General features: G+C 36.3%; 1 long non-coding RNA gene across 1 annotated transcript; it reads right to left on the bottom strand.

Moving 5' to 3' along the window:
• Positions 1-36,827: 36,827 nt before the first annotated feature.
• Positions 36,828-60,821, bottom strand: LOC141372640 (uncharacterized). Its single transcript, XR_012378001.1, has 4 exons — positions 60,733-60,821; positions 44,035-44,085; positions 43,015-43,130; positions 36,828-37,078 (listed from the first exon to the last, which is right to left on the bottom strand). It is a non-coding gene; the product is annotated as an uncharacterized lncRNA (long non-coding RNA).
• Between the last annotated feature and the right edge of the window lie 11,268 nt (positions 60,822-72,089).

The following is a 72,089-nucleotide window of genomic DNA, read 5'->3' as shown; positions in this document are numbered from 1 at the left end:
ATTGATGGTTTTCTTTGTTATGAAAATGCTTCTTATTTTGATGTAGTCTCTATAGTTCATTTCTGCTTCTGTTTCCTTTGCCTTAGGAGACATATCTAGAAAAATGTTGCTATGGCTGATGTCAGAGACATTTCTGTCTGTATTCTTTTCTAGGATTTTTATGATTTCAGCTTTCACATTTAGGTCTTTAATGTGTTTTAAGTTAAATTTTTTTATATGATGTGAGAAAGTGGTCCAGTTTCATTCTTTTGCATGTGGTTGCTCAGTTTTCCCAGCACCATTTGTTGAAGAGACTGTCTTTTCCCCATTGTATATTCTTGCCTCCTTTGTTATAGATTAGTTGACTATATAAGCATGTGTTTATTTCTGTGCTGTCTATTCTGTTCTATTGATATGTGTCTATTTTTGTGCAGTACCATACTGTTTGGATTACTACAGCTCTGTAGTATATCTTGAAATCTGGAATTGTGTTACCTCTAGCTTTGTTCTTTCTCAAGATTGCATTGGCTATTCAAGTTCTTTTGTAGTTCCATACAAATTTCAGATCATTTGTACTAGTCCTGTGAAAAATGCTGTTGGTATTTTGATAGAGATTGCATTGAGTCTGTAGATTGCTTTGGGTAGTATGGACATTATAATATTAATTCTTCCAATCCATGAACATGGAATATCTTTCTACCTGTGTCATCTTCAGTTTCTTCTGTCAATATTTGTAGTTCTTGGAGTACAAGTCTTTAACCTCCTTGGTTATATTTATTCCTAGGTATTTCATTCTTTTTGGCACAATTGTAAATAGAATTATTCTCTTAATTTCTCTTTCTACTACTTTGTTATTAGTGTATGGAAACACTACCGATTTCTGGGTATTAATTTGTATCCTGCAACTTTATTGAATTTATTTATTACTTCTAATAGTTTTTGATGACATCTTTAGGGTTTTCTATGTATAGTATGTCATCCACAAATAGTGACAATTTAACTTCTTTCTTACTAATATGCCTCTTATTTCTTTTTCTTGTGTGATTGCTGTAACTAGGACTTCCAATACTAGGTTGAATAAGAGTTGTAAGAGTGGATATCTTTGTCTTATTCCTGATCTTAAAGGAAAAGTTCTTAGTTTTTCACCATTCAGTGTGATGTTAGATGTGGGTTTGTCATATATGGCCTTTGTTATATTGAGGTATGTTCTGTCTGTACCCACTTCATTGAGAGTTTTTATCATGAGTGGATGCTGAATTTTGCCAAATGCTTTTTTAGTATCTACTGAGATGATCATATGAATTTTATCTTTCATTTTGTTGTGGTGTATTACACTGATTGATTTGCAAATATTGAACCATTCATGCATCCCCAGAATAAGTCTCACCTGATCATGGAGAATGATCCTTTTAATATGTTGTTGGATTTGGTTTGCTAATATTTTGTTGAGAATTTTTGCCTCTTTGTTGATTGGCCTGTAGTTTTCTTGTTCTGTGGCATCTTTGTCTGGTTTTGGTATCAGGCTAATGCTTCCCTCATTGAATATATTTGGAAACTTTTCTTTCTCTTTTATTTTTTGGAATAGTTTGAGGAGAATACATACTAACTTTTCCTTAAATGTTTGGTAGAATTTATCTGTGAATCCATCTGGTCCTGCACTTTTGTTTGGTAGTTTTTTGATTTACAATTCAATTTCATTAGTAGAATTGGTCTATTCAGATTTTCTATTTCTCCCTGATTCAGTTTAGGAAGACTGTATATTTCTAGGAATTTTCTATTTCTTCTAGGTTGCCCAATTTGTTGGCATATAATTTTTCATAGTATTCTCTTATAATCCTTTGTATTTCTATGGTGTCAGTTGGTACTTCTCTTTCATTTCTAATTTTATTTACTTGGGTCCTTTCTCTTTTTTTCTTGATAAATCTGACTAAGAATTAATCAATTTTGATTAACCAATCTTTTCAACAAACCAGCTCTTGGTTTCACTGATATTTTCTATTATTATTATTATTATTTTTAGTCTCTATATAATTTATTTCTGGTCTGAATTTGTTATTTCCTTCCTTCTACTTAGTTTGTTCTTTTTCTAGTTCCTTTAGTTGAAAGGTTAGATTGTTCATTTAAACTTTTTCTTATTTCTTGAGGTATGCCTGTATCTCTGTATGTCTTCTTTCTCAAAACTGCTTTCACTGCATTCCAAAGATTTAGGACTGTTGTATTTTCATTTGTCTCCATGTATTTTTTAAACTTCTTCTTTGATTTTTTTTTTTTATTGACCCATTGGTAGTTTAGTATCATGTTGTTTAGCCTCCAGTTGTATTTTTTCTCCTTTTTTTTTTCCCCTTATGATTGATTTCTAGTTTTATACCATTGTAGTCAGAAAAGATTCATGGAATGATTTCAACCTTTTTAAATTTATTGAGTTTCACTTTATGGTCTAACAAGTGACCTATTCTGGAGAATGTCCCATGTGCACTTGGAAAAAAAATGTGTATTATGTTGTTTGGGGGTGGGATGTTCCATATATATCTGTTCTGTCTATATGGTCTAATGTATCATTCAAAGATATTATTTCTTTAGTGATTTTCTGCCTGGATGATGTACTGACATATATGGGGTATTGAATTCTCCTATTATTGTAGATTTTATTTAAATTCCAGTTAGTTAACATTCAGTGTAATTTAGTTTCAGGTGTACAATATACTAATGCAACACTTCCATACAACACCTGGTGCTCATCACAAGTGTCTTCCTTAATCCGCATCACCTATTTAACCCACCCCCCTAACCCCATTCCCTCTGGTAACCATCAATTTGTTCTCTGTAGTTAAGAGTCTGTTTCTTGGTTTGCCTCTCTCTCTCTCTCTCTTTTTTCCCTTTGTTTCTCTGTTTTGTTACTTAAATTCCACATATGAATGAAATCATACTGTATGTGTCTTTCTCTAACTGATTTATTTCCTTAGCATAATATTCTCTAGCTCCATCCATGTCATTGCAAATGGCAAGTTTTGATTCTTTTTGATTGCTGAGTAATATCCCATTGTATATATAAGTCTTCTTGGTTGTAGGTGTTTTTCTTTCGGCATTTTGAATATATCACGTCACTTGCTTTTGCCTGTGAAGTTTTTACTGAAAAATCAGCTGACAGTTTTATAGAGTTTCTCTTGTATGTAACTTTTTGCTTCTCTCTTGTTACTTTTAAAATTCTCTCTTTATTGGGGCACCTGGATGGCTCCGTCTGTTAAGCATCCAACTCTTGGTTTCAGCTCAGGTCATGATCTCATGTGTCTTTTGGTTAAGCCCCACCTCAGGCTCTGTGCTCAGCAGAGAGTCTGCTTGAAGAGTCCTTCCCTCTGCCCCTTCCCCCACTCATGCTTGCTCACTCTCTCTCTCTCTCTCTCTCAAATAAATCAATATTAAAAAATAAATAAAATAAAATTCTCTCTTTTTCTTTAAACTTTGATATTTTAATTATTATGTTTTGTGGTGTGGACCTTCTTGGGTTCATATTGTTTGGAACTCTCTGTGCTTTATGGATCTGGATGTCTATTTCTTTCCATAGGTTAAGGACATTTCCAGCTATTATGTCTTCAAATAAATTTTCTGCCCTTTTCAAATCTCTCTTCTTCCAAGACCCTATAATATAAGTGTTTGTTTACTTTTGTCCAACAGATCCCTTAACCTGTCCTCATTTTTTAAGTCCTTTTCTCTTTTTGCTGTTCAGCTTGGGTGCTTTTCATTACCCTATCTTCCAGATCACTATACATTCTTCTGTAACCGCTAACCTACTTTTGAATCCCTCTCATGTATTTTTAAATTTCAGTTATTGTACTCTTCAGCATTGATTTTTTTTATATTTAATATCTCTTTACTGAAGGTCTCACTGAGTTCTTCCAATCTTCTTTCCAGCCTGATGATCATCTTTAAAAAAAAAAAAATTTATTCATTTATCTTAGAGAGAGAGAGAGAGAGGAGGGTGGGGGAAGGAGTGAGAGAATCTCAAGCAGACTCCTGAGTGCAGACCTTGATGTGAAGCTCAGCCTCACGACCCTGACATCATGACCTGATCTGAAATCAAGAGTCAGACACTTAACCGACTGAGCCACCCAAGTGCCCCCATCCTGAGGAGCATCTTTATAATCAGTACTTTAAATTATTTATCAGGCATATTGCTTATCTCTGTTTCATTTATTTGTTTTTCTGAAGGTTTTGTCTTTTTCTTTTAAAGCATATTCCTGTTTCTTCATTTTACTTGACTTTCTGTGTTTGTTTCTATGGATTAGGCAAAACAGCTACTTTTCATAAACTTGAAGGAATGGTCTTGTGTATGGTCATCTCCTATGTAGACTGTATATGTTTGGTGACTTTTGCTGCCTGACGGGACCTGTGGCTGGTGTGGGCCAGAATTTCCTGGGGTTTTCTGTGCAGCAAGTGCCCTGGCAGGACAGCTGAAGTTTAAGTGGATGCAAGCTGAGGTGCACCAAGGCTCTACGTGCAGAGGCATCTTGGCAAGATAGCTGAAGCCGAAGTGGGCACTATCTGGGGTATCCAGGGCTCTCTGCACAGAGACAACTGGAGCTGAAGTGGGTGCAAGCCAGGGGATCCCCACGCTGTCTCTGCAGTAGGTACCCTGGCAGGAGAGCTAAAATTGAAGTGGGTGCAAGCCACTATGCCCCAGGTTTCTGTGTGCTTGAAGGTACCCTGGCAAGATAGCAGAAGCTGAAGTGGGTGTAAACTGGGGTGTCCTGGGGCACTCTGTGCAGGGAGTGCCCTGGTAGGGCAGTTGGAGTTGAGGTAGTATGTGAGCCAAGAGGTTCCTGGGCTCTCTGTGCAGAGGGTGCTTTGGCAGGATAGCTAACGCTGAAGTAGGTGCAAGCTGTGGGATCCCAGGGCTCTATGCACAAAGGGTACTCTGGAGAGGCAGCTGGAACTGAGGTGTCCTGGGGTGCTTTGTACAGGGGGACACCTTGGTAGGATGGCTAAATCTAAAGTGGTCATGAGCTGCTGTGGTACCTGGGCTCTCTGTGCAAAATGTGCCCTAGCAGGACAGCTAAAGCCTAAGTGCCTGCAAGCCTGGGTGTCCTGGGGCTCTTCACACTAAAAGTGACTAGACAGGATATCTGAAGCTGAAATGAGCGCTGCCAAGGTATTCTGGGGTACTCAGCATGAGGGCACCCTGGCTTGGTGACTAGAGCTGAGACTAGTGCCAGTAGAGATGTACTGGAGTGCTCTATATAAAGGGCACCCTGGCAGGGTGGCTCAATCTGAAGTAGACATCAGCTGGGAGGTTCCAAAGTGCTCTTTGCTAGGCGTGCCCTAGCAAAGCCATCTGAAGCCAAAGTGATCTGGGCCTGAATTGTTCCGGGGTGCTTTGTGTCTATCACTGTGGTGCAATGGCTGGAGCTATGGTGAGCACTAACCAGGGACATCCTAGAGTGTACCACCTTGTGGCCACCTAGGTGGTATGGCTGGGGCTGGTGTGGGCTAGAGGCCCGGGGCACTGAGGCAGCAGGCCAGTTAGGGCACCTGGATTTTGCACTGGTCTGTATTTTCAAGGTGGAAGGGGAGCATAGACCATGTCCATCTGCTCCTCCCAACCAGAGAGAATTCTAGCAGCTATTCTGCCATTTGATAGAGTTCTATGCCTGGCTTTTTTATATGTTAGCTGCTTTTTTAAACCATGTTTTTTTTTTCCATGCCCAAGGACAGACAAATCTGCTCCTGGTCCCTGAGTACTATCCCTCTCCACTGCAGTTTGCAGCATCAGGGGTGGGGTTTCCTTTGCTGCTGTGTCTCTGTCTCTCTTGCTGTTATCTTTTGCATTCTATATTTTGTTGTACAGAAGCTGTTCAGTTAGCCCTCAGTTCTTCTTCAAGAAGAATTGCCCTATAAATAATTATACTTTGGTATGTTCTGTGGAGGAGGTGAGTTCAGAGTCTTCCTATGTTGCCATCTTGGACCCGCCCCCTTCCAGTTTGGGAATTTTATTTTATTTTTTTAAGAGAAAGAGAGCACCAGAGACAAAGCACAAGTGGAGGGGAGGAACAAAAGCAGAGGGAGAAGCAGACTCCCCACTCAACAGGGAGCCTGACCCAGGGCTCGATCCCAGGACCCTGGGATCATCACCTGAGCCAAAGGTAGACACAATCGATTGAGCCACCCAGGCGCCCCCAATTTGGGAATTTTTTAAAATGATGATTAGACTAAAAGAAAACTCACCTTTCTATGTCATAAATACAACACTTGATGAGGGGAAAGAGGCTTGGAAATGTTACTATCTCAAACATTTGTTTTTAATAGTGGAAAGTTATAGTTTGTAAATACTGAATTTCTCCTGCACTTGAATATGCTATAACCTCTTAGATATAGACTATTATATGGTATGTCCCATGTTTCCAATTTCACTAGATGCTAAGAGGACTTCCTATGCTCCACACACTCTCCCAGGTTGAGAAGACAGTGGAGGCTGTATCAGTGTTAGCTGTCATTGTCCCCTCTTTGAGATGGTGTAGACCATAAGAATATTTCCTTTTCAGTGGCCACTGGTAGGCTAGGAATGTAAAAGAAGGATTGTCTGCTGTATTCCCTTGATGCAATTTTAGAATACTAATTTGTAATTTCTAAGCTTTAAAAACAAAATTGATCTTCACAGAAGAATAAGAGATAGTATTTTGTATACTATCAACGCATCTTCTATTATCCATATCTAGCTCATTATCCAGTGGGTGGGAGTTTATTTGTTTAAAATTAGTCCATAATTTTAAATGTTTCTTGCAGCCCTAGAAACTTCTTTGTGTACTGCCTCAAAATAGATTTCTATATTTCTGCTATGATGAAGGCTTTTAAACAATGCCATTAAGACATCAAATAAAGTGATTCAAAATTGTGAAATGACCTAACTTGAAAAGATTATTAGCTTATCTACCTGGGATGCTCGTTACCCAAAGTTAGGGCCATGGCTTAGATGATTTTGGGGTTCAGTAATTTACCAAAATAAATTTTAGTTGATTTTTAAAATTGTTTTAAATTGATCTGGGTAGGCTTCTTCATATCTTGTTGTCTTGCACAGTGATATGTTCAGAATTTACTCTTTTGATTCAGATGTATAATCAATTTCATTTCCAGGTGTGAATGGATTGTCTTTTAGCCCGTCTGTGTAACATACAGGTCAACAAATTTTCTGTCAAAGCACAGGCAGCTCGATACAGACTTCTGAGGGTGCCAGTGTGAATAAGGGAGAGATTCACTTAGTTTTATACTAAACACTCTGCAACTGCACAATTTCTCTATTTTTTTAAGGTCTACAATGAACCAGCCAATATGGGTGCATTACCAAGAACTTCATAAAGGATATAGTCTCCAGAGGAGATGGTAAAATATGGCTGTAGATAGAAAGAAAATCTAGGTGTCTCCAACAGCAAAACAGGGAGAATTGTAACAAAGAATAAACTGGCACATCTGATGTTACTTGGCAAAAATCTGCAAAGTAGCATTGACTGGGTGTGAGGAAATGTTTGTGGATGACTGGGTGTGAGGAAATGTTTGTGGATAACTGGATGTGAGGGGGCATGGCAACATCACAGAGCCACAAAGGAGAGGAGCCACAGATTCTCAACATCTTTGGGGTTTACCTACGATGTTCAGTCAGGCCTGTTATTTTCAGGCTGTTCAAAACATTTCTACTTTAACTCCTTCTGGCCTTTATCTGAGTCTGGCCATGAATCAAAGTAGAAAAACAATCTGATTAGACATTTTGCTATTAGCATGATGGCTAGCAAATATTTTGACCAAACACTCTTTTCAGCTTGAAAGAATGATATATTCTATAGTACTATCATCCCTTTTAGGTGATGCTTACTATGCATGTGTGAATGTATGTGTGAGAATGAGTGAATGACCATGTGTGTGTGTGTGTGTGTGTGTAATATGCTGGGAAACAAAAAAAATAGATCAAGAGGGAAGGAGGAAGTCAAAGTGTAAAGCCTGATATGGAGTAAGACTAATAAAAAAATTTTTTTAATGATTTTATTTATTTATTTGACAGAGAGACAGAGAGAGAGGGAACACAAGCAGGGGGAGCAGCAGGCAGAGGGAGTGGGAGAGGGAGAAGCAGGCTTCCCACTGAGCAGGGAGCCTGATGCCAGGCTCCATCCCAGGACCCTGGGATCATGACCTGAGCTGAAGGCAGCTGCTTAACCAACTGAGCCACCCAGGCGTCCCAAGACTAATAAAAATTTAAGAGTAAGCAGAATAACTATCATTTGTCTGGGTTTCTAGGAAAGTTTCTCTGCAAAGTCAAATAATATTCCTAATTTCTCAAGTTCTGAAAATTCACATTTTAGGGATTTATTCCTCAGACCTAAAATTTTGTCTTTTATCCTAGCAATTTCACCTCAATGTAAAGAAATTTGCTATCACTTTTTCTGCTTTTGCAATAGTTAATTCTTGTGGAACACTTACCTCTAATCTTATCCCTACACCTAATGGTTTAAGACCCAGTTCAAGTGTCTTAATTCAAAACCTTCCCTGAACTTTATAAATGAAGTTGACAACTTTCTTCTGTAAGTCAAGTTTATACATAGTATCTAATTCTAATTATTGTATTCATCACATTGGATTGCATTCATTTTGCATCTTCCTCCCCATTAAACTATGAGTTATTAAGTGTATACTTTATGCCTTGTATGTCTTAATAATTCTAGCATCTGGCACTTGAGTCTTACGAATTGTTCACTGAAAGAACACATGATTAAATGAATTTGAGTTTTCAGTGAAGAGGAAAGCTTCAAGCCTGTGGGAGCATTCAGAGGAAGAGGTGAAAGAGAAAGATGCTGTGTGTGCACTGAGATGAATTTTACTTACTTTGCAATTTCATTTAGGGCAGACCCTTTGTGCCAGTTACCACCTGGACTAAGCTTTCTGTACCTAAAGTCAGGCCCTTGATTTGCAACCATTACTGTTATTTGCAAAACCTATAGGAGATTCTAACTCTTAGAGTCTACTGAAAGCTTTTTCTTTTTTTTTTCCAATTTTATTTTATTATGTTATGTTAATCACCATACATTACATCATTAGTTTTTGATGTAGTGTTCCATGATTCATTGTTTGCGTATAACACCCAGTGCTCCATTCAATACATGCCCTCTTTAATACCCATCACCAGACTAACCCTTCCCCCCACCCTCCTCCTCTTCAGAACCCTCAGTCTGTTTCTCAGAGTCCATAGTCTCTCATGGTTTGTCTACCCCTCCGATTTGCCCAGCTTTATTTTTCCCTTCCTACTATCTTCTTTTATTTTTTTAAACATATAATGTATTATTTGTTTCAGAGGTACAGGTCTGTGATTCAACGGTCTTACACAATTCACAGAGCACATACCCTTCCCAATGTCTATTTTTTTATTTTTTTAAATTTTATTTTATTTTATTATGTTTTGTTAGTTACCATACAATACATCATTAGTTTTTGATGTAGTGATCCACGATTCATTGTTTTCATATATCACCCAGTGCTCCATGCAGTACGTGCCCTCCTTAAAGCCTTTTCTTAAAGAGATTTTCTGCTTGTTTGCAACCACCTATTATGATTTGTCTTTCATGGCACTTTCCCAGAAGTTTTCACCAAATTGTTTATTCAATTAATCCTTGAAGAATTTCTTCTTCAGTGGCGAAATAGATGGCTTCAAATATTGAAAGGCTAAAAATAAAATAATAATATTGCAAGTAAGAGGGGGGGAAAAAGTCTGATTTTAGATATGTCACTTCTGAATGGGAGAGGTAATTTACAACAATTCAAGTTAATGATAGTCAATGTCGGCAGACAACTCTGCCATGACATTGGAACTATCAAGGTAACAGTTTCAGAGTTGATTTTAAAATGAGTATTTGTAAACATATGAAAATAAATCTGATACAAGAGTTTTCTTTATATAGGAATACTTTATCTGTAATTAAAAATCTGCCAGAGAGAAGCATTATTACATATTTTTATACATTATTTCATAATGTATTCTGGAGAGCCAGAAAACAGTTCAAGGTCAGTGTTAGGTTTGTCCTCCACTCTCAAAGAAAATACTGTGGACTACTTAACAGCACTTGTGTCAAAAAGCAAGAAAACTCATGATGCTCTATCTTTCTTACTTATCTGCTCCTATTTATTCAGAGGAGTCATTGATTGAACCCTTATTACTTATATACTTATTACCCCAAATGTATAATATTGAGAGGCTTTATCATATTAAATTCAGGAATTTTCAATATACAAGTTTGACAACTTTGTTACACCTCAGAGATTTATGTAAGGAAATTGACTTCCCCAGAAAAATAGGAAGTTCTCTTAGAAGTTTGGGATCATGGCATATACTTTTTTACCCAATACATTGTGCTAGGTACATAGAATCCTGTGGAACTGAATTAGTTTGTAACAGATAGCCAAAAAATATAGTTGTTGAAGAGGGAGGTGCAGCGGTAAAATTGGTCTTTGTTATAGGGTAAAATAAAATAATTGGACCCCCGCCCAGCTTTTGACAAATTAAATAGGCATTGCTGGCTTCTTCCTCTGTATATAATTCGGTGGATGTGACAGAGGTGATGGTATGGTTGATTCTGAGAAATGAAAATGAAAAGACAGAATTCTTAGGAAGACATAAGACGATTGGTTTCCATGCATGAAGAGAAAGAACAGCCTAGGTATGAAAAGAGCTGTGTGCAGGGCAACAGAAATTAGGGGAGGAAATTTTCAGATATAATTCCTGCTTTTCCTTGCATTGCCCTGCATGTATTATTGCTTATAGTAAGGAAGAAACACACACACACACACACACACACACACACACACACACACACACACACACAAAACAGTAGCACCAGCCCAGCAGTAGCTGGCGGGAAAACAGCAGAATGGCATTCTTGCCGAACAGGCGTGGAGGATGGATCACAGAATCTGACATTGTAGCTGGCTCCTGAGAATTTTCTCCTGCACACCATCACTGCCAGAACTAGAGAAGAGGAAAGGAGTGTCCCCAAAGGTAAAGTTGCTTCCTGTGAGAAGGCGTACACAGAGAGTAGTTCAGCCCAGAGTTTAAAGTTAAAATCTCGAGGCGCCTGGGTGGCTCAGTTGGTCAACCATCTGACTTTGGCTCAGGTCATGATCTTAGGGTCCTGGGATCGGGCCCCATGTCAGGCTCCCCACTCAGCAGGAGTCTGCTTCTTCCTTTGTCCCTCACCCTGCTCGTGCTCTCTCTTTCTCGCTCTCTCTCTCAAATAAATAAATCTTAAAAAAAAGGGGGGGCACCTGGGTGGCTCAGTCATTAAGCGTCTGCCTTGGGCTCAGGTCATGATCCCAGGGTCCTGGGATCAAGCCCCTCATCAGGCTCCCTGCTCCGCGGGAAGCCTGCTTCTCCCTCTCCCACTCCCCCTGCTTGTGTTCCCTCTCTCACTGTGTCTCTCTCTGTCAAATAAATAAATAAATAAAATCTTTAAAAAAAAAAAAAGAAGAAACCTAGTATGTTTAATGGAAGATATGAGAGGAGAATTAAAATAATATATAGAACATATGTAATAGAAAAAAATCAAATATGAAGATATTAAAGAGTGCTAGCAACAATTAAAATAAATATAAATGTGTCAAACTCACTATCAAAACAGAGAGACCTTTATAATGGATTAGAAAAACAACATCCAACAATATATAAAATACAAAAAAAAACACTTGAAAAAATAGTGAAAGTTGACAATAAAGATGAGGCTTACAATTACAAATAATGTTGGATTAGGTTATTAGAACCAAGCCTCTAATTGTAGACAGCTAAATTACAGACAAAATATTAAAAACATTTTTATATTCATGGAAGAGTTGATAAGACCAAGCCAAAATTGAAGGGAAAATGAGAGCCAAGAGAGCTTAACATGTACAAAATTTATTTTGACTAGGCAAATTTGAAATTTGCCTATACTTTGGGAACTGTACTTTTGTCTGTTGAGGTCCTTTTGCACATATGCAGGATTCTAGAAGTCTCTGGGAATTTAGTTTCTCTTTGTGTAGCTCTTGACCAATGGCTGACAGATGCCCTAGTATGACAGCTTAGCTTTCTTGCCTTTGGACAACAGTGAAATATAACTTACTCAGGAGTTCCCTTGCAGGATCAGGCTGACTCTATTATATTCTGCAGGTCTTTGCCTGAGATTACACTTTTGCTTGGCTTTCTTGCCTTTCCTCTCCTGCTCTCCCCATTCTCTTGCTGGTCTCTCAAGAGAATATTGCCTTATTAATTTGCTTGTTCATAAATCCTTACTTTAGGGGTTTCTTCTGGGAAAACTGACTTTCCTTTCAATTTTGGCTTGGTCTTATCAACTCTTCCATGAATATAAACATGTTTTAAATATTTTTTTCTGTAATAATATCCCTTCCTCATTCTTTCTAATTAAAAAAAGTGGTGGTACTCTAATTAAATGTCTACTAAAAATTCATGTTATCCTCTATATCTTTCTTTCATATTTTCCAACCCTGTGTTTCCATGTTGTGTTACAGATTATTTCTTCAGCTCTGTCGTCCAATTATTAAATTTCCCATTAACTTCCAATTATTACATTTCCCATTAAATTCCCATGAGATTTATTATTTACTAAATTTACTATTTAGCCTATCCATTGAAATTTTTTGTTTCACATTTCTTATTTCTGGAAATTTTATTTGGCTGTTTTGCAATCTGCTTTGCATTTTTGTAGTTTTACTATTTTATTTATTCAAACATGTTAAACATATGATTTTATATTCTGGGTACAAAATCACTCCATCATCTGTTGTTTTTATTAGACTAGTGATTATTTGTGGGTATTGTTTCATAAAGTTTTTACTGTGAATCCAAATTCATTTTGGAAGTTTATCTGTAGGAATCCTCTGAAGTCTGGATGGGAGGTGTATTCACTCAAACAGAACTTTCCCAGGCTCCTCTCCAGTGCTTAGAAACACTACTAATGTGGAAGTACTTAAATAGATTATTAGATATAATTTGTTGAGTCACCAAGTGGATTCAGCTACAAATCAGCATGAGGAGTTTATCTGAATACTCAAGGGAGATTTCTTTTCTGAACCTAGCAACAAAGTAATGGCAGAGAATTTTTGCTGTCTTATTCTATAGTGTGGGATTTTTTTTTTTTCTGGTACAGTCCACACTTAAGGTATGGTAGAGGTGTCCTCTTAGATTTCTTGCCTTTGGTAAGTCCTAGGCTTTATTTTATGTGCCTTCTGTCCTGTGAAGCAGGAAAAGAAATGGAAACTAAGATTCAATAAGAGTAAATATCTACCCCAAGGTAAAAATGGTTTCAGTGCTTTTTTAAACTATCTAGATAACAATTTTAATTTAGTTTTTTATTTTGAAAAGTTTTTTTCTGTCTTGAAAGAACAGGATATATAGTTATAATTTTAAATATATATTTTAACATTTCAGTTGTTTTTATTTCCAGCGTATTTGAGCTACTACTTTTCTCAGAAACATAAGTCAGTTTCTCTATTTTGTTTTTGTTGTTGTTACAATGACTACCACATATGTGTTTCTCCAAATTTCATATTGACATGCCTTACTTACTTACTTATTGGCAAGTTTAGGGGGTTGGTCCATGTAATTCAAACACACTGCTGACTAATACTTCTATTAGTCAGGAAGCAGTATAGTTCAGTCAGTCCACTTACATTTTATAAAATTTATATTGAAGAATGCATTAATCATCAATAATGTAGCAGTGTCTGTGTTAAACTTCTGAAGATGCTGATGAATGAGATTTAGTGTTCACCTTCAAAGAGTGAAAACTTCAGCAGAGAAAACAGTAAAATAAATAATATATGGTGACAAATGTAGTGATAAAATCTGCTTTGAGAAGAGCAAATGATTAAAGAGACTTATAGTGAGGATATTACATTTGGCCTGACCTAAGAGGATAAGTAAGAGTTTCCCAAGTTTATGAGACTGAGTTGTGGGGAGATGAGAGAATGGAAGTTTTTCCTGAAAATACATATGCATAAGCAATGTGAGGTTTACAATAAGTAAGTCCTTTATGGCTAAATCAGCGGGGTGTATATTTGGTGGTATATCTGAGAAGCAAGGCAACAGAGAGATTATAAAGATTGTTGAAGGAGCAATTGTATCATTGGACTTAATATTGAAAAAAATAAGCTTGGACTGATTTTCACAGCACCATTAATACCAAACTAAGTAGACTGAATTACTCTACAGGTAATGGGAAGTCACTGAAAGACTTTTAAGAATAGGAGTGATGTGATAAATTCTATATTTTACACAAATATAGAGTGGGAGTTCCTACTGGAATCCAAAGAAAAAATAATGAGGAATTGAATTAATTGAGCCAGAAAATGGAGAAGAGGATGAATGGGAGACACATTTTAAAGTAAGGACTGTACTGTTCTGTTTGGCAATTAGAATGTCATTGGTAACTTGTTTTCTGTATAGCTTTAAGAGAGAGAGAAAAGTAAAAGTAGAGACTACTTGGGGTGCCTGGGTGGCTCAGTCCTTAAGTGTCTGTCTTCGGCTCAGGACATGATCCCAGGGTCCTGGGAAGCCTGCTTCTCCCTCTCCCACCCCCCTGCTTGTGTTTCCTCTCTCTCTGTCTCTCTCTCTGTCAAATAAATAAATAAAATCTTAAAAAAATAGAGACAATTTTTTCATGAATTTGGACTGTGAAGAATGAGGCAATGTCAAGAAATGATTTTTTAAGAATGGAGACATCCAAGCATAATTAAATATGTAAGGAAAATAAGAAGAGGACAATGGAAAGGTGGAGGTTGAAATAAATGAAACATTTGATTACAAATATTTTGGAAAAGACATGACATTAAAATTGAATTTATCTGAGCTAACGTATATACGTTCCTCTGAAAGGAGTACACCAACTAACTGATTCTAAAATCCCTATGTAAATGCAAGAGACCAAGAATAGCCAAAACAACCTTGAAACAGAAGAAAAAAGTTGTAGAGCTCACATTTCTAAATTCCAAAACTTATTACAAAGCTACTGCAATTAAGAAGTGTGGTACTGACATAAAAATAGACATATGGATGAATGAAGTAGATTTGTGGGTCTACAAATTAACCCTTACATTTGTGATCAATTCTGACAAAGATGCCAAAGCAATTCAATGGGGAAAACAGTAGCCTTTTAAACAGGTAGTGGTGGGATAACTGGATACCAACATGCACAGGAATGAATTTGTACCCCTACCTAATATGATACACAAAGATTAACTCAAAATGGGTCAAATACCTAAATGTAAGTGTTAAAACTATAAAATTCTTAGAAAAAAACATATGAGCAAATCTCTGTGACCTTGGATTATAAAATGATTTCTTTAACCATGACATCAAAAGCACAAGCAAAAAGAGAAAAGTGATAAATTGGACTGCATCAATCTAAATTTCAAACTTCTATGCTTCAATGACATCAAAAAATTAAAAAGAGAAAATATTTGCAAATCCTATTTCAGATAAGAGAATTGTATCCACAATATATGAAGAACATTTAAAGCTCAATAAAAAAAGGTAAATAACCTAATTAAAAATGGGAAAGGGATTTGGATATTTCTTCAAGAAGATATAGGAACATCCAATAAACAAATTAAGATGCTCAACATTATTAATCTTCACAGAAATGCAAATCAAAGCCACAATGAGACACCTCTTTAAAACTCACTTGATAACTATAATTTTAAAAGACTAACAAAAGAACTTACACAAATAATACATTATATGTTAAAAAAAAAAGAAGATAGCAGGAAGGGAAAAATGAAGGGGGGGAATCGGAGGGGGAGATGAACCATGAGAGACTATGGATTCTGAGAAACAAACTGAGGGGGATGGGGGGATGGGTTAGCCTAGTGATGGGTATTAAAGAGGGCATGTACTGAATGGAGCACTGGATGTTATACACAAACAATGAATCATGGAACACTACATCAAAAACTAATGATGTAATGTATGGTGATTAACATAACATAATAAAAAAAATTTAAAAAAAGAACTTATACAACTTAACACCAAAAAAATAAACAATCCAATTAAAAAATGGGCAGAAGACATGAACAGACATTTCTCCAAAGAAGACATACAGATAGCTAACAGACACATGAAAAGATGCTCAGGATCACTAATCATCAGGGAAATGCAAATCAAAACCACCATGAGATATCATCTCACATCAGTCAGAATGGCTGGTATCAAATATCAAAAAGACAAGAAATAACAAGTGTTGGCAAGGATGCAGAGAAAAAGGAACCCTACTGCATTGTCAGTGGGAATGTAAAATTGTGCAACCACTGTGAAAAACAGTATGGAGGGGCGCCTGGGTGGTTCAGTCCTTAAGCGTCTGCCTTTGGCTCAGGTCATGGTCCCAGGGTCCTGGGAGCGAGCCCCACGTTGGGCTCCCTGCTTAGCAGGAAGCTTGCTTCTCCCTCTCCCACTCCCCCTGCTTGTGTTCCCTCTCTCGCTGTCTGTCTCTCTCTCTCTCTCTGCCAAATAAATTAAAGAAAAAAAAACTGAATGGAGTTTCCTCAAAAAATTAAAAATAGAACTATATGATCCAATAATTTCATTACCAGGTATTTACCTAAAGAAAACAAAAACACTAATTCAAAAAGATACATAGACCCCATGTTTATTGCAGCATTATTTATGATGGCCAAAATATGGAAGCATCCTAAGTGTCCATCAACAGGTGAATGGATAAACAAGATGTGGGGTGTGTGTGTGTGTGTGTGTGTGTGTGTGTGTGTGTGTGTGTATCCAGTTATCCCATCATGGTCTGTGTATACACACACACACACACACACACTGGAATATTAGTCATAAAAAAAAATGAGATCTTGCCATTGGCAGCAACATGGATGGACCTAGAGGGTATTATGCTAAGTGAAATAAGTCAGATAAAGACAAATACCACATAATTTCTCTTATATGTGGCATCTAAAAAACAAACAAATAAAAAGTCCAGAAACAGACTCTTAAATACAGAAAATCAACTGATGTTTGCCAGAGGAGGGGTGGGTTGGGGAATGGGTGAAATAGTTAAAGGGGATTAAGAGTTACAAGCTTCCAGTTACACAATAAATAAATCATGGAGATGAAAAGTACAGCATAGGGAATATGGCCAATAATACTGTAATAATATCGTATTGTGACAAATGGTAAGTACACTTATTGTGGTGAACATTAAGTAACATATAGAATTGTTGAATCAATATGTTGTACTGAAACTAATATAATATTGTATGCCAATTATACTTCAATTAAAAAAAGACTGATAAATGTTGGTGAGGATGCAAAGATATTGAAACTCTCATACTTGGCTGGTGGGAATATTCATTGTTGCAGCTACATTGGAAAACAGTTTGGCAGTTCCTGAAAATGTTAAATATAGAGTTACTATATGACCTACAAATTCCATTCTTAAGTATTTACTCAAAAGAAACAAAAACATATCAATATCTAAACATGTACACAGATATTTATAGAGGAATTATTTATAATAGCCAAAAAGTTGAAACAATACAAATTTCCCACAACTGAATGAATAAACTAAACGTGGTGTATGTATACAATGGAATATTATGGTGCAATAGGAAGGAATGAAGTACTGATATATGCTACAACATGAATGGGCCTCAAAAACAGTATGCTAAGTAAAGGAAGCCAGTCACAAAAGACCACATAGCATATGTCCCATTTATTTGAAATGTCTAGACTAGGCAATTTTATGAAGACAAAATAGATTAATGATTGCCTAGAGCTAGGGGTGGGGAAGGTTGGGTGAAGGCAAATTGGAAATGAATGCTAATGGGTACAGATTTCTTTTTGAGGTAATGAAAATGTTCTAAAATTAGATTATAGTAATTATAGTATACAACTCAATAAATATACTAAAAATCATTGAAGTTTAAATGAGTGAATATTATGGCATGTAAATTATATCTCATTAAGCTGTTTAAAAGGAATGTACCTTCTTACTGCTTATTACCGAAAATGTGCTTAAAAAACAAAAAGTGCTGCTTCGGTTTAATTAGAAAGGCTTTTGTTATTCTGAAATTTTTTCCAAAGGCTGGTCTCGGTCGAGCCATATAGTGAGGGACTTTAATACTATTGTTTAGGAAAATTGACTAAACTGTGGACCTACGTTGTTGCTGAACTGTTCTATAATTCTGTCTCCATTCTCAGAAGAGTGAAACAAAGGCAGTGGAAAAAAAATAGGTTTTCAGGATGAAAGCTCCATATTATCTACCATTGTATGCAACCCAAAAGAGGGTTCTCACCAGAACCTGACCATACTGATACTCTGATCTCAGACCTCTAGTCTCCAGAACTGTGAGAAATAAATTTCATTTATAAGCTACTTGGTCTATAGTACATAGACAGTTGATTATAGCAGCCTGAACTAACCAGGATTCATGTCAATTCTCTTGTAGAGAGAAAAAAAAAATCCGTTTGTGAGTATACACACCAAAAGGCATCAACTAAAGGTCAAAAACAAAAAGGCTTTATTTCTGAATAAGAATTCTACTATTTGTGCATTTAGTGCAGAAGAATGTTAAAAGAAGCTTATTTTGCCCCAACTGCATTTGATTATCCCAGGGGATAAAAACAAAACAAAACAAAAAAAGACTTTTGTTATGAGATGTTCAGGAAATTAAGCACTCAGAAGCAAAGCTTAGAGCTCTTATAAGATTCAAACAGGAGATTGTCTCCACAATGAGCAGAAATTTCAAAGTGCCACGCCTTAGAGTGAGACTCATTGGAATAACACAGTCTAGGTCATGAGTTTTTTGTGTAATCTCTGGTCTTGAATTGGCAGTACCCCAAGCAAACACAAGCATAACACTTGGAGGAAGGTACCATTATTGTAGTCCCCAAAGTATTTGGCAAATAATTTTTCAAAGACAATGTCTAGCATGTAGTAAAAAATGTCCAGATATACAAGGAAATTGTTTCTATGAATAAAAGCAAAAATCCCCAGAAACAGATCAATAAAGGCATTATAACAGAGAATGCCAGTGAATTACAACAACATTAGAGCCTATTACCTACTCAGCTATAGTGAAAATAAAGACTGAGCCAAGTTTTTATGAATTCAGGAATATATGCAGGGTAAGTCAAAAGAAGTTGCACTAATTTTTCATACAAAACTTCAAAAAAGTAGGAAAAAACCTTTTATTTTCTTTTCTTTTCATAAAGAGAAGGACTAATAATATGACCTAAGTAAAAGAGTTACAAAAAACTTACTACCTTTTCTCATTTGATGGGTCCTCTTGTCCTGGAGGGAAGAAGTATGCTTCACTCTTGGATTCTACAATTTTGAATGAATGAATTGTTGAGGAAAACATTGCTTCAAATGAAGTCAAATTGAGGTTATATGAGATATTAGTTGTAACCAGTATATAAACAAGAATATTTTTATTGATTTACTTCAAGGGTTAGTTGAGATTTTAGGCTGAGTCACAGATAGGATCAAAGCCCCATAAGGTGATGAAAATAATAGATAATTAGCCCTGTGGACAAGTTCAAGAACTTCTCATCAATGTCACAGAGACAATGAAAAGGATTAACAGTAGTTGTTTAGGTCGAACTATTTTCTCCCTTTTTTAGTGCTTTCTAATATTATTGCTACCAAAGATCATTTTTATTAATACCTATGACTTTGAATATTAAAAACATTTTAGTCCTCAAACTGTATTTAAGAAGTAACTTGATTCACTTTTCCATAGTCAAACGCATATATGATAGGACTTCAGAGCAACAAAAAATAATTACTAGACCATAGGGTTGATGTAAATTTAGACAGAAGCTAATCTAATTTTTATTAATTAATTTACTTTTTTCATTCATTCTCCTATTCATTCCCCAATTCATTAATTACTGAGTGGTTTTCATGTATCAGAAACTACAGTGAACTTGTGAATCTTTATTGTGGTTTAGTACAAAGTTCCTAAGAGCTTTCTGACATTGAAATAACTTAAAAACTCCCTACTATATACTCTGTAGATTGCAATTTTTAGAGAGCCTAATTTTTTTATACGGAAAATTGAGACCTCAAGAGGTTAGGTGATTTACCCCAGATAGTACAGATAATTCATGGCTATATTAGCACCATGTACAAAATGAATTCTAATTATATTAATAATACTTTAAAAAATTAAAAATGACTTATTTTTAAGTCTTCTCTCTTAGGGTTCATCATTACTTAGCTAAAGAAGTGCTGCAGAACAGCCATCAAAAGGAATGAGATTTTGCCATTTGCAACAACGAGGATGGAACTGGAGGGTGTTATGCTGAGTGAAATAAGTCAATCAGAGAAAGACATGTATCATATGACCTCACTGATACAAGGAATTCTTAATCTCAGGAAACAAACTGAGGGTTGTTGGAGTGTTTGGGGGGCAGGAGGGATGGGGTGGCTGGGTGATAGACATTGGGGAGGGTATATGCTATGGCGAGTGCTGTGAATTGTGCAAGACTGTTGAATCACAGATCTGTACCTCTGAAACAAATAACACAATATATGTTAAGGGGAAAAAAAAGAAGAAGATAGTAGGCGGGGAAGAATGAAGGGGGCGAAATCGGAGGGGGAGACGAACCATGAGAGATGATGAACTCTGAAAAACAAACTGAGGGTTCTAGAGGGAAGGGGGGTGGGGGTATGGGTTAGCCTGGTGATGGGTATTAAAAAGGGCACGTTCTGCGTGGAGCACTGGGTGTTATGCACAAACAATGAATCATGGAACACTACATCCAAAACTAATGATGTAATGTATGGTGATTAACATAACAATAAAAAACTTAAAAAAAAAAGAATTGCTGCAGAATAATTTGTACCATAACTTTCAATTGTACCAATCAGTAACAATTTTTCTCTCTGAATCCTAATCAGAGAAACATACTTCTGGGTCTCAATCAATGGTAGTTGCTTATAAATGGCCTTTGACTGATTAGTACAATTTAAAACTATGGTCAGGTCAGTTTGTCATCAAGCATGTAGGCATAGCCCGAGAGAGTTTGAAAAAATGCTGGAGCAGCCAATCTGTGGCAGCAGATCAAGACAATTGCTACATATCCAGGGCTAAAGAGAAAAAAAAAAAAGTGACAAAACATGGTATTTTTGTCACCTGTTCAAGAACCAACCTGCAGCACATCTACTTAAATTTTAAAATCAGATAAAATCAAAATGATTCCACCTTCCTATAGGTAGGTAACTTCTTAAACATTCAATCCTATACTTTTAATAGAAGCTGACTGTGTCTTCATTATTTCTTCATTCCAGGATGCTCTTATAAATATGAAATATCATTATTTGAATTTTTATACCATTAGCTTTAAAATTTTATAAACTGGACATGTGACAAATTGGATAAGTTAACGAGGTTTATTGTAAGAAAAGCATATCAGTAGGAAATACCCTTGGTAAAACAGAAAAACTAAAGACTATGTAAAATTCACTAAGCACATTTGATAAAAAAATGTATTTTCCAAGCTTTCAAAATGTTTAAGTTGTCTTAATGATTGCAATGGGTTTAAAGAAATCTTAAACCAGGAAATTTATTTCAGTTTGCCTTTGCAAAAGGTGGTCATTTGATTTTCACAAGTTCCCATTTGTAGGAATGTGCTCCATAGGACTCAAAAAGAAATTTATAATGAGCCATGGTTTTCTGATTGAGTATGCATGGATACTAGATTTTTTTCCTTTCTTCTTAAGAAATATTTTAAGTTCATTAAACTTGTTGGAAGTCTAAGATCCATCCTTTTTACTGGGAAAAGCTTGGAAGAAACTGTTACTTTTGATTTAGTTTTGACCACCAAGGAAATTTGTTCAGTGATGTGACAGTAAAATAAATTTTGGAAAAAAATATAAGAACTGGAAAAATGCTAAAACTAACAAAAAGTACCTTTTAATTCATTTAATAGTTAATAATATTGACTAAGCACCCCTTCAGTATCAAGCTCTCTGAAAATCTCTGCCAAAAATATTATTAGGTCCTTGCCTTCTAGCTTATAGTTAAATGGGAAATGCAGACATGATAACAGGCAATTACAATATAATGTGCTACATTCCATGGAAGACTGTCATGAGGTGTCATGGGACATAGGAAAGGTGCCTAGTTTAGGTGTGGAGGATCAATGAAGGCTTCTCAGGGAGATTATCTCTAAGATCTGATAAACGAATAAAAGTTAGATAACAAAGAGGTTGAGAACAAGAGGAATTTTCCCAATGGAGAAGACTTATGTAAAGGCTAGGAATCATAATTATGAATGTAGACTAGATCTCCCTACTGCTTAGAAAAGATGGTGAGATGCTAGCAAATACAGACAGGAGACGGAATCGTTTCACTCCTATTTTATCTGTCCTTGCCACTATGCAAAAGTTATTATCAAAATAGAACGGTTAGAAAAACACAGTTGAGAGTGAACTGAAGTCCCAGAAAAAATAAAAAGAAGAGATTATAAAAAGCCACCCAGACATTTAAATGAATTCTAGTTTGCAGCCATAGACAAATTACATTCCAGGGTGTTGAAGCACTTAAAGATGCAATCACAGAATGATTGGCAGTAGTCTACAGAAATCATAAGGAAAGGGAGTGGTGCCAAGAGATGTGATCTGAGCAAATATCACCTCAATTCTTGCAAAGGATGAAAAGGTAGATTCTAGCGACTATTAGATCAGCGATGTTGATCATTAATAGCATTTTAGAACGGATTATTCTAACAAGGAATTGAGAGTATTTAGAAAATAATGAAACTATTTGTAGGATCCAGTCTGAAAGCAATAAAAACATTCCTGCCAAATTAACCTAATTTTGTTTCCTATAGGTTGTGTAACCTGGGAGATTTCAGGAGGTTGGGAGGTGGCAGTATTTGTATCTAGGTGAGGATCTGATGAGGTCATTCAGGATGTCCTTGTGAAGTAGTATAGAAATATGCCTGGATGATAGTAAGGGTAGATGGATGTGTAGTTGGTTGAAAAACTGCATGTAATTAGTAATCTTGTGTTAGCTTGCAGGGGGGTTTCTCATGGTGTGTACCTCATGGCTTTGTCCTTGGCCTTGTCTTGGTCACATTTTAAAATCTAATCTGGGTGAAGAAACATCAGTCTTGAAGAAATAAGCTAATATACTGACGGATAGAAACAAAATTTAAAATGTTTTAGAAAATAGAACAAGGCATAAATATCAGGATTTTGAGATTTAGCAATAGAAATGCATGTAAAGTTTTGGCTTTTAAAATCAGTTATATTAGAGGGGCACCTGGATGGCTCAGAGGGTAAGTGTCTGCCTTCAGCTCGGCTTATGGTCCCAGGGTCCTGGGATCAGGCCCCACATCGGGCTCCCTGCTCAGCGGGAAGCCTGCTTCTCCCTCTCCCACTCCCCCTGCTTGTGTTCCCTCTCTCGCTGTGTCTCTCTCTGTAAAATAAATAAATAAAATCTTTTTAAAAAAATCAGTTATATTAGAGTTTATAAAAGTTCATTTCAAGCAATACAAAGCAAAATTTTTTAAAAATTAAGAATTTGAGACCTGTGTGGCTCAGTTGGTTAAGAGTCTGCCTTCAGCTCAGGTCATGATCTCAGGGTCCTGGGATCTCTGCGAAAAGCCTGTCAGGGCTCCCTGTTCAGTGGGGAGTCTCCTTCTCCCTCCCCTGTTTGTGCTCTCTTGCTCTCGCTCTCAACTAAATAAATAAATAAATAAACAAATAAATACAATATTTTTAAAAATAAAAAAAATTAAAATTAAAAGATAAAGCAGTCCTTTTGTTAACCACAAACTCCAAAAGTTACACCAGCTTTAAAAAATAAAAAAGAGTGGCACCTGGGTGGCTCAGTCGGTTAGGCGTCTGCCTTTGGCTCAGGTCATGATCCCAGGGTCCTGGGATTGAGTCCCACATCGGGCTCCCTGCTCAGCGGGGAGCCTGCTTCTCCCCCTGCCCCTCTCCCTGCTCGTGCTTTCTCTCTCCCTCAAATAACTAAAATCTTAAAAAAAATAATAAAAACATTCAAGCTAAGATTGCATTAATAGAGGAATATTTTCCAAAATGAGAGAAGTGCAATAAGACTGATTCCTAATATTTCACTGAACTCAGAGTTTAGTCAGACCCATCCTGAGTATCACATACACTTACAGGCATAGCAGACAGAAGATATGGTTATTTCAGTGTCTATTCCACCTGCCCTGTTGATGCTAGTATGCAGTAAGGTTTGACTGGACTTGACTTTACCTCAGCTTCAAGGGTAGGCTATGACTAGCTAAGGCTGCCCAGGAAAATTCCATCTTTCTTTTCACTATAATTGGTTTAATTAATCTAGGCCTAGGCTTATCAGTGTGTGGCATTTAGGGATTGGTTCAGGGGTGGCCAATTGTTGTAAATCTCAGTGTTTTCTTTTTCCCAGCAGTTAATGGGAAGCAACTTGCCTCTCCTGCTGAATGAGGCATCATGCAGCACTAATTGTTGCTGGCAGGCATCCAACAACTATGAGGGAAGTCAGTTTGGGGAGAAAGTTAACACGGTGATAAAGGCAGAGAACAGCAAACGAAGGAAAATAGACTCAGAGCTCTGACCAAACTGTGCCTAAATTGCCCTGAGGCTGGAAGCTTTAGTTATTCTTTAAGCCAAATTGATTTTTTTTAATCACCTTTAACTGAAAGCATTCTAACACATCCAAGGCAAAATTCTAAGATTATTATCAAAACAGAGGGAGGTGATACCATAAGAAGGAAGTTTGGAAGAACTCAGGGAAAGGGAAACTTTCCAGTCACATGTTTTGTTTGGAAATATCTGCCTCATGGAAGAGACAGTGGATGGCTGTTATTCCATAAGAAACCAAGGCTAGGCTAGTAATAAAAAAAAAAAAAAAAAAGAAAGAAAGAAAAGAAACCAAGGCTAGGCTAGAATCCAGAGTTGTGCGAAGGCAGATTTTGACTCAATATAAGACTGAGAATTACTCTTTCAAAGAACATTTCTAATTTTTAGAGGCCTTCCATTGTAGGAAGAGCTGTTTGCCAATTACTGGAAGTGTTAAAGCAAAGAATAATGAACCATCTGTAAGTTCTATTCAGCCCCAGGATTTGACGGTATTTTGCCATCCTTTATTATTTAAATGGAGATAAGGTAGTTACTGGATTAAGAGAGCTTGATTCTTGCCTTGACTTCCCTCAATGACCTGATCTATGTTTACTCTGGGTCTGTATCCTCGCGCTAAAGAGTGAATGGGTTAGGATAAATGGTTTCTAAAACTGTTTCTACCTCTAAAAATTTTTGTCATTCAAAAAAATTACTAGAAGTACAGCAGCAAGGACCTTGGCCTGCTACCTCTCAAGATAGTAGTAAAATCTAAAAATGGGTAATTAGAATATTAGCTTCCCATTAATTACATCACTTCTTGAAGTTAAAATGAGGGATTGCCCTAGGAAATTCCACCTAGATCTAAATCCTGAAGATATCATGAGCATATTTCAGACATGGAATCTTCTCTTCAGCTAATTACCAAAAATTCAATCAATGAACAAGAAATTATTGAGCACGTATATCCCCAGGCTTGTGCTAGGCACTGTGATAGAGGAAACCTTACCTGGCCAGCTTTGTCTAAGATGCAAAGTAAATCATAAGTTTTCAGGACAGTACATTCTCCATTATCCAGAGGCCAGATAATACCTTCCTTAGTTTTTACTCTTGGTACTGACCCAGGATATTGCTCAGATTCACAATTCGGAAAAAAAAAAAAAAAGAGAGAAGTCTCATTTTAAGTGCTTATTAGATTCTTTTTAAAGTTCCAGAAATATCCTTTAAATAAAAGCTGTAAATCTATACTACATACCCACACATATAATTTTTTTACTAACTTATTTAGGTATATATTTCTTTTTAGAAAATATGAACTAGCAAAGAGAGGGGTCATAAACACACTAGGTATCTATCTAATAAATTCCAACTATGTATTCATGACTGTGCAGGTGCTGTAGAATTTGTACAAAATGCTGTTGCTGACTTTTAGGAGTTACTATTTAGAAAGAATCAACTTTTGCATAAATTCAGCAGGCAGGTGCTATTCTATGTGGTACATACCATGGGTATCACAGAAGCATAGAGGAGAGGGGACAAAGAGATACAGTGTGAGAAGGTAACGTGGAGATAATGGGTCTTAGCTGGACCTTGAAGGAGAGGCTAAAATTTCAGAGGCAGAAGAGGTGAGGAAAGCTGCCTCAGTGGGGGAAGAGTTGTGAGGGCTCAGATATAATGGATTTCCATAGTTTCATTGTGAGGATACTGACCTGATTGGACTGAGGAGTGGGTGCCTCTCAGGAAATAAGGATGTGAACAGATTCTGACATGTCTTAAAGGTTGAGCAAAGTAGTTAAGACTACACAAGTTTTGATGTAGGGAGAACTAAAATGTTTTCAAGCAGGGAGTAGCAAAAACAATGCTTAGGAAAAAGAAGAAGAAGATAGCAGGAGGGGAAAAATGAAGGGGGGGAAATTGGAGAGGGAGACCAACCATGAGAGATGATGGACTCTGAAAAACAAACTGAGGGTTCTAGAGGGGAGGGGGTGGGAAGATGGGTTAGCCCGGCGATGGGTATTAAAGAGGGCACGTACTGAATGGAGCACTGGGTGCTATGCAAAAACAGTGAATCATGGAACACTACATCCAAAACTAATGATGTAATGTATGGTGATTAACATAACAATAAAAAATTGAAAAAAATTAAAAATCCACATAGAAAAAAAAAACAATGCTTAGGGAGTTATATATTGGCAGTGAACTATAGCATGAATTGGAGGATAAAAAGGCTTGGTAGGAAGCTGTTGTAGTAATCCCTGTGGGAGTGATGACATCAAGACATGAGTAGTTAATTAAAAACAAGATTAAGATTTGTGTAGAAGGTTTTTTGAAGAATGAAAGAAGTTTGATAACTGATTGCATACAGGTAATTCATGCCAGATCTCTCAGTTTGGAATACATTCATTTCCCACTGAGTATAAATACATACTAAATTATATATTCAGGCCACCATCTGAGGTTTTATGTATGTGTCCTTTCTCCCCAAGTAGATTATAAGCTTCTTGTAAGCTTTCTAAGGACAGCGTGCCCTCCAGTCTATTGAAGAGATGAGAGGTAGAAAGGGAAAATAATGAACATTAATACCAAGTTTTATAACCTAAGTAACCAAGGGGTCTGATCTACCTCTCTCATACTTTCACAAGGATGTAAGAATTAAATTTTTGAAGCAAGTGTTATATTTCAATACTAAACTATAAAACTGATGTTAATATTAACCTAAACAGTCATGAACTATCGTTCTAGACAACTCAGCTGATACCTCCTTTCGTAAGAATGGGATGGGAAATTAGGAAAATATATGTGTGATTGATCATACCAAACTATGCTGAAGGTATATGCATAAAAGTTTGCTTAGGCTCCCTTTACTTTTTAAATGTTGTTTTCGTCTTTTTATCTTGGGTGACATGTACAAATGGCTCAGGTTTCCTCTTCTGGTTTATATTGTCACCAGAAACACTGGACACCAGGGTATACTTTTTTCTCTCTATATTATATGTTGTATGTTATGGAGTGGTTTTGGACTATGTACATGATTAATAATTTAAAACCTCAGTATGCTGAAAAATGCAGAATTCATTATGGGAATCCAGTAAGAAAGTGAAGATACTACATCTATTACTTATTTCTGCAATCAATCGTGTTGATATGTACACAATTACTCTGGGAAGAATAAAACTACTGGGATAGTTCCCAAGAGGAAACAGTAGATAAGCTGAAAATTAAACAAACAAACAAATAAACAAAATGTTGGATACAGGTTCACTTGGTTTTATTTTGTTTAAATTTTCAGTATATATAGTTGGTTTGTAAATGGTACTAAGAATTATATTATAAATAGAAAAAATTATGGTTGAAAATGGCCTTAGACTGCCATCCCTTTAGAAAGGATGGGAGGCAGTGTATATGAGCACGGACACAGGTAGTTGGAGGTTTGCAGGTGGGAGGATAAGGATGGTCTTTTTTTATGGATTCTTATTGTCCAGGAAATGAGAGGCAAGATTATTACCTATGCAGGGTTAAATAGGTGATACTTCAGGTTTGTGGAGGGAGGACAGTAGGTAAAATTGTTACCCTGAACTGGGAAAGAGAACTAATCAGTAAAACAGAATTTCTAGGAGGTGCTGAGGTTTGCCTTTGCAAATTTAAAGTAAATCTGACTGCATTTTTCTTCAAGTTCAGCTGCACAGGCAGGTGAGAGAGGGTGAACTGGATTCAGTGTGGATTCGAGCTGTATCAGGCAAGAAAGCCTGAGGCATAAAGGGGAAAAGAAATAGAAGGTGCATGCAAGGGACTGATTGTAAGAATAACACATGGAATCCAAGTGGCAAGGAGAAAATCAGGCAGAAAACTTGTGGGAGTAGAGGTCCTGGAGGTTTGAAGTGGAAATCTGAGAGATGGTGACCACATTGGGGGAAATTTAGGAGCCATTATTGGTAATGACAAGACCTAGTGGGCACTGAAAAGGGTCGATGGTGGAGGGGATGACATCAAGGGACTGTGGGGTCTTTGTGTTGAAAGGACCTTCCCCGTGTCTATTGAAGTCACCAAGATTGATGACAGTGATTTTAGGGCTAAAATCTTCCCTGAAGAAGAGGCACTGGCTGGGAAGACAGGACAATGGCACCAAATGGTGGGAGGCAGTATGACATAATTAAGAGGATGGACTCTAAGAGCTGGACTGTCAGGGTTCAAACCTGGCTCTAATATTTTCTAGCTGACTGGACAATTAACTTAACATCCCAGTGTCTCCAAATGGATCTGTAAAATAGAGTTAGGGATATATGTTATTGTGAAGGTTATATCACATCCATGTAATCATTATATAAATGCTATTAGCTTGTAGTAGAAACTGATAGGAGTTTTCATTGTGTGTGTGTGTGTGTGTGTGTGTGTGTGTAAGCATGCTTTTATCAGAGGCCATACATGAGTCAGCAATGAAGAGCAAAACCCAGCAAGACATAAGATGTCAGAGAGAAAAAAGCCATCACTTGAGAAGGCTTCAGGGAAAGTTGTACCTTGGGGAGGATCAAGCTTCAGTGAGAGGACAAAGGTATTGAGGATGCTGAGCAGAGGCTGAAGATACAGGGATTAGATGGTAACAGATGATGAGTCCCAGAAGGCACAAGGCAAGGATTTAGAGTGATGGAGGACAGTGGGCCATGTACAGAGCCATGTAGAGACAAGTGTCCTCATCGTGATAGATAACTTGGGAGGTGTGGCTGGTTCTGCTGAACCAGATACACTAATAACATGGGGGTATGGGGACTGTGGTCCTAATTATAGTCCCTCCAGTGACTGGTCTCACATAGTTTTCCAGAAGTTAGAGTGTGAAAGTCCTACAGAAAACTAGCAGAACTTTTCTGTTGCCAATGAGGAAGCTACAGAAGCCACTGGCTAATAGGAAGTCCAGAACACTTTCAAGTAAGTGATAAGAAGTTAATGGATTAGGGCTAAAAAGGAATCCTAACAACTAATTCAGGTCCCCAAGACTAGATCAAAACATTGTTATACATTTTCAAAGCACTTATATTTCTTCTTCAAGCACGTATCATGATAGTCTTATATAATTAATTGTGTGTTTATTTAATGACCATTTCTCCTCGTGGAACGGGCAGGACGTATGTCTCTTCTATTTACTGATGGAGTGTTGGGGCTTTACATGCAGTAGGCACTGTTTCTATATCTATACATACCTCTGTTTACATGTATATCATTTCTCTTTGTGAGGGGATCATATTAGAAGTTCATTTACCAAAATAGATTTTTTGGCAATGATCATATCTAATTTCAAAGTTTTACTACTGAGGCCAGATGCCCATGTCCACTTTACAGTAAAATGGGGTTGTTTTTGGAAGAGTAGCATAGTGAGTATTGGAGTTCCTGTCTACAGCTGTCCTGAGAGCTTTACTAGAAGCATCTTTCTAGACTTTCCTCAGGAGAAAAACAAAAGACTTGACCTAAAGAATGAAACAGTTTTTGAAATATTTAAGCTTCACTAGCAGCGTATGATAAGGCTAGCAAAAATAAGAGTTCACTTGAGATGTCCTTTCCTCAATCAATGGATAAAGAGATCTTACTTTTATGTTGCCTAGAATTATTCAGTGATTATTTCATGTAAGCACATTTTTTATTCCCCAACTAGATAGTAACTCCCTAGCGACAAGAAAGAGTATCACTTAGGCTGGTGGCAGCTGAGTTTCTTTTGGCCAAAGCCAGTTGTTTCTTATTATACTATGTGAGCTATGTTTAGGAGAGTCAGAGTGGTGTCATGTAATCCTATATGAAAAAGGCCATCTCGTGGTCAGGGAGCTGTTGTTAATGGGTGAGAAAACAAGGTTGCAGAGCACAGCCACCTTTTTAATGGGGCCTTCTGGAATTAATGAGGCCATGTTCTCAGGGCATATGGGATGAGAGCAGACACCAAATCATTTACTGTTGAATCCCCCATAGTACATAATACTATCTACGGTCGCTATGGTGTACACTTTAATAATTATTTTTCTCAGTGACTGGAACTAGCATGTATTTCATTGTCACACTCTCAAATAGCAGCCGTAGCATTACCTTTTTGTACATGTAGTAGCACACTCGGTTGAAGCTGACAACTTTCTAGAGCTGTGAAAGCTATTAGGACCTTTGCTAAAATGAGGCTGCTTGTGGTCTGTTACCCATGCTTCATTCACAAAGTCTAGTTGAATTAGCACCCAATTTAATGGGAGTATCTGCATTTAAATCAAAGGTAAAAGACAATGCCCAAGTGGGGACTTCATGGAAGAACAATAGTGCTTTTCAAATACCTGGAGTCCAGTGAGGTTGAAGAGTGAGCCAGACTAGACCAGACTAGACCAGGCTAGACCAAGCAGCAGGACATATTCAGAGTCAATGGCAGGAAGTTGGGTAAAAAGATGGGGTGGGAGGAGGGGGGCATGGACAGTAAAAGAGTAAGCGTCATCATCAGGATCAGCTAGCCCTGAAATAACTTGCACATTGACTTCATGTCCTGTTCTTCTTTTCATCCTAGCCTTATCTGTTTATTTGACTGAAATCTGTATCCCAAAGTAGCCATTTTAGGTGGAATTAAAAATGCAGTTCTAAGGACTCTTTACATGGAGACTTGATTTAAATCCACTAAACTCACTTACTCCTACTGATTTCATACTGTTACTTCTCCAGCTGACAAGCCAAACTGCCAAGATTTCAAAAGAAGGCTGACTTGTTCTTGGACTTACCTGCCACATCGATCTTTTACCTGCACAAACAGTGCAGAAACGTAATTCCACATGTTCATAGGGATTTTTGAATCTGGTATTCAAATGGGAACATACAAAAACATGCTATTTTGAATATATTGTTGTGTTCTAGTCTCTGTGATGACATTCTTAACTCTTATTTCTCATGGATCCTATTATAGCCTCCATTCTCCCTGCTGCCCCCTTGCCTCTCTCCACATAGCAGCCAAAGTGGTCTTTCAAAAATTTAAATCACATCTTGGAAATCTTCTACCAAAAATGCTTTAATGAATTCTTATTTCTCCCAGAATAAAATCCAAATCCTTACCATGGTCTACAAGGTGTTGAATACTTTGCCTCCAACCTCATCTCTTTTTTTTTAATAATTTTGTATTGTTATGTTAATCACCATACATTACATCATTAGTTTTGGATGCAGTGTTCCATGATTCATTGTTTGTGCATAACACCCAGTGCTCCATGCAGAACGTGCCCTCTTTAATACCCATCACCAGGCTAACCCATCCCCCCACCCCCCTCCCCTCTAGAACCCTCAGTTTGTTTTTCAGGGTCCATCATCTCTAATGGTTCATCTCCCCCTCCGACTTACTCCCCTTCATCCTTCCAACCTCATCTCTTAATGTTAACCCGAGAAGCCATTTCCCACCACAGAGTCTTTGTACCTACTTGTCCCTGCCTGGAATACTTACCTTCCACTGATTATTTTATTTATCAAACTTAGCAGTATTTCTAATACTTTGATTATACACATGATTATTTTTTAAATACATTTTCAGTGTTCGTCCTTCCCACTAGAACATAAACTGAATGAGGTCAGAAACCTTGTCCTATCCATTCATTGATATATTCCTAACACCTAGTACCATATTTGGTACATAATAGGGGATTCTATAAAAATATTTATAGATTGAGTGTATACTAGCTTAGAATTCTCAAAGCATTTTCATTGATGTGAAAGAACCACTTCCTTCTTTGACTCCCTTATTAATTTTTTTCTTTATAATTGCTTATGAAACACATTTATAATTAAATAAGGGCCTGGTGTTGCCCTCTTAATAGCTGGGAACAATTCTTTTTATAATATCAATTATTCTCTCACAGGTATCCAGTAGGCTTCTGGGTCAGAAAGACCAAGTGCTGGAAATTGGGGAAAAGAGCAGATCTGGCCTTCAGTAATTCCAGAATTGGTGAGATAGACTTGGCCCCTAGAGTAAGGTGATCCTTGTTTCAAACATTTACTCTAAGACTTTTACTATTTGTTCTATGAACTTGTTGGAGCTGGAATAAGAAAGAAGACTAGTCATAGAAAACTAAGATAAAAGAAAAATTAATAAAGTGTGCTGTTAAGAAGCTCTCAAGAGTTAAAGATTCCCTAAAGTGAAAATTACATTACCAGGAAGGTGATTTATTCATTGGTTTTTGGCCAGAGTATCCTCATTTTCAGATGAGTTTTTAGGATTAGTTTTTAGAATACTCCACATCCTGTATTTTACCTTTCCTCATGAGCCAGCTCTTGAGAAATGAAGGAAAAGTTACTTCTTGTTTATTCATAAGTATTCTTATAGAATTTAATATAGACAAGAAAGTGATTTTTAAAATGTTTTATGCTATCCTTCCCAAAATTCTGCTCTCTTGTACAGATGACCACTGTATCTATAAAATGGCAAAGTTCGTGATTTCAAAGCAAAGTATAGACTTGTTCTGATCATTTAGAACCCAGCTTAGTATTTCATGTTCAGGGTGGGACGGTGAGTATGGATGAATTTTCATGGAATAGCTCTTGCTTCCTGCCTGAAGAGGCATGAAAGTAGCCTTTCACTCTGGACTAAAAGAACAGCATCTAGATTCATATCCACCCCTTCATTTTATTCTGGTTTATGTCCAAGTGTATGGGATTTAAGCAGTATGAAATATGTCCCCCCAGAACAAAATTTATAGAAAAATAGAGGTAGACAATTAACACATTTGCATTTTTCAGAGCACCTTCAAGTGATGAATTCCATGATTTCTATAGATAAGAGCTGTCATTGTATATAACTTTAAATTGTTTGAATAGAGACAGACATGTTCATTGTATTTCCTAGGAACAATTGGATTTGACACTATATAGTTGTCAGTTAGATGTCCTTAGAAGTCTTGTAAGCATAGAGAAATAAGGTAATTTTTAAAAGCTTAATGAAATAAGTAAAAAGTAGGTGAAAGTGAATAAGAAAAATAAAGAGCTAAACAGAAATACAATTGGATCTATTGATAAGGGCAATAAAAGTAAATAATGTAAATTATTTTTACTAGGTTGGAGGGACTTGTGTTAAAAGTCTCCCTTTTCATATTAAAACAAAATAAAGCAAGCAAGCATCTTCCTTTCTCTGTCAGTTCACACAAATGCCATTGTCTCTATATGACCTCAGTAGATTGTGTGATCAGGTTGGAAAAGTATTTTGATAGTCCAAAAGGAGGTTGGGGAAGAATAATATGGGTCACAAATTTTGCTAATGAAAGTTTAGAAAAATCAAAATCCTTAAAACACATTTCAGGCAGATTTATCTCAAAGTTGCTAAAGTAAACTATGCAAAATGGCATATTTTGATTTACAACTTACCTATTTTATTCTAATTTGAATAACTTTGTAAATTACAAATTATTGACATATATTTTTTTGTGAGATGTGGTATTAACTGCTTTGTCTTCAATTAATAAATACAGAGTTCATATGGGTGTAGTGAGTTCTGCTTATAGTGGGCACAAAAGTTTAAATGTTAACACATTGAACTAGTACAATGGTAGGGTTTGGAATGAGAGGAGATGGTAGTGAAAGAGTATCTTTGATAGAATCCAAAATTATCACAGCAAGAAGCTATTTTCAGGTGCTATATTGCCAATTTGAAACCATCTCTCGGCCAAAAATTCAGGTGCTTATGTGAACACATACACAACACCATAGCACAGATTAGAAAATGCACAGGAGATGTCTTCCCCAGGAAATAAGCAGCTATAGTTGGTACTTTACAGAGCATATTGAAATAAGATACACCTTAAATTTCAGCATTATGTGGATCAGGCAAGAACTATAGAAATACTCTTGGTGAAATCTGGAGTTTGAGTACTTTTTGCCAGAGACTGAAATTCAGCACCATTCAATATGGCATGGCACACACATATAGACTCAAAACATTCAGACAAGACTAGGTTTGAGATACCAGTACCCCATTGTGAGTGGCATGGAGGTTAACACTAGAATCACCTTGCATACTGTTTGTTGTTTTTGAAAATCTAACCAAATACTTTGTGAAAATATACTACTCTTAATAAATTGTACATCGTTTTTATAGTATGTATTTCGTGTGAAATTATTCATTTTTGTATAATTTGAGGATTTTTTTTATAAATCCTGAAAAAGGGGTCTGAAAAGTAGGTATTTATAAAGACTTCTTTAAACCAGGTGGACTCACATTAAAAATTATAGTTAGAATTCAGATGCTCAGATATGAGAAACAGGTAAATATTACTCCAGATGAATGGTGTTTAAATAGAATAAGATTTATAATTTTCTGGGTGGATTTCACACAATCCTTGAATGCATAGGATAAAATAGACTTCAGTCTATAGTTTTTGTACCTAACATCATTCAAACTTTACCAGAGTTAAATTGCTTTTATTTCCTTAATGAAAGTGCATCAAATACAGAGTCACAGAACAAGATAATTACAGAAATAACTTGTCCCTACATCTGGTCCTTGACCCTTTCTTCCAACCTTATCATTTTTCTGAAAGACAGAATTAAAAGTTTTATATGATCCCACTCTGGCAAACTGGGACTGAGAGCTAATTGCTGCTTTTCCTGAAGTGCAGTATAAATATTCCTTCCTGGCCTCCTAGGATATCTCAGGTGTTTAGGATCATGGTTACTAGGCAAAATGCAAAAGTAAGGCTTAAAAACATTCCACTTCCTGTTCACAATGGAATTTAGTAGATCTTAGAAAACATGCATGTACTATCAATTCTCTTTTTTTATTGATAATGGGTCAATAAGAGCATATGCAGTTTTAACTCTACAAATGGACACATAATAATTTGTATGTAAAATATTAAATTAAAAAAAATCTAAGCATCAATCGTTCAAAATGCAAGTAGGTGGCCTTGTAGAAACACTTGCATTTCCCTAAATGTAACATGTTCTCTCCTACCACTGTGCCTCCACACAAGCTCCTTAAAATGACCTCACCTCTTCTAACTTGGTTAATTCCTGCTCATCTGTTAAAACTCGGCCTCGCCATCACATTCTACAGGCATCCTTCCTTGTCATGCTTCTGCCCAAGTCAGCTGGTTTGGTTTGGATAGTCTTCCTGTATGCTTCCCCAATTTCCTTGGCTTTTGTCTGTTATAAGACATTATCATTCAACATTGCATTCATCTCCTACCAGAGAACACCAGACAATGTCTTATGTCTTACTTAGTTTATGTCTTACCAGAGAACACCAGATTTATCTTTTAACTCTGAATTATTGGAGCTTAATGAGGTACCTGGTATATAATAAGTGCTCATTACAATTTACAGTTGCCAAAACCTTTAAGTTGGTAGAAGAAATCCTACAGCATATGCAACAATGTCAAAATTCCAGGGATCAGGATTTTCATAGAGACTCTGATACGTTAAGGGATGAAATGTTAGTTACCATTAGCGAAAATGTCTTATTGCTTATTACCTGGAACAGGTCATATTTTATGAACCTAGTGAATATAAAAGCTGAAGGGACCTCTGTTAGGTGAAATTGAGGGTTCTCATTAACCAGCAAGATATTGTTGGCCTTAGCGTTGTTAACTTAAAAGGGTCTTTTTTTTTTAGTTTTTATTTAAATTGCAGTTAGTTAACATACAATGTAATATTAGTTTCAGGTGTACAATTTAGCAATTCAACAATTCCATACATCACCTGGGGCTCATCACAACAAGTGCACTCCTTAACTGGAATCACTTATTTCACACACATCCTTCCCCCCCCCCCCCCCCCCCCCCCCCCCGTAACCATCAGTTTGTTCTCTATGTTAAGGGTCTGTTTCTTGGTTTTCCTCTTTTTCCCCTATGTTTATGTTTTATTTCTTAAATTCCACATATGAGTGAAATCACGCGGTATTTGTCTTTCTCTGACAGACTTTTTTCGCTTGGTATTATAGTCTCTAGCTCCAACGATGTTGCAAATGGCAAGATTTCACTCTTTTCTATGGTTGAGTAATATTCCATTATATATATGTTATGTATTTTATGTATGTATAACATTCCATTATATATAATAAGCATTTTATGTGACTAATGCTTATTTAATCATCACAATAATCTTATGAATTAGGCATAGATATTTTAGACATACTACAGATGAGAAAATGAGACTTAGGGGAGAATAAATAACTTGCACAAAGTCATGCGGTAAATGGATGAGATCGAATTCAAACAGTAGTCTATCTCCAAAGTCGGTGATCTTCATGTTGGACTATCTGCTTCCATCATATACAGCCCAGATATGTTCATAGGTGTTTAGTTTTTTCACTCATTGCCTTCCAGGTATTTTCTAACTCTTCCCCTTTATAGCAGTGGATCCTATAACTGATTGTGCTTTCCCAAACCAAAATCCTGCTTCTTACCCTTTCCAGTGCTCATCAAGCAGCAAGAATAATTGGTCAAGTTTGGGTAGAATCAAAGGAAAATTTGGTCTTCCCACTTTAAGTTCCTATTTGCAATGCTCCAGCTCCTTCTGCTCTGGTATTATGTAAAAGGGAACATAAAATTAAAATGAGAAGCAATGGGTTTAGAGGGGAAGGAAACTCCATTCTGCTGCTTCTGTCCCCAGTCCTACCCAATCCTCATGCCATCGCCTACACTTCTACTGAAACACTTCCACTATAAATTATGTGTTAAAGAGAAAAGAAAGGAGAAAGAATGAGAAAAGGAAATAATGTGGAAAATGAGGTTAAGTACCAATTCGCTTTTTCTTCCAACTCTAGCAGCCAAATTCTCCTAACTACCACATTCATTTATCCCTTATATAAATAAACATTTCTACTGAAATAGATACTTACAAAAATACACAAATCACAAATGCACACTTTGATGGATTTTCACAAAAATGAACACACATTTGTAATAACTACCCACAACCACAAACAGAACATTATCAATAATACTTGTGGTTTTAACTTGCATTTTTCTGGTGACTAATGAGGTAAAATACCTTCTCATGTGTCCAATAGTCATTTCGATATCTTACTTAATGAGATGACTCTTAAAGGCTTGCTTGTTTTTTATTGTGTTGTTTTTTCTTATTAATTTGTAAGGTGTTCTAAATATTCTTAATATAATCTTTTATCAGTTATATGTATGGCAAATATTTTCTCCTTGAGTTGCCTTTGAATAAATACTGTCTTTGAGGAACTGGATTTTTTTTAAATTTTAATGTTTTATTTGTATGTAATTTAAAAAACAGACTTTATGTAACCCACAAAATTTTAATGTAATATAATTTGTCAATACTTTCCCTAATGGTTAGTATATTTGTGTTCTGCTGAAGAAATCTGTTGCTGCTACAAAGTTATGAAGGTATTCTCTTATGTTATCTTCCAGAAGCTATATTTTCTCTCATATGAATTTATATCTACAATCCACCAGGAAGTGATTTTTGTGTGGTAGTGTGAATTATGTTTTAACAATCATTTTTTTCTTCTAAATATACAGTTAACCCAGAATTATTTATTGAAAAGCTCATCTTTTCTTTACAGCACTGAGTCATATTTGTCCTAAGTCAAGTGTTGGTATAAAGAAGAATCTATTTCTAAACTTTCTATTTTGCTCTCTTGGTTTGTCTATCCAAGTGCCAATACCATGTACCTTATATTAATGTAGCAATGGAGTCTTCAAACCTTATTCTTCTGCAAGATTGTTTTGGCTATTTACATTCCTATTAATGTTAAATCTTGATTGTCAACTTTATAAAAACAAAGTACCTGCTGGAATTTGTACAGGAGTTCGTTAAACAGATAAATCAATTTGCAGAAAATTGAAATCTTTAAATACTGAATCTTGCAATCCAAAAATATGGTATAACTTCTGATTATTTTAAGTTGTGTTAGTATTTCTCACAATATTTTATTGGGTTTTGTGTTGATAATATCACATATTTTGTTATATTTCCTAGGTATTTGATTTTTTGATGTTATTCTAAGTGTTATTAGTTTTATCTTCTAATTGGTGGTACATATAAATGCCTTTAATTTTCTTTAAATTGCCCTTCTGTGCAAAGACATTCCTAAATTCTCTTACTGATTTTGATGATTAAGCTGTATATACTTTTGGATTTTTATATATTATTATATAAACTGAATTAGTTTTATTTCTTCATTTTCTACTCTTAAACATTTTCTTTCTTTCCCTCCTCCCTCCCTCCCTTCCTTTTTTCTTTTGTTTTTATCTTTCCTGTACTAGTAGGGACCTTCAATATAATGATGAATATAAGATGTTATAGAATACACCTTACCTTATTCCCAGTCTTAAGAGGATAGCTTTAAACACGATAGCATTAGTATGAGGCTTGCTGTAGGTATTGTTTTATAAATACCCTGTATCATATAAATAAATTTTCTTCTAATTATAGTTTGCTGCTATATTTTAATCATGGTGCTAACCTCAAATGTTTGTGGTTTGTTTTGCATCTATTGAGTTCATCATATGATATTTCTTCTTTATTCTGTTAACATGGTGAATTATTTTAATTTTAGAATATTTAAAGCAACCTTGCTTTTTGGAATAAATGTAACTTCATTATAATATTCTTTTAATAGACATTTGAATTTGAATTGCTCAGATTTTTCCAGGCTGTACATTATGTTTATGAAAGATATTAGCTTGTAAATTTCCGTCTTATAATGAACTAACCATTTGTTATCAAGCTTTAATTGGCCTTGAAAAGTGATTTGAGAACAGTTACTTATGTTTTGCTTTTGTTTTTGTTTCTCTGGACTAGTTTGTATAGATGGTTGCTATTTTTCTTAAAATGTTTGGAAGAAATCACTATGAAGTTGTCTGGTTCTTACATTTCTTTGAAATTTTTTGAAAGATTTTAGTTCCCATTTCAATTTGTTGAATTGATTTTCTAATTCTTTTTATGGCTGTTTTGAAAAATAGCTAATTTTCTTGAATTTTTTTTCTGACTTAAGAAAACTTATTTATACAAAGTTGTTTATATTATCCTTTTATTTTTTATAATAAAATCTGTAAAAGAAATCCATCTTTCTGTTTCTGATGTTAGTAATTAGTACCTTCTATAATTGTAATATATATACTTTTTACATGCTTTATACTATATATATAGTTTCAAATACTCGTTGTATATAGAAAAGCAACTTTGTGTAATGGCCTTGTATTCTGTGACCTTTTTATACTCATTAATTTTAATAATTTTTTGATCAATTCTTTGACATTTTTTATATAGAAAATCATGCCATCTGTGAACAAAGACAATTTTATTTCTTCCTGTTCAATCTGTATATATTATTTCATTTTATTATCTTACTACAATAACTAGGATTTCCACTATGATGTTGAATAGGAGAGGTGAGAAAGGGCATCTTTGTCTTATTCCTGATCTCAGGGGGAAGGTATCTAAATCTCAATCATAAGTATGATGCTAGTATTTCTGTAAATGTTCTTTATTAAATTGAGGAATTTCCCCTCTATTTCCAGTTTGGTGAGGGTGTTTATCATGAATTGGTGTTAGATTTTGTCAAATGCTTTTTCTGCAACAATTAATGTAATCATATGGTTTTTCATCTTAAGCCTGTTGGTATAGTGGATTGTACCAATTGATTTTTTAATGTTTAACTATCCTTGCATACCTAAAATAAATCCCATTTGGTCGTTTTTATACATTATTGGGTTTAGTTTTCCAATATTTTGCTGAGGATTTTGGCATCTATGTTCATGAAAGATATTGATATGATTTTCCTTTCTTGTGATGTCTTTATCTAGTTTTAGCATTGGGCAAATGTTGGCATCATAGGATGATTTAAGAAATACTCACTCTCTTTACTTGAAAAGATTGTGAAGAATTGGTATCATTTCTTTTTTTTCCCTTTAAATATTTGTTAGAATTCACCAGTGAAATAATCTAGGACAGGTGTTTATTGTTTTTTTTTTTGAAAGGTAATTATCTATTCAGTTTATTTAATAGACATAGAAATACTCATTTGCTTCTCCTTATGTGGGTTTTGGTAGTGTGTGTCTTGCAAGGAATTTGTTCATTTCATTAATTTATTAAATTTATATGCATAGAATTTTTCATAGTATTCCTTTTTTATGCCTTTATTGTCCATGAGACCAATAGTGATGACTTCTTTCTCATTTTTCATATTGATACTGTGTGTCTTCTCCCCACCCCCTTCCTGGTTAGCTTGGCTAGAGTTTTATCAGTTTTATTAATCTTTTCAAAGAATCAGATTTTGGGTTCCTTGGTTTTATCTAATGTTTCCTTTATATTCAATAGTTTCTGTTTTTATTTATATTGTTTCTTTTTTTCTGCTTGCCTGAGGCTAAATTTCTCTCTTTCTCTGGTTTCCTAAGGTGGTAGCTTATATTATTGACTTTAGACCATTCTGATTTTCTGATACATGCATTTCATGCTATAAATTTCCCTGTAAACATGCTTTCACTGCATCCCACAAATTTTGATAAGTTGTATTTTCATTTAGTTCAAAATATTTTTAATGCCTCTAGAGACTTATTCTCTGACCCATTTGTTATTTAGAAGTATGTTTATTTAATCTCAAAATATTTGATATTTTTCTTATTATGGATTTATAATATAATTTTATTGTCATCTGAGAACATATTTTGTATGACTTTTATTCTTTTAAATTTACTAAGGTGTATTTCATGGCCTAGAATGTGGTCCATATTAATGATGTTCCATGTGTGCTTGACAAAAATGTATATTCTGCTCTTATTGAATGGAATATTCTATAATGTCAGATCAAGTTGACTGAGAGTGCTGTTCAGATCAACTGGGTCCTTATTGATTTTCTGCCCATGGGATCTATCTTACTGAATGAGGGGTGTGGAAGTCTCCAACTATATCAGTGGATTTGTATTTCTCCTTTCAGTTCTGTTTGTTTTCCCTCATGTATTTTGATGCTCTGTTGTTAGGTGTATCACATTAAAGATTGTTACGTTTTGTCAGAGACTAACCCTTTTACCATTATGTAGTGTTCCTCTTTATCCCTGATAATTATTCTTGTCCTAAGATCTGCTTTGTCTGAAATTAATAGAGATGCCAACTTTCTTTTGATTAGTGTTAGCAAGATATGTTATACTTAGCCCTTTACCTTTAACTTACAATAGTTCTTATACATAAAGTGTGTTTCTAGTAACAACATACAGATGGGTCTCCATATTTTTTTACATATATTCTGACAATCTCTATCTTTTAATTGGTGTTCTTAAACCATTCATATTTAAAGTAATATTGATATACCTGGGTAAATATTTGTCATAATTGGAACTATTTTCTTTTTGTTGCATTCATTCTTTTTTTTCCTCTTTTTTCTGCCTTTTTAATCTTAATTGAGCATTTTATATGATTCCATTTTCTCTCTTCTATTAGTATATCTATTATACTTCTTTTAGAATTTTTGAGCGGTTGCCATGGAGTTTGTAACCAATTGCAATTGGTTTTTAACCAACTTAATTCTGCCTCCAAATAGCACTGTATGGCTTCAAGTATAGTGTGATAACTTACAAACCTTACAAAAGAGTACTCCAATTATTCCCTCTCATTTCTTGTGACATTGCTGCCATTGATTTTATTTATTCACAGGTTATATTGTCCAATACCTTGTTATATTATTATTCTTACTTTAACAAAGATTTTTTTATAAATCAATTACAAATAAGAAAAATAAAAACATTATTTTACCTTTAATTTATTCTTTCTCTGACATTCATTCTTTCTTTATGTAGAGTTGAAATTTTTGTCTATATCATTTTCTTTCTCCTGAAGAACATCTTTTAACATATCTTCCAGTACATTTCAATTCCCTGTTTCCCATACACTATGAGGCAAGCACTATTCTTCTATCAGAGATGAATTCTCTCAGATTTCCCTCTGAGAACATTGTTATTTCACCTTCACTTTTGTAGAATAATTTTACTGGATATAGAATTTTAGGTTGGTTATTTTTTCTTTCAACACTTAAATTTTTTCACTACGCTCCTTTTTTGCTTGCATGGTTTCTGAAGAGATTTGCTATATTTCTTATCCTTGTTCCTTGTAGGAAATGCCCCCCCACCCAGCTTCATCTGAGATTTTTTCTTTTTTCTTTTTTTTTTTAATGGTATGTTATGTAGAACCATTTATGTTTCTACAGTTGCTATTTTAAAAGCCCAAATATTTTGGCAATATTTACTGATACACCTTATATACAATATGAGGTAAGCACTATTTTTATGGCCATCTTACATTCAAAGAGGCATTAAGAGTTAGTAAGTGATTTGGTAATCTTCAGATCTAATGCTCTTCATTATTATGCCATACTGGTTCTCACCAATAGCATAATCTCTCTACTGAAATAGTTTAGTAACAGCATATGCTGAATGGCCAGTCTTATCAAATCAAGTTCTTCCCTTTCACTGTGCTGCCTTCTTCTTACCTCCTGGATTTCAGCTTTGAGCTTCTTCTAGATTCTCCTCCTTGAAGCCAATAAGAAATCAATGCTGGGTAGTTTGTAGTTACCGTTAACACTGTCTTATTACATGGGTTGCATGTCTAAAAACAAAAAATAATATACATTTTCTTAACTACTTGTAACAAAATTGTAATTATAATTACTACTTTAGTAATGTTAATAATGTTAGGTTCCACACACGTAATGTTGTATCAATATGTTAACATAGAATATTTTCCATTTAAAGGATATTCAGGTCTAATTTACCTATAAGAAAAACTTACACAATAGAAATACTACTTGTTATGTATTCTTACAATTAATGACCCAATATCCTACTGTCTAGTAAATGAAAAAATGGCATGAAAATTCAAATTTTCCAAAGAGATCCATCAGTAATATATAATTTCATTTATTAAATTTTCCCGTGACTAATGTGAATTTGTAGTTGTAACATTTGTTTTTACATATTACTTGACAAGAAGGCCATATGAGGTCATCCTCCATGCTGGAATCTTTAGTTCTGATCTGGAATATTGCATTTTATCCCCTCCCAGAGATTCTCAGGCTTCAGAAAGATTCTTTAAGATGTTTCTCTATGGAAAGAATGTCTTTCTTCCTATAAAATACAAAATATGTTCTTTCATTTTAAATTATTTTAACTGACTATCATGGTAGAATTTTTTATGAATCTTGTTTTCTGGTTTATGCCAATGACATTCATGCTTGAGTTACCGTGACTCTTAATCAGTAGTCTTTTGTGAACAAATAAAAGAGAAGGGACACCCAGAACGTATTCCTTCTTCCCAGTTCCTGTGCATTAATATTGCATATAATTGTTTTACTCAGCTAAATACTTAGCTAAATTTGGTAGTTTGGATATTTGTTTTTAAAATTAAGACTATGATAGACATGTAATGAATAATTTTATATTTATCTTTGAGAATTCAAAATATATGAGCTAAAAGAGAAAAGTAATATTTGCAAGAAAATTTTACTACCCACCTCCTAACTGCCCATTCCAGCTCTTGGTATATTTCAGGTCTGAGAGTTTCTCTTTAATTCCAAAGAAGAAGATAAAGAAGGAGTTAGAGATTAGAATTGAATGTCTAACAGACAACATCAGGTCTTCAGTATCATATGATACATCCATCAAAGATAGAAACCAAACACAGTCAACTTATGTGTTTAGGTTAGTATAGGGAAAGAGATCACTGCTTTTAAATTCTTATATATAGAAGGAAAATGTACAGTGGTAAAATGGAGATGGGAATCATTTGTGAAGAAAGTGCTAGAAGTTAAGTAGTATTTATATTTTATAGTCAATATTGAAAGATGACCACCAATTTCTCCTCTCTCTCAACCACATTTCCTATCAAAAGAAGCATTTGTGTCTCCTCTCCTTGTATCTGGGCTGGCCTTTGATTGACAAGAGTGCAACCAAGAAGAGGCATTAAGAGACCGTCAGCTTCTGCTTCTTTATTCTTGAAATATTCACCTTCTGAGAGGGGGTACTCCTTCTCAGAAACCAGCCACATAGAGAGATCATATGGAGGAAAACTTAAGAGACCTTCCTGCCAGTAGTTCTCTCTGCCAACAGCTAGCAAGAACTGCCAGCCATGTGAGGGAGCCACTTTGGATGTTGCAGCCCAGTCAAGCCCTCAGATGACTACAGACCTGATTGACATCATGTGGAACAGATAAACCATCCAGCTGAGTCCAATCAACTTACAGAATGGTGAGGGAATGTTAGGTCACTACATTTTGGGGTAGGTTGCTATGCAGCAATAGATAATTAAAACATATGTAATGGAAACAGTTGATTAGTTGTAAAACTGGTAAACAGAAGTCAGTATGGAAGTAAACATATTAAGCTGAGGAGGACAAATGAAATTTCAGATAAATACCTGGCTAACATATTTATGCTAGTTAAACAAAATAGCTTCTTAGGGGACACAGATGTTTTTCATTTTATGTATTTGAAAGTAAAGGAGAAACCTTTTGGAAGGCAGCCTCTTCATAGTGCCATTTTGTACTTAATGTGGAAAGAAAAATAGGAGCATTTAGTGACTTCATAAAAGTCAAAGTTTCCTTGAAAATTTTATGTTGTTTAAAAGAAAGAGCAAAAAGAAGCACAAAAAAATCTTAAATATGTTATTTTAAAAATATTTTTTTCAAAAGTTTACTGAAGGTGATTAACATAACATAATAAAAAATAAATTAAAAAAAGAAGTAAAATACAAACATCTAAAAATAAAGTTTACTTAAAAATATTGTGGGGTAGGAAAGAAAATGGAATGTAATTGTGGCTAAAAAATGTCACTTTCAGTAACAGAAGTGAAACAAAGTTTTAGGACATTACCATGTCCCCTTTGTTCTCATAATCCTTTTTCATATATGTTGTGGAAGTTATCACACTCAATTTTATTTTTTTTATTTTTTTTAAAGATTTTATTTATTTATTCATGAGAGACAGAGGGACAGAGAGAGAGAGAGAAGCAGAGGGAGAAGCAGGCTTCCCGCTGAGCAGGGAGCCTGATGCGGGACTCGATCCCAGGACCCCGGGATCATGACCTGAGCCGAAGGCAGACGCTCAACCATCTGAGCCACCCAGGCGCCCCTATCACACTCAATTTTAATTCAGTTTGCTTATACATCTGTCTCATGTCACTAAACCATAAAAATATCCAGGGTAGATATTTGTCCAATTTATATTTATAAACTAGGTTAATATAGACATTAATGGATATTTGTTTAGTGAATGAATGAATGATTTAATATAAACTACTAAACATGTAAAATTATTTGTGAAATGCAAAATCAACCAATTAGCAGAAGCATGCCCTTTGTCCAAGTAGCCTATGTTATGGGGTGTTCTAATCCTCTTGGCCTGACATTCAAAGAAAGCCAGAAAAACCCTCTTTTAGAGAGCCCAGGAGGCTGACTATAACATGTAAGAAAGAATGCATGTTTAAAACAAACAAACAAACAAACAAACAAACAGTAAATGTATATTCTGAAACCTAAAGTTTATAACACCTCTTCAAGTTGCAAACAAATTATTTATCAATATCTTCCAGTCATTTTAGGTCATTAAGGGCAACTATCTGTTAAGCATTTTGTCTGGATATGTGAATGTGATATTTAATGGTCTCTGCTCTGAAAAAGCCATAGTACATTGAGCAAGACTGATACATAAGGAGAAGGGAGGGGGAAAAGTAGGCAAAGTTTTCTAAGTGCCTATATGTACAAAGGATTACTCCAAAGTTCTCTGATTTTATTATCCTTTTTAAAACTCACACATTGGGAATAGTTTTATTCTCATTTGTAGATAAAAAATTAGGGTGAGATGCAAATCAAAACCACACTGAGATATCACTTCATGCTAGTCAGAATGGTTAGTATCAAAAAGACAAGAAAGAACAAGTGTTGGTGAGAATGTGAAAAACTGTTGGGAATATAAATTGGTGCAACCACTGTGGAAAACAGTATGAAGTTTCCTCAAAAAGTTAAAACATAGAAATACCAGATGATTCAGTAATTCCAGACAATATATGGAAGCAGCACAAGTATCTATCAGTAGATAAATGGATAAAGAAGACGTGGTGTGTGTGTGTGTGTGTGTGTGTGTGTGTGTGTGTGTGTGTCATGGAATATTACTCGGTCATAGAAAAGAATGAGGTATTGCCATTTGCAACAATATAGATGGACCTAGAGGGTATTATACTAAGTGAAATAAGTCAGACAGAGAAAGATAAATACCATAGGATGCCACTTATATGTGAAATCTAAAAAATGAAATAAATGAACAAACAGAAAAACAGAGTCTTAAATACAGAAAATAAACTGGTGGTTGCCAGAGAGGAGGGAGGTGGGGGAATGTATGAAATCGGTGAAGGGGATTAAGAGGCAGAAAAAAATAGGATGAGAGATATTTAGTAACTTGTTCAAAGCAGGATAGTAAAAGTCAATACTTAGAAATCCATTCCGTTTTACTCTTTCTAACTCTGAACCTTTAAATCCCAATACAATGAATTGAAGGTATTGATAAAGTCTATGTGAGGTACTCTCAGGGCAGGATCAAAACTCCCCTGGAAGGAAGAGCTCTGCGTACATGAGATGCTATGAGAAGGCTCCCACTGTATGTGCATCCCTATTCTCTACTGCTCTTTACTGGTGTAGCTATTCTGCATAGTGCGGATGGTAAGGGGCATTGCAATTCTGGTAAATGTGGTAGATGTGCAACTTTGGAGAAGTTACTTAGTTTATCAGAACTTCTTTTTTCCTGTTCATAAAGTAAGAATAACAACATGTACCTGCTAGAGCTATTATAAGGAAACACAATGAGATGTTTGTTAATCATGTAATACAATATCTGGTGTAAATACTCTCTTAGCTAATGGTGGGAATTAGTCTAATGAATCTTTCACTGTGGCTATTCTGTTCTGTGATTGATATTTTGGTTCAGCATGTGTTCATAGGATGCTTTCCTAGACATTCAAGATTTTGGCAGATGTCCTTAGATACTCTTGCTAAAATAGGGGGAATAATGGAGTACATTTTATGACCTGACAAGTAATTACAACCCTTAAACTTTAGACCATATCTCCAAGAATGAGGTATTAAATGTCCTTTGGAGACTCAGTCCCATACTTTATAATGTTTTTCTTTGACATTTGGAGAGAGAGGAAATCACTCAGTCCACTTCATGGAGCAATTTCCCCCCAGCCTTCTCTGGTAGTTGCTTTTGGCTGTGGCTTTAGTGAAGCAAGCAGCACTGGGCTCAATTTGCAGACATGAAAACTAATCCCTAAACAAATATTCTCATAGAATTTAAAAAATAGAGTATTGAATCAGGAATCTTTAGGGCCTATCTACTGGTTCATACTTTTACTAAGTCCCTGAATCCGAACAGAAATAGTTAATTTTCAGAAAGCTGTAAATAATAAAAAAATAAAATGCAGTGCTTATTTCCACCCCAATCCTAGCCTCATCCCAGCCAAAGCTGGATCTAGAATATTTAAAGTGTGAGTGTCTGCCTTCCATTCTCCTCAGGCAGCAGGACAAGGAGGGAGGTCAGAGCTCAGAATCCTGACTCCAGATAACACCGGAGGCATGGGAAAAATAAAAGAAAAGACATGAATTCATTAAAGAATAACAGCCAGTGCAGGCACTTACCAAGTGAATTGGGAAGGAAATTTCTTAGAAAGCCTTAAGAATGTGAAGGAAAAGGAGCAGTTAATCTGAAATACAAAATTGAAAGGCAAGGCAGATGCATGATTCTAGTCTTCCAGATAAGATTCCTTGTGGAATTCAAAAGCATCTAAAGGAAACAAGACAATTGGCTGCTGGGCTCAATAAGTAAACACAGTGTTGGTTGACACAGTGAAGATGTTTATTAGAAAAGTTAATGCAATGTCAGGGCAGAAGATCAATGTTTAACCTGATTTCATTGCAATCTTTGGCCTGCCTTGGAATACAGAATGGAAAATTAGCAAACTAGAAAAAGGAAAATGTAAGAGACTTTTTCATAAGCAAACTGTCAAATCATGGACACTGATATTTGTGATAATAAAAAGAAGTCAAGAGTTATCTACATTTTTAGTTAATGCATGTCCCTTACATTGTATATTCACATGTATTTTGTTAATGTGAAAATATATTAAAATTTTTACTTGCCTCAATATCCAGGTGAAGTCACAGAATTTTAGAGATTCACTATGTTTGTCCTCTGATTTTATAAATTAAACCCTAAGGAACAGAGCTGTCTCATGACTTTCCGAGGTTACTCAGCCAGGTAGAAGTATGATCAGTGAAATGCACTGACTCCCATTTTACAGGTGAAGAAAGGCGCATGAGACCAGTAGAAAGACTGTTGCCTATGCCATGACTCCAGACCTGTGTTACTATCGGGGGAAGCTGTGCTTGATGTATGAGGCATTCTCACTGTAAAAATACCTTTAGAATTCTTTGATACAAAATCCTCGGCAGGTGTCGTTTAACTAATCCTCATCATTCTGTAAACAAAATAAAAATCATTCTTCATGGCATAGAAATAAAAATACATAATTGCTGGACTCAGAGATGTGTTAAAACAGTTTTTTGATGCCCTCACATGACCTCTAGCTTCCCTTTTAATTTGGCAATTTGGGTAATACCTAATGGAGTTCTTGCAGTCTTTTCCTATAGCGATTATTAAAGGTGATATTTCAGTCTATATTTAAGAAATTCTCACTGGAAAAGGAAACTGAGAAATGATTTCTTTTCATTGGATTATATTTCAGAAAGAGAAACACTCAGAAAAAAAAATGCTGTGTGTTTACTGGGCATGAGGAAGCCTGTTAATGGCCCTGGGGAGAGAGAGTGAAGCATGTTTTCCTTCCAGCAGCAAAGGGATGACCTCACAGAGGCTCTGCTGCAGAGCTGGCCTGTGGAACTCACTCCTGTCAGAGGCACGATTAGTACAAACCCCCAGCACAGCTGTTCATGGAGGGTGACCAATTTAAAAACAAGGAGACAGCCAATTAATTACATTGTCAGCAATAAATATAACAATGGGCTGTGGTGGGAATCCAATCCCGTGATGTGTCCAGACAGCCATCTGTATGTTGGTCCTTCCCCATCCACTTGGCACTGGATGCTGTAGCATCGGTTCTGACGAGTGGCTTAGCAGTCAGGTGGTGGCTAGGAACCGCCTCTCCTCCTCTGGGAGGCCGTCTACATTAAGTTTCACTCCTTCCAGGGGAATCAACTTTGAGTGCATGTTGGGAATTCAGCAACAGCCCTGGCCCTAATCATAAATCAGATCATTCGTTCAGTCTTGTTTTTTTCATTTGCTAACATTTATTGAAAGACTTCTGTTTTCCAGGCACACAACAGAAAAGTAAATATATCAGGAGAGCTGAGCACATCTATATAGCAGAAATTAATGTACATTAACATCGCAACACTAGTGATTTTCTGTGTATTTCATGGCCAAGGCACTGGATGGTTTACCCTCAGGCAAATACCTTTTTATGACCCATGTGGACAGTTAAAGTTACTGAGATCTTTTTTCCCAATTGTTTTTGCCCCTCCTTCTTTGAATCCTTTGAGTTTTGATGGTGGTTATTAAAAAATATTAAAAAAGAAAGGCAGCACAGAAAAGTCATGTAACGTTTGTCTACTTAAGAAAAATGAAATCTGTTACTTGATGTTATTGATTAACATCTGATCTATTATCCCTTTAGCCAAAGATGATGAATTGCTGATTTGAGGACCATATGTTAATTTCAACTAGATTTCATCAAATTCCAGAGGAATATCACTCTAGTCCTGCTTCTTAGTATCAGAGAATACTTTAGAATCAGTTGGATCTTATTCTTATTCGTGCTCAGAGAAGAGCATTTAGCCTAGGATGGAAACAGCTGAAGAGCTTTGAACAAATATTACGTCTTCTCTTTCTTCTTCCCTTTGTATTGTCATTCTTTTTCTATTGCTCTATTTTGATCTTTTTCCCCCATTGCTAACCAGATCTAGTCTCATCCCTACTTCCTATCCATAAATATGAAGTATAGGTGTTTTAAATGAATAATGCTTAAAGTTTCTTGCTCTTAATTTTAAAAAGTGGGTGTGATAAATGTTCTATATTTGTCTCTTGCTAGAGGTTTTTTATTTAACAGATCAGAGCTTTAAAAAAAAAAAAAGAAGCAGGAAGAGAAGAATAGGGATTTCAGTAAATCTACCTTAGTCCATTTGTTCCATTTTGCCTCAAATAGGTTTTATGATGAGTTGGCATTTTAAAATAAATATCCTATTACTCTGATGAGAGGAAGAGAACACACTGACATGTGATTTGAAGCAAAATGTAGATTTGGATAGAAAATGAGTTTTGATGATATTATAGTAACTGTCTTATTCTTTGAATATTCTTTTCTGGGAAGAAAGAAAATAAAAATAACCTTTCCTTTCTTTCCTCCTTCCTTCTCTTACTCTGTCTCTGTCTCTCCATCCTTTCTTCCCTTCCTTCCTTTTTTTTTTCATCTTTAAGTACCTAATACATGTCAAGACTGAGCTACAGGCTGGTGAAGAGGGACTGGTGAACGCACATAGCCTATGCCCTCGGAGACCTTATCATACAGTTGGGAAGATTGACAAGTCAAAAAGCAATTTCAATTCCTTGTTTAAGTGCCCTCAACTAGGATTTCATAAAAGCTCTTTTATAAAGGAGGTGCCTAACCTAGACTTGGTAGTGTCCTCTAAGTAGAAATCTGAAGATTGATGAAGCATTAGTTAGGTAAATAGAGATGTGAATTATTTTAGGGCATTGGAAACATTGAATAAGGCCACAGAGCAAAGAGAGAACACAGGACCTTCAAGATAACTTTTTCCTGTCACCTTCCCTCAACCTAATTATGGAAAATCCTGTGGGTAAGAGGGGTGCATGTGCATGTGTGCATGCATGCATCTGTGTGTTTGTTTAGAAGATCATAAAGAGAATTATACTTGTCTGGGGAATGTGGAATTGTCTTAGAATTCAGCTTAGAAATTTCTGGAGAGGAGAAAGAAACAGTTACTATATGGATAATAAATATAATAAAAGCTACTATTTATTGGATGCTTTAAATTGTGACAATCACTTTGCTAAATGATTTACTTTATTGAATTTAAATTAATTTAGGAAGAGGCTATTATTATTATTGTCATTATTATTATTATTTGGTTTATAAGCAAAGAACTTAAAGTTTTGAGGGTTTAAGCAACTTGCCCAAGGTGCCATAAATAATGAGAGTTTGAGGCTATTTCCAAATCCATCTGTTTGATTTGATAATCCACCCTTTTAAGAAAACCTTATACTGCCTCATGAAAATGTCATAAAGTAAAGATCAAAAAGAACAAAAACAGAGACACTATACTCAGGAGGAAGAGCATGACAGTAGTAGTACGGTATTTCCCCAGCATCTGCTACATGTAAAGTGCTATGCAGTACACTTTGGCAAAACATGAAATAATTATACTTCTTGCATAATTCTTACATAATTACTATTCTTATGTAATATCTTATGTAGTTGTTTCTTATATAGTTATATAATATTTTTATATAATAATGACCTCATTATTATATAAATATCTCTAATATTTTGTAATTTAGACATGGAAACACAAATATATACATAAAATGAATTCATAATACCAAGTAGCAATGATCATAAATAACATTTAATTGTGATTTGCAATTTCTAAAATCATTTTCACGTAAATAAATTATTTGAGTTTCACAAAAGTAGGTAAGATGGTTATATCAATCAATTTGGGCTGAAACAAGGCTATGTAATAACCCCTAAATCTTAGTGGTTTACAGCTACAAACATTTTTCTCTTGACCTTTGATCTGCAGGTGGGTTTTGGTTTCCTGATCTTGTCTGGGCTTGCCTAGCTTTGCCGGGGGGGGGGGGGGGGGGGGCGGTGGTCATGTTTGACTCCAGGCCTCTAGTTAGGTTTAGTTCTACATAAATATGTCATTCTGAGGCCCAGGATAACGAAGTAGTGGCTTCCTGGGGCATGCTATCCTTAAAGTGGATCATAGGAGCGCAAGGGCAAATGCAACCATGAAAGCACATCTAAAGCATTTGCTCATGTCATATCTCTTAACCTTCCATCAGCTAAATCAAGTCACACGGCCAAAGCCAACATCAGTGGGAAAAAGAAGTGTATTCTACCCACAGTGGAAGGCACTACAAAGTTGCAAGGCAAAGGGTGTAGATGTGTCATCCTACTATAGGGAAGAAAAGAAATGACAGCAATAATCCCATTTGCAAATGAGAACAGAATCCCTAAGGATTTAAGGGACCTGCTCATGATGACACAGTTCATACGTAGAGGAGCTGAGATTCAGCTCTTTGTCTTAGAATTCTGACTTTTGTTTGCTTTGCTGTGACACAAAATTGCTCTAAAAAGAGAAAGTGATTACTTAAGGCCAAGGAGTCTGAAAATTTTTTGGAGAGATGAGACTTGATAGAGAATCCCAGTTTGGAAGACAAATTGTATGGTCACTTTAGGCTTTGACAAAAGATAGGGATAAGAAGTGTGTTTCAGGAGGCAACTGGGTGGCTCAGTTGGTTAAGCGACTGCCTTCGGCTCAGGTCATGATCCTGGAGTCTTGGGATCAAGCCCCACATCGGGGTCCCTGCTCCTCCGGGAGCCTGCTTCTCTCTCTCCTTCCGCCTGCCGTTCCCCCTGCCTGTGCTCTCTCTCTCTCTGTGTCAAATAAATAAATAAAATCTTAAAAAAAAAAAAAGAAAGGTGTTTCATTGAAGTAGGACCTTGTGCATAATTCCTGAAAGGGGGAAAAATACACATGGTATGTTCAAATGCCATGAAAAGACTAGTTTGTTTGGTGTGGAAGCTACAAGTTGGAGAATGTTTGGACCAATTTGTTGGTTGCCAGACAAAGAAGATGGGGCTTATTTTCATAGTGAGCAGAAAGCCATTGAAAATACTGGAGCAAGATGGTGACAGTATTACCAGTGGTGATTTAGAAAGAAATGTAGGACAAATTGAATTTAAGAAAAGTATGGGGTAAGGGAGTCAGTGATTAAGCAAATTCATTTGTCTGGATATAATGTCATGATAGTCTAGACCAAATTGAAGAGAATGGACTATAAGGGACAGGTATTAGAGTTGTAATAAGAGAAGAGTATGAAACACCTATATGGAAATGTGGAGAAGTCAATTGGATATACGGAATTGGACTCGAGGGAGAGGTCTATGTTTGAGGTATAAATTTGAGAATGTAGTCTTGCCATTTACTGCGTGACTTTAGACAAGTTATGTAACCACTTTGAACTTTAGTTTTTTTATTAAAAAAAATGGAGAAGAGAGCCACACTTCGATGCACCAGTGAGTACCCACTCTTCCAAAAAATAAAAAGGTTAGCCATGATTATTCATTTGTACATTAAGCAAACTCTTATTGAATTCCTACTACATTATTGGCACTGGAGTATTTTGTCTAAGAAATACAGTGTTCATTAGAAACAGGTCTACTTTTAGGAGCTTATAGTCTAGTAGGAGAAATACATTTAATAAGCCAAAACAAATGACACAGAAACACAGAGAAACATTGTTGAATTTTGAGGTGGAAGTTATTTCCACTTGTAGGAAGCATTTGGAAAGCAAATGATCTGGGCCCTAGGGAATTACTAGTATTTGGATATATATACAAAGATGATGGGAAGAACACATTTAGCAGAAGGACAGAAATAATAACAACAACCTCTAACTTTTACCTTTATATCCTAACAAAGCTTATCTTGTGGGTCTATGAAGAGAGTAAGTGAGAAATAAGCTTAAGAGTGAGATCAGTGAGAGCCTCAGTGCTTTAAATATTAGGCTGTGGGACATAAAGAAGTCACACTGAGAGATCTGAGGGAAGAAGAAGAAATGACATGATCAGAGAAGTGTATTATTTAGAAATATTTTAACCATATTTTAAATGAGTTAGTGTAAAAGGAGACTTCAGTTAGGAAGCCCTTGTAATAAATCTAAAGAGAAATTGTTAGGACCCGTACCGGTATATAATAGGCAATGAGAATGGAAAGAAGAAAGCGGGTGAGGGAAATATTAAAAATATAGATTCAAAATTACTGAGAAAGTGGTTGGGTTGGAATGCAAGGGGCTTGGAGCAAGGGAAATGAAACAATCATTGAGAGAGCCAGGATGATGAAGGGAGTTAGAGCAGAACACGGAGCAGAGCTTAGGGACGAAAAGAAGATGCGAGTGAATCTTTCTGTGGTTGTTTCAAGGATAAATAGGTTTAAAATATAGCAGTTTATCTATTGTGTTCATTAGGCTTATCATGAACCCATCTTTAGTCTTAGAGATATTTCTGGATCTGGGGACGGTGCTTGTGATCAATACCTATTTTTTAAATACTCCTACCTCCCTCCACTTTTTGTCACAGTAAATGTTTCACTTGACCTTGATATTCCATAAAGAGAACATTTTTTGAAGTTAACATTCTAGGGTATTGAAAACAGTTCTTCATAATTTTCTCTTTTTATTAATTCACCCAAAGCTAAGGTCATTCCCCTTGGAGTGAATTAGACTTTTTTTTTTTTTTTTTTTACTATAGTTGATACACAATGTTACATTCATTTCAGTTGAAACCTGAACTTAATTAAACTTCCAGCTTTCATTTAGAGATGAGGGTTCAGAACCTGCACCAGCTCCACTGCACCGGTATGGTAAATGTTGGTAATCTACTTTATGACAATGCAAAGTAACAGGAGGGCAATGTTGCATCTTGGGGACACTTTACCCCTAGTTAATATTAATTGGTTGTTTATGAAGTGTCCCTCGCTATAATAGGTAACACTGGGAATTTTATGGTTTAGGAAAAACCTGATCTCTGCTCCTATTTTTTTTTTAATCTAAACCATCTAAAGGAATAGATTCTAGCCTATGGAAGGGGGCTCTGATTCTTTTACTAAAATATTTAACCTTACAGAAGTTACTGGATATTCTCAAGAGGAGAAGAGCACAGAGTAGTGCCTTTGTAGCTTCTGGACTCTCCCAAAAGTTAATATTTCCAGGTTGTGTCCTTTTATTTTGTCCAGTTTTCTTTTTTCACTTATATCCAACAGGAAGGCATCCTACTGCCTACTACTCTGTTAGAACTTGGCCAAGATGTTAGCCCAGTTGTAGCTTCTTCTTGGTTAGGTGTGTTCCTTAGGAGCTGTACCCATCGATGTCTACCCCATCCCTTTCTACCCCTAACATAAGCCTCTTTCCCAAAACCGTGGGCAGTGGCATTGTGAAGGTCTTCATCTAAAGCTCCATCTAAACAACCGACGTTCCTGTAAAAGATGCCATGATGCTATAGATGTCTCTATGGATGGACTCTTCTCTTAAGTCTCCTACTTCTTTCTTAAGTGATACATATTCTTAGCTCCAACTATAATCCTTCTCTCAGGGCAGACTTTCCCATTTCTTGCATGCTGTAGCAAATTTAAGGCAGGAAGTATAGTATGGTGAAAAGAGATCAGGAGATCAGACCAGGTTTCTGGCTTTAAGATTTTTATTTTGGGTAAATTTCGATCTTCTAAGTCTTAGTGGTCCCATCTGTGAGACGAAAGGTTGAGTTAGATAATCTCTAAGGACCAAGGCTAGACCAAGACTTTGTGTCCCTCTTTGCCAAATGATTTGGCAGCCCTTCTAACTGATGATCTTCAAACAGTTGTTCAACATGCATTCAGTACAGCCAAGGTCAATAAAGTCAATATTGCAAGGATTTATTTTCCCCACTTGAGGTCCCTGTCTACATTGGAAACAATGAAATCAATTTCTATTTTCCCAGTTATACAAGGACTCTCTCCTTCTTGTTAACTGGCCCTCCAGTTCTTATGAACACTTGCCCAATTTCAGCACCATTTATAGATCAATGCTTAAGAGCACCCCTTAACAGAGCTCTGATAAGGCCCCTTTTGGTCACCGACAGGAGCCAAATTTAACCAGTGGTTCCCTGCCTTACCTATAGTTTCTTACCTAAAACACCCTCACTCTTCCTCTCCCCTCTTTACGCAAATGTTCCAATTTTTTTTTCTTCTATGGACAATTTTCCTTCAACCTGTCAAGACAGAATGTTCTCAATTCTGTGCTCCCACATGCTTCTTCACACCTCTTTGTAAAATTTATGTTATTGCTATAAGTTATTTGTTTATACATCTATCCTTGTTAATAAACTATGAACCTGAGGAGGCTAAAACCCTTTATCTGATTTTGTGGCTCATGTCCCTAGCTTAGAGCCTTTATTAATCAGTCAGCTAGTGAGAAAATTATGTTGTGCTGCATAATAAACCACCTCAAAACCCAACGGTTGTAATAATCCATACTTATTTTTTATTCATGCATCTGGGATCACTGGGAGAGCGCTGCTTTAGTCTGTAGGTCTGTGGGTTGGCTAGGGCACCTCTGTATCATATACCATATTCTGAGGCCCACTGGATGAAGGGACAGTGGTTATTCTTTTCACAGCAATGGCAGAAGAATAGCACAATTCGAGGTCCTATGTAAGTCATGATCATTATCTTCTATTGTCCAAAGCAAGACACATGGCTAAGTTCAAAGTCAGTGGGCATAAAAAAAAATCCTTCTCTCACACGGAGGACATGAAAACAATGAGGATGCATAATAAAGAATCAAGACCAAAAATTCAACCTACCATAGTACTTGACAATATGTTGTTGAAAGAATGCATATACATGAATAAATTTCAAAATTAAGAATGATTCGACAAGGATAGAGTTTAGTAAGTGGGGAAAGATGAGGGCAAAGTGCTAATCTGAGCTGCAAGTTGTACTACTGTTTGAGATTGTTCACTGATTAATAAAATAGAAGCCAAATGACATGACCCAGCCATGCCCACTGGCACCATGAGGCCCTAGAAGACTGCAGTCTCTGTGGTGATTCATTCCTTGATCTAGACCTAAGCTCAGGCATAAAAGAGTTTTTTTTGTTTTGTTTTGTTTTGTTTTGTTTTCATATCCTGAGAGCAACTGTCTACAAGGGGGAAAAAGAATGAAGTAAATCCTGTATCTTAAATAAGTGCCTGACACTGAGTGTAGGAAGTGATTCCACCCGACTATCACTATGCTCCTTAGTTTCCTGAGAGCCTCCCCTTCCAAATACAAATTCTCATTGGGATTAGTTAGCAAGAAATGATGCTTCTCTTTACTAAAGAAAACCTGATACTTAAACCCATAATTCTTTTCATTCTAAAACGGGAGAGTAGACATCAGGTCAGCACATAAACTGTAAGTTTGGATGGTGGAATAATGTCAGATAAAGGAAAGCCTGTTAATGAGGTAAAATGGCCAATTAGGGCTTTAGTATCTTACATGTCTATAGAAAGACCATGAGAACCTCTCAAGCAAAGAGTCACGTCATGGATGCATGAGGGTGAGGGTGAAGTCCTGTGTAAGCTTTTCAGAAATCAGTGTTCTGAGAGAGAGCAGGAAGAGCAAAAGGACTGGAGAATCCAGGAAGAATTAAACAGGAGGGAGCAGGCCAGGAAATCACCTCAGGGGGAATCTGGATCAAAGGTAGAAGAGGGGTGCAGGGAAGGAATACAAAGCTCCCCCGAAGTGCTCCTTGGCATTCTGCTGAGTTGTATGGAGGGCAGGGGACAGAGTAGCAGCTACTCCAATGGGAAGTGAAAGGAGCATCACCCAGGAAAGAGCACTATTCTTCCAAAGAATAATGGATGTGGGAGGCCCTGAATTGAAGAGTGCAGAAGTGGGATGCGAGACTTCACAGCTCAGAGACTAGGCCTCTGCGCTGCATGGCTTCAAAGCCTACAATAAGGTGTGCTACTTTAAAACCTGTGCCACTCAGCAGTGGGAAGCACGCTGGTGATTTTTCCTTCCCTGCACATAGTTTTTACATCAATATGCGCTGATATTCTCAAAAGTCACGAACCAAGGGAGGAAAGTAAAGCCGGAAAAGAAAAACACGAGGGAAGGCAGTAGACACCATAAATTTGTTTCCTTCTCTTCCCACCGTCTTTCTTCCTTTCTTGTTTGCAATTAAAAAAAAAAATAGCCATAGTATTTCTTCCCTTTCCCTCAGGATTTTGTAAAAAGTTATTTATAAATTATTGCAAAGCACTCAGAAAGGGTAAAGCACTTAAGAACATTGCAAACCAGGCCAGGCACAGCAAATTTGCTGAGTGTTGTGGGGGATTTCTGTAGGTTTTCAAGTCCCAGTGAGAATGTGAAAAGACCAGTATATTTTTCCTTTACCCGAACTTTGGGTTAGTATGTGCATAAATAAGTAAAGTAAGGCTATTTGACTTTTTTCCAGACAAAGGAATAGGAACTCAGAATTTCACCTATATACATTTTTATACCTCTACCTGCACATCTCTCTCAGCTTGTGTTTTTGAAGTGTATACTCTTGGGAGATGGGGTGGTGTGGAGAAATACAAAAAACAAAAACAATAATAAGTAAACAGCAAAACTACCCAAACAAACCTGTAAATTAACTTTACTTATCTCTGCTTATATTAATTTGTTAAGCAAATAAACAAAAAAGGCTGGATGAATGGGTAAGTATCAGATAGTCAGCAAACACATTCTGAATGCCATAAGTCTGTTCAGTACTGCTCTGGGCACCTTGGAACTGACCCAAATATAAAGCAAGACTATTTTCTTCACAGAGCTTACAACTCAATGGTAAAGAAGAATGAATACAAGTATGATGAAATGAAAAATACAAGAAAGTATGGTGTGGTACTCTCACGCCTGTGTGCACACATGTGCATGCATGTGTGTGTGTAACAAATTTCTGACACAAGACAGACATATAACTATTCATCTTTTCTAACAGTTCTAGTATAAAATGAAAGGCAAGAGATTCTTACATCAGCAAATTCTTTCCAAAGCCATTTCAGCCATGATATTTGAAGTAAGGATGACATAGATTATGGAGATGGGGATATGTGTGTGAGGTAACAATGGAAATCAAAACACCATATCAAAACAAAAATTGGTTAAGATTTTATAACTGAGTCATTTTCAATAGTGACCAGGCTTTGAGAGTGTGATGCTTTCCCACATTAATACTAAAGAAGGTCTAAGGAAAATTTTGTGTCTGCCTTGTCAGGCTTCTTAAAATGCTATTTGAAGTAGTATGGGTTGGTTTAAATAATTTCAAACTAGTCATTCCCCTTTATCTGGACTGTGTCAACTGCTCCAATATATGGAGACATACAGTGAGAAGTAAATGTTAAAAATAAAGCTTAAAGTAATTTTGGACCTGATCTCCCATCTTTCATGCCTCATATTGCCTCATTCATCTGCCTTTCTACCTGCTTTCTCTATCTCACACAAATGTCCTGTTTCATCAACATCTCCTGATTTATGGGCATCTTTATGTCCATGTCCTTGCTTTGTTGTTAATGCAAGTTCTTATACCTGGAATGCTCTCCCCTCCCAACCACATTCCTCAAGGATCAGCCCAGACAACAACCTCTTTATGAATCCCTTTCTGATGCATCCCTGCCACCCATTCTTCTGAGCAGAAGGGAATATGCTCTCCTCTGGGGTCCCCCAGCACTTTAAACGTATTTCCATTATACCAGTTACCAGATTGTGCCAAGTCTCTAAAATTAGTTGTTTACATAGTTTTGCCTACTCCCTAGACTTGAGTTCTTTGAGGGCGGGCACTCAAAGAACTCTGGTTTTTCCAGATTTGTATCCCTAGAACATATATAGTGTCTGGCTGTTAGCTGGGATACAATAAACAATAAAGGGATGAAAAATAAAGAATAGATTTAAAAATGAGATCTTATAGTCTACAGAGGAAAAAAGAAAGACAGGTCATCTCAGATTAGTATTCATACCCGTTTAGAAATTCACTTTCTATTTTAACATCTCTCTCTTTGAAACTTCAAGCTAAAAAAAAAGAATCTTTCTAGGTCATAGGACTGGCAGACTGGCTGTGACTGCCTTGATGTTTTCTGGAAGAGTTGATAGGCATGTACCTGTAAAAACATTGAAGAAAAGGCACAGGAAGGTGATTTTTCCATTAAGTGGAAGAGAAAATATAAATCTGTATAATACGTATTAATGTATATCTGCATATGGAAAAAATAAAAGCACAAAAACAATTCCTACCCAATAGTAGCCTTTGATTCAACATTTAATCTATCAATTAATTTTATTTACCCGGGGCCATTTAAATGCTTGTTCTCCAGGTCTTTGGCTTCTGTATCTTCTCTCTATGGCTGCTCAGATTTCGATAATTTCAGTATTTCTTATACATCAGAAGATAGGTGATGAGAGGAAAAAAACAGGAAATTTAAAAGTTAGTCAAATAGTTAGCCAATAAGATTTTTTTTCCCCATGGATTTAGTCCAGACAAATATTTGGAGTTTTAAATTGATTAAATAGGATGCTCTTGGTTTCATCATCTCTTTGGTAATAGGTATAATCTAAACAATAGTTAGGTGCTAATTTTACTTCTACAATTTTTAAAGTTAAGCACTTTTATATTTTACATTGAGTATAGACCCAGGTTTACTAGAAATACTGCATCTCTTGTTTGTTTGTTGGCATTTAAAAAATACTTCAAATTCAATTCCTGCTGGTCTGGTATGACACTTGGTCCCCTGTAGCAATAACTTTGGGGCTTCTCTGTGGTTGTATCAAACTTATACACCGTAACAACATATTAGGGGGTTTGTGGGGGAACCTTCTAATCTTGCATATGATTTTGTAATTCATCACACAGACATCCACTTTCCTGCCCACTTGGGCCCTTCAGTTCCAACTTCTGCTGCTTCTCTGCTTGGGGAACAAGACTCTTGGTCAAGGCTAGAGACCCCTGATTACCCACAGCTATTGCCCTCTGGGCCTTGCTGCCACCAGGGTACAGCCAGGAAGCTCCCCCAGGCCCTGGCCTGTCCAGGACAAGAGACCTCGCTTGTCCCCCACCCCCTCTCAATGTGGAGAATCCCTTTTAGGTTTGAAAGAGCTTTAGTTTTAGGAAACAAAAGCGAAGAATTATTTTTGCAGAAAGCCACTCTTGCTGCTTTCCACCCTGCCACACACAATCCTCAGTGCAATAAGCAGCGTCTCACCTGTTTGAATTAGGAGAAAGAAAAGGTGAAATTGGAGGAAAAAATGGTTTTATCTCAAAAGAGTATTCAGCTACAATATATAGAAGAGTGGCTAAGTGGAAGAATGAATCTATCTTTTTCTCAGAATCACTGACGGATTGCAGACACTCTCCACCACAACCCCTATTTCCCTGAAAAGTGCAACAATTTGGCTCCCATGAAGAAATTAAGGAAACAAGAAACTGAAATTGTATCAATTTCATTACTTACATTTCTTTAAATACAACCAACGATGTGTGAAACTGTATAGTTATTGTATGAATATAATTTGTTAATTAATATTTCCACTGATAGTTAATTGGAAAGTTCTTGCTTGGCAAATTTTTATATTACTTTTCACTCCCTTAGGCGACATACATCTCTCACTATTGAGCATGTTTTTGGCCAAAATTATGATGCTTGTCTTGGCAAATAGAGAGTTATAAACCCAATGATCAATTTTTTATTTTGATTGCTTCTCTCTATCAGGAACATTGGGTTTGGAAGGAAGTTATTTTTTTTTTTAAAGGCACAAAACATATCAGGATTTTGATATATAAAAGAGAGATTATAATGAAAGTATCTGTCTTGAGATGAACCCTGAGAAGTGGAAGTGATCTCATCATTTACAGACAAGGAAACTAAGTATGAAGAAGGATAAATAAATTTTTGAGTCACATAATGTTTGATGGGAGAAAAGAAACAAAATCCTTCTTATTTACTAATATCATTAACATTTTAAGGCTTATAAAGTACTTTCCTATGCTGTGCATTTTCCATTCAAACTTCATAATTCTCTAAATTATTCCTTATTTTGTCCTCATTCCATATATAGAGAAACTGAAAGTCAGTGACTAAACAAGGAGCTAAAACCCACATAGCTAGAAAGAGCAACATAAGTCTCTGATTTCAAATACTGTGTTATTTGCAGTGAACTATCAGGATTTTTCTAGATTATAAGATTTGTACCAGACCATGTGACTGTCCATTTCAAATACTACTATATAAAATAAGAGTTACTGGTTTAGAAAACACCTACTTTGGTGACTAATACATCTACCCACACACATCCTTCTTCTGCAGGACACACAGGTTGGATGGCATGCTCAAGCACGACCCACGGTTATGTATAATTACCAGGTGGCACACTTTGACTTTATTGTTCCAATCAAGAAAGTATCCACAGTTAGCCAAACTCTGGAATTGAAGGTACAGTCCTCTGGATTTCAGGTCTGCCCAAGCCTTTTGACGCTGACTGCAAGGACTCAGGGTCTAACTACAAAGTCTGAGGGAAGATTCCGCACAAGACCACTCCCACTTCTAACATCAACTGCAAGTTCAGGGGCCTCCCAAAACTACCCTCAGGTTTGATAATTCACTTGAAAGACTTACAGAACTCACTGAAATCTTTTATATTCACAGTCATGGCTTACTAGGGAAAGGATGTAAATTAAAACCAGTCAAAGGAAGAAAAACATAGGGAGGATTCAAATGCAAAGCTTCCATTGTCTTCAGGATGCATATGATGCATCACCCTCCTGGCATCAATGTGTGATAATACACGAGAAGTATTGCTAACCTGGAAAGCTCTCCCAATCTTTGGTACCGAGTCTTTATTGAGACTCATAATATAGGCATGGTTGTTTGACTGCCCACATAATTGAGACTGCTATCACATGAGCTTAGGGGTCTACCATGAGTCACCTCATTAGCATAATCTGTCAGGTGTGGTTGAAGTGGTCCACCATGAATAACAAAGACATTCCTATCACTTGGGAAGTTCCAAAAATGTAGAGGTTACTTCCTATGAGGCAGGCACAAAGGTCTGACTTCTCTTTGGGCCAGGCCAAAATCTTTACTACACAGAAGATATCAGCATGGAATGAGGTACTGGCATTATTTGAGAGAGAGCTTTGAATGTTCTCTAATTTATTTCAGTAAGTGAATCAGTCACACACCTCAGCACATTAATATTATTAGTAACAAGTTCCTCACATCATGCCACCCCACATATCAGCGTGACTCTGCAATGAAGTGAGAACTGCTGCTCCAGTCACTCAGGAACTCAATACACTCTCTGCACCCATGCTCACATTGTAATCTCTTCACTGAAAGCACTTTTCAACACTACATGCTACATAAGAAAAACTCTTATTCTTCCGTTTAGTCTGCCCTCCCCCGTGTTGGCCCTAGCTGCTTGATGTGGTAGCTTCTGTTTGACCAAATACCATTCCCTGAATAAAGGGATGGCTGTGAGCTTTTACTAGCTAACACTCACAGAAGCTATCAAGATGTATCACGTCTGGGACAGGAGGGGTGGCTGGTAAAGAAGAGTGGGTCACCAGCGGCATTTACTATAGTCTACCTATTGAAACACTTAAATTCACTTGCTTCTCAATTAAGTCTACTCAATCCAGGCACAGCTTCTCAAAATTTTCTGGTCAGTCACAATTTCTGGAAAAACTTATAAGAAGTGTTGATAGAAAAAACTATGGTTTTCCCTGCACCATTGGTCCTGCATCTAGGATTGATACTCATCATCTTCCTCATCCTGCTGGTCTAAGCAGCTTGCCTGGCATGTTGCCAGGAGGGGTCTGAGTTCCAGTTACCTTCTCAGATTATTACTGGGCATGGGCATGTTAATGGTTGGATGACTTAAGTGTCAAATTTATTCCTTCCTATCCTCAGTCCTACTTCTTCATTATGCTCAGGATCAATTATGTCTGCCAGAGATTCTGTTTTCTTTTCTTACTGGTTTACTGACATGAAGAGCCCAAAGCATTAAGATGGTAGCTACAGCATAAAGTTCAGGGGGACTCCTACTGAGTTCCTTGTGGAAGCATCCCTCCCTTTGGAACCCAGAACTCTAGACCTACAGAGTGTAAAGGTGAAGAGACAAAAAGCCCAAACATCCTAAGTAGGTAAGGAGAATGGCTAACAAGACCACTCCTACTTCTACTCCTCGTTTCCTAGACCCAAATATTCTATATATTTGGTATGTGGTACTACATAATGATCATTGGTGTAAGGTATGTACCTCATCTTGAAGAATACCATCTCATCCTGTCACCTCCAAGCTGTGCCTCTGATAAGACTTCTGGAGACCATTCCAACACTATCAGAATGGCACCTTCTGAATGTTATAATATGTGACTAAGGGCAGTGGATCTCATGGTTATATGCCCATTGCCACACTTGCTTTGCCATAAAATGAGTCCCTCGGTTTAAGACAACATTTTGAGAGATCCTGTGTCAATTGCTCAAACACTCTGTGAGTCCTTGAAAAGTGCTGGCTGTGTGGCACTCTAGGAAGGAAGAAAAACTCATTCCCAGATGCATGTTAATCAAGGTCATGATGGAACATTGCCCTTTCTAGGATATAAAAGGTCTAATATGATCAACATGCCACCAGATTTCTGTTTGGTATCATATGGGGAATTCAGCATTGAATTCTGTCACTGGCAGGTTGGATCCTTCTGAGCAACAGTAGCTAGATCAACCTTTGTGAGAAGCAATCTGTGCTCTTGGGCCCATCTTTTCCGTGTGCTTACTCTATTCATAAGCCTATTCTACAAGCACTGAGATGGCCAAGGAGAGAGGCTGGCTGACATCTACTGGCCAAATTATCTTATGCCTTAGTTATTTCAGGTCTCTTTTTCGGTGGATTTTTTTTTTTTTTATGAACAATTAATATGTGGTACAGAGCTCCTAACCACAGGTCCAGTCACTTGTACTTGCTTGTTTCTTTGAAGTGCCTGTTCCTGATTGTGGAATCTCCCCTTCCATGGTTCCAACCAGCAAGCTAAGTCAGTCACCTCTGTCCATGAGGCTGTAACCTCAGGCAAGTTTTCTTTTCACTCAAAGTAGATGAGCAGACATAAAGCCCAAAGAGCTGTTCTTTGGGAAGATGTCCTCATTGCTGTCTTTGGGGTGATTGTTAAGTAGGGACTACAGTGCAACAGCAATCCATGTTCTGCTTGTACCCACAGAGCATGCCATTCATGAGCCAAGTTCACGCTCTTTCCTCTGTGTATGGTTACTTGAGTAAATGACCATAGGCCCCTTTAAGAAGGAAAAGAGAAAACGCTTCTGAATACACGCTATAGTTTCAGGGTCCTTATTCATGAAGATCTTACCTCTCCTTTGGTTACAGGTTTTGGTTTTAGAACTGGTATGAATCTGGAAACTCTAAGGGATGGTGACTTCCAGTGAGGACAGCTGATCTCAGGCTTCTGCTCATTTATTTTTTTATCTCTTTTTAAGCAGTTCTCTCATTAGTGGCTTATCTTCCTTGCCTCTAAAAACATTCTATGAGCCACCTCAGTAAATTCCTGAAAATCAGCAGCTCCCCACCCCTACACCTCACTCCCATCTCCCGTACTGCCCTTTTGATATTGCTGCCATTGAAAGTAAATCTGTCCACTTTGCTTCTGAAGCTAAGTGCTGCCCTCTAATCTCTGATATTCTGGATCCTATCCCCTTTGCTACTAAGGAGGCTGGTTTTGTCACAGCATCTCCTACTATTAGTCCCAGTCTGGAAAAGATAGCCGCTACTGGGTTTTCAATGTGCCAATGCCCCTGCTCACCAGCCCATTCTTTATAACTCTGGTAAAATTTTGTTTGGCATGAGGTTTTGGATTTGGTGGCTGAAAAAAATAACTGGTTATTTGAGATATCAGACTGAATTTATTCAGCATTTTCTCAGGGTGTGAGAGAGGGAGACCTTGTACATCCCAGTTATTAGACATGTTCTCTCTGTAGTTGGACAGAAATAATTTATGAAACTTAGTTCATGACTTGAGGGGAAAATTTCATAATAATATATAATTTTATTTCCTATTATTCCAAGTTTAGAAAGCATCCTTCTGATTATTCATTTGGTTTCCAGATACCTTGCTAATGAAAGATAGTGCCCAGAATAGCAGTCGTATGGTTCTATTTTCTGATCTCCCTGGTGACCTGATAAATCCAGATTTCTAGGCCTGAAAAACGTAATGCCAACAGTAATAGGAAGCTCTTCATTCACTATAAGATAGAACAGAGTTTTCCATTCCCGAAAGTGCTTAGGCAGAAGTAAAAATCATCTGTCATGGGTGGATTTTTGCATTGGGTGGAAGGAGATGACATCTACAGTAGTGTTTGTCTTACTAGTGGGCCCTGTGATGTTTGACAGTAGTAATTTTAAAACTGCTGTGAGTTTAAATTTAAAAACTGTAGTTTGTGCAAAATTGTGTGCTATTGCTAAGTGTTCCATCTTCTATTGCTAAACATCAGATTCCTCTGAAACCTCCCCCCATGGATTTCTCAAGTTCAACTTTACACCCCGGCTGCTTCCAGAGATGTCGTATGCACATTTTCTGTGGCTTATGCATGGGGGACATCCAACCAAGAGGATCTGGAGCCAGGCTGCTCTCCCAGTGTTAAAGGGAGGCTTGTTGCACTGTTTTCTGTTGGGAGGGATCTGCACTGAGAGATAAATGATAGCTATAAAACTGCATACTTATTTGCTAGGTGGATGAAAGCAGGTGGTCAACATAATGCCTTGAGCACATACTGAAGTTATACGTCAAGAAATAGAGCAGCTATTGGTGGCTGAGAAGCAATCCAGAAAGACTAGGACATAGTGATCAGAAAAGATGCACACGTGTCAGGTAACCAGTGGGCATCACTGAAAGCAGGGATGCTAGAGTCAGAGACTCCATCACAGATTCTATGTCTAGCTGGCTCTACAAAGCTGGACGGCATGTATAACAGCTTCAGGGCTATGTCTTCATCTGTTAATGAGGATAAAAAACTTACTGTGTTGCTGTGATGATTAAATTAGATGATACACTTAAGCACTTAAAATAGTGCTGAAGCACTTAACAGTGCAGTAACTATGTTATTATGAGCAGTGCCATTATTATTAATAAACAAATTCAGAAGCATAAGTAATTATGAAGCCTCACAAATACCAATCACATCTAAAAGTCAAGGGTCTGATTGTACTTTTTGTATAAATGTTAGTAGGTGATCTATTAGCTTTATTGTTATTTACAATCTATACTGTCTGCTTGCAGATTTATCCCACTAGCACCTTTACCTTTAAATAGGAAATATGACATATATATTACATATCACATATATCATATGTATCACATGACACATATCATATATATGTATATTTCATATAGAGATATATATACCACAGAAATATATATTGTTAAGTTTGTAAAAATAGTGACCTTTATCTTCTTGGAATCAGTTTCTTGGTCATATTCATGTTATAATAGACATAAAAGATGCTATTTGTTCAGCTCCCTGGATCGGCAGGGAGTTTACTAAGTCAGTTGAGGATGCACAGGAAGGTGGGAGCTCTGGCTGTCCCAGGCCCCTGGAGATATTTGCAACCAACCATAACCTAAGATATGGTAGAAACAGGCAAAAAACATAACCTGAGTCAGAATCCTAATCTCATCAGAAGGATAGTATCATAGGAATTTTTACTGCCACTGTGGATTTTCTTTTTTTACGGTACTCTTTTCTGATGACCACATAGCTCTGACTTGAACTCCATTAGTAGCATAGAGTTCCTACCTTTCTAGAGTTATTATTTCATTCTTTAATAATCTAATTTTGCCTTATTTCTTATCATGTTTAAATCTGCAAACCCCAGCTCCTCTTTTTCTCCTCCACCCCACATGTAACTTCCTAGTCCTACTTTCTGTTGTAGGAACTCGGGAAAATTCTCCTCCCCCTTCCACTTATGTAGTGGATTATTTAGTATATTTCTTTGGCTGCCCACCATTTGAACCCTTCCTGTGTTTAGAGAATTCACTGATTTGTGAATCAGAGGGGTGGGGAGGGCGGCTAAGGGAGAAGCAGAGGCAGAAATATTTATTTCCAGTCTTCCTTAACTCAACCTTTAATCTGGTGCTAGTGACTAAGACAGGGGGAAACCACAGACCATGGCAGCAAAGCTGTGGCCCGGTTGCAGTTGCAGGGCTTTGTTTCTAAGGGTGGCCAAGCGGGAGAGCAGCCACGGTGGTGTTCAGGGTTCAGTACAAGCTGTGGGGTCCCTTGTCCACTAGTGGGTGCTCATTGGACTGGTTTTGTGGGATAATTTGGGATGGGATCCTGGCTGCTACTAAGCCGTCCTTGTTTATGTCCAGTGTCCAAGCCTGGTTCTGTAGCCTTACCAGTGATTTTGTCAGCTTACCCAATACAGTCTCCACAATTTGCTTTCTGCTTGTCATTCAAAGTCGCATATCTGTTGCTGGCAACCTGGCTGATACAACATGACAGCCATTTTTTTTTTAAAGATTATTTATTTATTTGAGAGAGGGGGAGAGAGAGAGAGAGAGCATGAGAAGGGGAAGGAGCAGAGGTTGAGGGAGAAGCACTCCCTGCAGAGCAGGGAGCCTGACGCAGGGCTCAATCCTGGGACTCCGGGATCATGACCTGAGCCAAAGGCAGTCGCTTAACCAACTGAGCCACCCAGGTGCCCCTTAACAGCCGTTTAAATAATCAGTGATAGCTGCTGTGTCTTCCTTAGTTTGCTGTTCACACTTCTTCAGAGATAAAAACAGTTCATACCTGTATCCTCAGCAATATTTATTGTTTGCATTCATGTAAAGTCTGATGACTAACAAATTTTTAAGAAACCTTATAAATTTGATATATTTTGTAATCATTCACAATCTGGCTATCTCTGCACATGGAAGAAGATGATTGAACTTCTTAAATATAAAATATATAGTATATCCTTTTTTGGAAGGTTCCTATTCTCCTCAGAGGAGAGCAGCTCTTTCCTGGCATCTACTTTCTTGGTCTCCCGAGCTATGGGATAAAATGAGACTGTAATCTGTCATAATAACGGTGAACAATCAAATGAGTATGAATGGAAGGAAATTATAGATTAATTGGAATTCAAAGAGAATATTGTTCATGCATTCTTTATATAAACTTTAAAAATAAGGTGCAATGAATGTATTGAATGTTTTCTATGTGTCCTTCGATAACCTAGGGGATTTATTAAGATTTCTTATCATTTAAAAATACTTCTAGGTAGATCTAAATCCCACTTTCAAATAAGAAAACAGGCTCAGAGAAGTTGAACAATTTACCTCGAGGTCTGAATATTGATGGGTGGATTGGAATTCCATGTGTTTAAGACTCCAGAACCCTTCCCTTATACAACATTGCTTCCTAAATGTGATCAATGTTTTAAGTTATTCCTCATATAAAACAGTTAAAATAGATTATCATACTCAATATCACTTCTTATAAAATGAGCTAAATGTATGGTTGTAACTATATGTATGCGTGTGTGTTTGTGTGTGTGACTATGTGTAACACTAAGTTATTTTTGTACCATTCATATGTAAGACTGTCAGACACATGCATTTACACCACTTGACCTTTAAATTGAAATCTTTAAAACTGCTCTTGAAAATTCAACAAATCAGCAAAATCGAATCAGAACATAAAATCAAAACTTTTTTAAAGCCATAGCTTTATATTTAATATACATTTTTACAACCAGGAGTGCCTTTGAAGCAATTTATTAAGATTAAAGGACACATTTTTAAAGGGATAAACTAAGTACTTTAAAATTAAATAAAGAAAACTTCAGAATTTCAAATAAAGTAAAGCAAACAATTTCAGAGGAAAAAAGTAAATTCTTTCTGGCTCTTTTGTATACACTATGACCTTAAATGGACTCAACATCAGAAAACGTGGCTGCAGTGAACAAAATAAGCGACCTTGGGTCATTTCTTAATCTCTTTGAACCTCAGCATCCTTATCTGTAAAAATAATGGGTTAAGTTGAATGATCTCTTTCAGCCCCAAATGATTTTATGATTCTAAGAATCTCTTAGATTAATCTCTAGTTACTACAAACTAGTAACTATTAGTTTAAAAAGTCAAAAGTATATGCCTATTGTTAGCATGTTATAAAATTAACTTAAGGGTCTCAGCAAAATTGGCTGCTATTGAATAATTAGGTTAAAAGATATGGGTAATTTTATATACAGGTAAATCTGTCATTAGTAACTAGATATATTTATTTATGTAATCTATACATTACATACAAATATGCATGAAACATGAAGGAAAATTTACGTCTATCAAATTTGCATGTTAAAAGAGTATCTCAGAGGAGAGAACAAAAATTTTATTTTTAAAGTTAAAAATACCATTTCTGACAGAATAATGTTTGTTGTAGTAATATTAAAATTACATGTAAAGCAAAGATCTTTAATAATTCCATCACTTAGAGATAATCTTTATTAATCCATGCTTATATGTACTTAAATATTTTTTTATTCCTTGCTCACAAAAATGATGAGTTGCTGTGCGTACTGTTTTATAATTTGCCTTTTCCATTTTGACAATGCATTTAAATGACTTCCTATATTAATAAATATTATCTAATGGCATCCTCCACCTTGTTTTCAAGATCAGTTGCTAATTCTGCTGCCCTTCTTGCAGGGTCAATCTAAGAGAACTCTGATACATCAGTCAGATAGAGACCTAGATCAAGAGCAAGGAAGGGTACCATCGTTCCTAGAACTTTTGTTAGCCTCTCTTGAGCTTTCCTCACTCTGGGGTCTTTCTAAAACTGGACAAACATGAAAACTTCACATGTGGTGGTATATTTTTAAGGACTTTAGACATTATCTAATATGATAGAGTTACATAGTTTCGAAAATTTGATATAAATTTTTAAATTGGGAGCTTACAAAGTCAGTACCATGGAACCTTACAGAGTAATCATAGGTATTATATCTAAACACAGCTGATTGAGCATATATTCTATACATTTTTGAGTATACTACAGTGGCAACATATGCTTGGTTAATTCCCAAGGTACTTTTATGAAAATACCACATGAAAATTAAAATGATGTTTAAAATAGTATAGCATCCAACCCAAATGATCTTTGTGGGGAAGGAGGAGGGCTATTAAAAATCAATTTTTGTCCACATGAACAGGCTTAATCTCAACTTTGGACCTTTTAAAAAATATTTCTCAGACTATTCCTAGCTATTACTAGGAATATGGTTATAAATTATTTCTCTAATATTTTTTGAATTCAGAAATATCTGTAAATTGTATAGGAATGTTCATAGACACAATTGACATCTGGAGCTGTAGGTTGGAGATGGACTATGTATATCCAGATGCTAAAAATTATAGAGAATGTATAAAATTATTTTTGAAATACTTTTTGTCTTCTACCAAGTTGCCTTTTTTTTTATTACAATTTACATATAGTATTCAATATCTAAAAATAAATTATTGTTGCTTGAGAAAATCAGACTAAAATGTGTCTGGAAAGAAAGTGTGCATTAAATTTGGAAGAGATTTTGGAATGCCCAGAGAGTGTGCCACTTGATGGAAAACCATTCTTTCGAAGAAACTAACATACACCTACTACAGC

Source organism: Callorhinus ursinus, unplaced genomic scaffold (assembly GCF_003265705.2).
Source record: "Callorhinus ursinus isolate GAN/ISIS: 27379988/994484 unplaced genomic scaffold, GSC_fseal_2.0 scaffold4, whole genome shotgun sequence".
NCBI classification, from domain to species: domain Eukaryota; kingdom Metazoa; phylum Chordata; class Mammalia; order Carnivora; family Otariidae; genus Callorhinus; species Callorhinus ursinus.
This window is presented reverse-complemented; position numbering and strand designations above follow the sequence as displayed.